Here is a 72,089-nt window from a genome sequence, read left to right on the forward strand (position 1 = left end):
AGGTAATTATGGAAACCTCGTTGTCATTGTCAAGATGCTGCAGGCTCTGTTTCATGTAAACTCAGATTCTTCATTCACAGCCTAAAAGGCTGGTCAAGGGTCATGGCTAGACTTTACCAAATAAATGACTGACAGCTGAAACTATTTTTTTTCAGCTACACTGTACACATTTCAAGCATTTGAGTGACAGAATCAAAAGGGTGAACCATCAAGTCATTGAAAGTGGACAAACCCCTGAATACCGCTGACGTTAACAGGTGGGTCCACAAATAATTGCGTTAACAGGCGCCTATCAATCTGTGACAGGTGAAGTGTTGACTACCTGTGAGGCGGCAGGGCAGGGCGGTGCTGACAGGGACAGGGAGAGGGGACAGGGGCGCTGCCAGAGGAGGCGGGGCCGCTGCCCCTCCAGGAAACAGCGCTTAAATGAACAGTGGGAGTGTGCAGTCTGTGTGGATTTAACGGCAGACACAGCAGCAGCATCACTCCAGTCGGGAATCTACGAGTTGTTTTCTCACAGAAGGACACCCAGTAAAGAAGGCAGAGCTTGAGTCATGTGTGGTAAGTTTGCCTTTTTAAAAATCCAGTTCATGTATTTGGAAACTTGTGGCGAGGAATCCCAAGTCCTTTACGCACGGAGCTGTGCAGTGCCCGGTGCGATGATAGGCTCTCTCAAGCCAGGGATTGGCAAAGTTGTCATCAAAATCTCTCGTGTAGTTAGTCAAGAGATCGTTTTATAGTTTTGGTGGTAAGGGAAATAGAACCTCTGACTTTAAACAGCTTGATAAATGGCTGATTTATGAATTGCGTGGATTCCTGAGATGCTTCAACCGCAGCTGCGACGTGTCAACGTTTGCGGACAGGGATATTGACAGGGCAAGTTATACCGGTTGGGCTACAGTAAAAATAAGTTCATGACGTGAATCACATCCCACTCGCCCTGACGACCTAAAGTTGAACCATTCCTACATATAGCTCCTTTTGAGAACCTCGTTTATAATCATACATCTAAAAAAGTCGGAACAGGGACGTTTACAGCCTAAAGCAAATCTTTAACAGCACGCCGCCCTCTCCTCGTGTCTGCAAAAGAGAGAGAGAGAGAGAGAGAGAGAGAGAGAGAGAGAGAGAGAGAGAGAGAGGCCAAGGCGGTGGGAGTTTACAGCACCCTGCTTGTACCTGGCTGCTCCAACACTGAGCGCAATGTGCGTCCGTCAATGGCCAGCTGTGTGCTTGCGGGAGCTGGGCTGCACGGAACATTCCTGAGCGCACGCACACACACACACGTACAGAGGCAGGCGTAGGACACAGCAGCTTCACACTGTACATACAGCTGTTTTAATTGAATGTAAGGATGCATCAGCTTTACTGATTCATGTAATGAGATTTGTGCGTTCTCATACTGTATGAGCCAAGCGTATGAGGGATGGGTGAAGGAAAATAATACAGCTGGAGGCTAGGAGCTGACCTCATAGATCAGATCAGTGTAAGATTCAAGAGGCTTTATTGTCAGTTCTACAGGTATGCAATCAAGCAGTGCAAAGATGTCAATGCAATCAATTCAAATGGTGCAAATATGCAACAGAATAGCAGCTTGGACACCAGACAAGAGCAGTATAATGTAGTTCTAGTCCTCTCTTCAAAGTGCTTTCATAGGTAATATGGTTAATATAGGTGACATAGTCCAGAGTCTATGCGGGTAGGTTGTGTATGTGTGTGATTTGTGTGTGTTCAGCTGCAATGCCTCACTTCACTGGGGCCTTTGGGTGAAGAAGCCATGTCCGTCTTCACCCACTTATTCAAAAAAAAGTAGATTTTGGTTGTCATATCCCACATCATAAAAATGAATCCGTCAACTCCCACAGCTCAAAAGTTGCCTCTGTTCTCTTTAGAGCTGTAAACTCTGCCTGCTTACAGTGTTTCAGGGGATTCAGGCTTCTGTGTCTCTGTCTCCCTTCTCTAAAAGGGATCTTTGCCTACCTAAATTACCGAGTGCCTCGCACCAGAAAGGAGATATTTGAGACGCTGGTGAAGGGACTGCAGAGACTGGAGTACAGAGGGTACGATTCAGCAGGTAAGACACTCACACACTCACACACACACACCGTGCACAAAAGCTTATAGTACTCCTTGGCAGCACCTGTGTGTCGTGCCCTTAAGAAAAAAAAAAAGAAATCTGAGCAACATTTGACAGCGAAGCATGAGGAAGAATGATCTGTGAGGACTTCAGTGATTTGGGATTGAATCACTGTTATGTCACACGAGTCACCTGATAGTCAGCAAATGTGATCTCTTGTTTGAATTTGTACCGTCTACGTGCGTGCACACCCTGGCACTGTATTTTTATTGAGCTGCTTCCTCCTTCACACGTGTTTCATGGCATTTAATTTAAACGCACTTTCATAACGATCTTAAATGAAAAGAAGCAAAACTAGTATAACAGCTACCACCTGTCATTGTCTGAGGGAGTGAGGCCGGCTTCATTCAGACACACCTGTAACCATAAAACCCTATAGGAGGTATCGAATACAGACTATATTTTAGCTATCCTGACTCAGCACATCCCTGCCACCCGGACATTTAAAACTGTTTAAATATGCACACACACATACACACACACACTCTCACGTTGTGTTTGTTCATCCTATTTGAGTAAGATGAAGCCCGAAGCCGCACAAATAAGACGTCCTTTCATAGCTGTTAAACACCACGTCCTACACACACAGGCATACACCCACAATAAATAACACCTCAGATATAAACATATTTAATCCTGACCACGCTTCCCCCTTTTCAAATGAAGCTGAATCTCTCATGTCTTCTTCTCTTTTTTTATGAATTGTCTTATTTCCTGTTTTGTTTTCTCTGTGTGCTTATTGCCTTTCTTACCTCACTGTAAAAGTATCATTTCCCTTCTGTCTGTATGCAGGTGTCGCTGTGGATGGCCCTAAGAAGAAGGACAGTGACGTAAACAACAACAGCATCTGCTTGATCAAGAAGAAGGGGAAGGTCAAGGCCCTGGATGAGGAGCTATACAGTGGGTTCACGCACATTTGATTCAGATTTGTCTTATTTTTCATGTGTGTTGCTTTTAATTCTGATAAACTGTCCTCCATGTGCACCATTTGGAAAGTGTCCTTTTGAAGAGATCACCCTTCCCCCTTCATTGAACATTGTGTGCTGCATGTTTCTGTCTTAAAAAGTCCCCGCAGTCTGTTCATGTCAGTAAAGGGATTGGTGTTGTGTTTAGCTTGCTCAGAGAAGGACTCGCTGGACCTGGACGAGGAGCTGAACACACACTTTGGCCTCGCTCACACACGCTGGGCCACACACGGAGAGCCGAGCGCTCTCAACAGCCACCCTCATCGCTCTGACAAGGATAACGGTAATATGTCCTAAATATAATGATAATAATAACTTTATGTAAGTAAAGTTAGAGTTTACAAAGTGCTTTGACAAAGCAAAAGCAAAATCAGGATACTTAGAAGTCAGTATAGCAACAGAAAGCCAATCAGATGTACCAAGGTGTGACAAAATAAAGGTAAAGTTAAGATAAAGTTAACACAAGAAGACAAAAAATCAATATAAATGGATACAAATAAAAAGAATAAAAGCAATAAAAAGACAGCATCACATAAAAGCAAGTCTATAAACATTTAAAAGAAGAGGTCACTGATTCTGTGAGCCTTATCTCCTCGGTCAGGTGGTTTTAAAGCCAAGAGGCCCCGATGGTAAAGGCAGGATCACCTTTAGATTTTAGCTTCGACTCTGTGACCGCCACAAAGGCCGCACCTGAAGATCTAAAGCTGCGAACTGCCTCATATGGGGTCAGCATTTCTGCTGTGTAGCTCGGGGCCAGACCCAGAAGAGCCTTAAAAGTGATCATTAAAATCTTAACGTCACTTCTAAAATGAACAGGGAGCCGAATGGAGAGGAGCCAGGATTTCGGTGATGTGATGTCATCTGCTAACACCAGTACTTTAATGCATGCTCACATACACACGGAAATTTATAAATGCATTTAATACAGACGCAAAATTAATCTCAATGGCAGTTTTCAGTAGCTTTAACTCTGACCTTTTTTTTCCGTGACCCTGTGATTCCCATGTTTTGAATCACTTCCTTTCCACCACTTATAAAAGCCTCTTGGCAGATGATTAAAATTAAAGGTCAAGATGCTATATATATGTTAATATACCACACCCTCACACGCCCTCTGTTCTAACCGACTTTACACCCATCTCTTTGTCACCGGTGCACCATGTTCTGAGGTGTGCCAATAATGTACCTTGGCTTTAAACCAAGGTATGTGTGTAATTTAAGTGTGTTAAGTACGAGAGTCTGTATCACAGAAAATGAGAAACACTAAGTAACTTATGTTTGCATTGTATTAAGCTTTATTATTGTATTATATTTGGTATGCACCTATCGTTACTTGGTTATCATTTATGATAACGTATCACCTTGTTTGTGTGTAAGTCTATCATTGTGGTGATCCTGTATCTGTGTTACTTTACCTGCTGCTAAATCCGCCGCTTTGTCTTCATGCATCAACTTTCATTGTTGACATTCTTTAAATACATGCAGCATACTATCATTAAGATTTATAGGCGCCAGGGTCTATAGGTGAGGCAGATGTTACAGCTCTAAAACCTTAGACAAAATGCAAACACTTTTTAAGAGTGTGAATCCAAATTGGAGAGAGCACCTGAGCATTATTACAACTTGCCTAGCGTTTCGACCTTTAGCCCCTTCGTCTAATCTGTTCACTCTCACTGACTCTCCGCAGAGTTTGTCGTCATCCACAATGGCATCATCACCAACTACAAAGAGCTGAAGGCGTACCTGGTGAGTTACATTATCAGCAGGAATTTCTCTTGTGCACACAACCAAGTCCTGTTACAGCTTATATTATCTTCACAGGTTTACGCTCATCCTGCTCTTTGATAATCATAACATCCCTGAAATAAATCATCATAGCCACTGTGCTGTAAATGTGGCAGTGTTTGCCATGTTGTTGTGTTAACAGGTTGGACAAATGTTCATCCACCTGGGTGTAGTTATAAGTCACTCTGTCGTGTAACTAATTCATTCGATAACATGAACACACACAAAACAATTATTAGTTTTCATTTGTTTTTCAATCATTTCAGCTGTCAGCACTAGAACTGTCTATTGAGACAACATTATTCAGTATTACTCATTAACTAAGGAGTGACTTGTTGCCACAGTATACCTGGGCAAAAGTCAGGTATGAGTGGAGCATACACACAGGAAGCACTGGTAAAAAATAAAGAAAGCTTGTTCCTTGGTAGTGTTTTTTTTTTTCTTTCTTGTTAAAATAGCCAAACATTTAATATAATCATGCCAGTGAAGTCTGTTCAAACTGGATTGCTGCACATAAAAACATTCAGAGTGAAATTGCGTCATCGGCCCATGCAACTTTAGTGTGTAATATAATCACTTTAGTAAATACAGTGTTGGAGAGCTCCCCTGATCTGTTAAGGTCATTTTCATCTCATCAAGGAGGCAGTTGTTTCCACACAACAGTGAGATGAGACAAAGTGTCACTCTGGATGCTCAGCAAAAATAGCTGTATTTTCAAGTTATCAAAACTGGATGTTTTTACCTTCATTTAATATTACTGTATTTTTTCCAGGGTTCATAGCAACAGTTTTTATATTTGTACTGTATTTATATTACAGTTGAAAACATAAATGTCACGATTTAATGCACCATATCAGATTGTAGCTTTAAGCATATTTGCATCTGTAGTCTCTTAACAGGTCAAAACGACATGACATGCAACACAGAGCTTCACACAACAGCACATCACAGATATATGCTTGTCATAAATAAAAGCAACTCCTGAAGGCCATGAATTAAAGTTTAAAGTACTTTACTTATCTGAGTTATGTACATATTAATATAAACTGTGCCTCGCACCTTCCTCAGACCACCAAAGGATATGAGTTTGAGTCAGAGACGGACACGGAAGTGATCCCCAAGCTGATCAAATATGTTTACGACAACCGGGAGAATGACAACATCTCCTTCTCCACGCTGGTAGAGAGGGTGATTCAGCAGCTGGTGAGTAGCTCACACACAGAAACACATAGCCAGTGTTAGCATGCTAATTACAAGATATCAGGTGTTTGTATCTAGTTATTCCTCCTGCCAGTGAGCAGTGAAAGAATGTAACTAAGTACATTTACTCAAGTATTATATTTGAAAAGAACACTTCACTTCAAAGTTAGCATTTGTTTTTTTACCTGCCGCGTGTTACCTTGAATTTGTGAGGAAAGCTTTATTTTTCTGGCATGCTTCCGGGGTGAACGAAGAATCCAAACAAGGCAAACATTTTTCATGAATTGAAGTCAACAGGGACTGGTTTACAAACAGCAAAACTTTATTAAAATGTGTTTACAAACTCTCACATAACCCTAAAATAAGCTAAGCTAAGCTAAGCTAAGCTAAACTAAATTAAATTAAATTAAATTAAATTAAATTAAATTAAACTAAACTGAACTAAAGTAAAGTAAAATAAATTAAACTAAACTAAAATAAAATAAACAAAACTAGACTAAACTAAACTAAGCTAAGCTAAGCTAAGCTAAACTAAACTAAACTAAACTAAATTAAATTAAACTAAACTAAACTAAACCAAACTAAACTAAACTAAATTAAACTAAACTAGAGTAAAATAAACTAAACGAAAATAAATTAATTAAATTAAACTAAATTAAATTAAACTAAACTGAACTAAACTAAACTAGAGTAAAATAAACTAAACGAAAATAAACTAAATTAAACTAAACTAAATTAAATTAAACTAAACTGAACTAAACTAAACTAGAGTAAAATAAACTAAACGAAAATAAACTAAATTAAACTAAACTAAATTAAATTAAACTAAACTGAACTAAACTAAACTAGAGTAAAACAAACTAAATTAAATTAAACTAAATTAAATTCAACTAAACTAAAATGCTCTTATGTGTATTCATTAGCAAATAAAACATGTAATATTCTATATTAAATTAACACTGTTAAAGGAGTCACTGCATGTTGATAATATATTACTACTATATAATATATAATACTTCTGTTCTTCTAATGAAGTAACAGTTGTTATTTACCTGTAATGGAATATTTCATGAAGGTGAATGTAAACAAGGAATTTGACTCTGTCTTTTAGTGGCTCTCACTGTATTTACAAACACAGTATTTTCAGGGGGACAGAAACAGACATACAGCTGAGTAAAGATAGGTAAAAATAAATTAGATGATTATCATAGTTTAGACTGTGGTGTTTCTACTTTTACTTCAGTAAAGGATCTGAGTACTTCCTCCACCTCTGTCAGTGACACACACCATAGTTTCAGCTCCAAGTTAAGGAATGGAAATTTTTATAACCAGCTTCCTGATAACTGTAAAGGATAGCATCATGTAGCTTTGTGTCATAAAATGTGTCAGTGACCATTCATACACACACACACACGCTCATTTACTCATTCTATAAAGTGTGCTTGAATTTCCTGCCCTTTAAAACCATATACACCATCACAAAAACAGTCTCTATAGCAACCGCCTGAACTAGCATCATAAGTGACATCATCACCTTTTGGAACAGATTTTGTCGGGTGAGATTGAGCAAGCTTCTTTTTTTCCATTGTGGGACTTTCATGCTTTACACTTTTGGTCGGAGTGGGTTCTCCTTCCTCGGAATAACAGAGGAGGCAAACGCAGCCATTTTGGATTTGGAGTAATGGGAACCAGATAGTTAGATTCACTAACAGCGTCACGACCACGACACCCTCCCCTTGTCTCCCTCCCTCATCCGCCCACTTTCAGCACACGCACACACAAACACACTCCGAGCCAGTTCTGCTTCGAACCACCGCAGGCAGCGTTGTAGTCAGTGCTTTCGAAACACAGCTGATGTTATACAATAGAGGTCTTATTTCTCTTAACCCGCACTCCCCCCTGCACACCACTACTTACCACACTCACTCACACCCCCACCACAACTGCCAAATCCCACATGGCCAGAAGAAATGTTTGTTTGTGTCCTGAATATGTTTCTCCTAAAGGTTACATGCTTTCCAGGAATACACGGCTGACTTTACTTTTACATTTTAATTATTTTATTTTGAATAGTTTCTCCTCCTCTGCCCTAATATTCTACTGCAACACTGGTGTATTTCAGTCTCTCATCAAGCCAGTGTAAACTCAGTGTTTCCTCTGCTTCTTTCCATCTCAGGAGGGAGCCTTCGCTCTGGTGTTTAAAAGCCGTCATTTCCCTGGAGAGGCTGTATCCACCAGGTTTGTACCACACACATGCACACACACATGCACACCCACTGCACTGACACTTCACTTCACATTTTGGTCCAGTGTCTGTGTAGTGAGCCAGACTTATTTGAGATGAATCAGCCAACTATGAAGCAATCCCAAAAATGATTTGAGGAGACTTTGTCTCAGTCATTGCGGCTTATCGTAGTTAACACCCATTTCACGTGACATGTTATGACTCTCGAACGTCCTTTGCTTATGATAATGGGCAATTGAAATCTTTTCCGTAGGCGTGTGTGTGTGTGTGAGTATGTATAAATTCCCGCTAGCCTGTATGTGTCAGTCCTATCTGCGTCTTAAGACCCAGGCAGAGAGGGGGAGCAGAGCAGAGGTTGAATTCAGGTTCCCCTTCTCCCCCCTGGGCCTCTGGCCTCTGGGCGGCTGGCCCTTCGCCGGCTTCTCTGTGACTCATTAAAAGAGAGACTAGAGAGTTTCCTGTTTCTGCTCCGGGAAATGCCCTTGCCAGAAAAACTCCTGGTTAATCACATCATTTTATTTAACTTTATACCTTCCCTGGTTCAATGAGCTGTCATGGATCAAAGGAAGAAGGAGGTTGCTGGAGCATGGGAGTGAAGGAGGGAAAAAGGAGGAGGGCAGCAGGGCAATCAGTGAAGAGAGATAAGTGGGCCGTTTCTTATGGTTTAGACAAACAGGTTGCCTGGCGTTGCCACTGTTGGCAAGGCAGCTTGTTGGCACACCCGCTGCTGCTAAAGTCAGGAAACTCTGGCATCTCATTCGTCCATTGTGTGCTTGTTTCAGAAGATCCTGATATCAGAGTGTTGCACAGCTTTGGCTAACTCGATGCAGTGTTGCGGTTAATATGTTGAATAGTCAGCATTGTCTCCCAGGATGGAGGGATTGAGGGAATGTTTGTAATTATCTAGAGATGCTAGTCACCACCCGCCCTTTGTCATCAAGGATCTTAACCTCTCTGCAGAACTCCTACTCTCTCCTTCTCAGCTTCTCTCTCTTTAACTTTCTCCCAATCCTCCTTTCTTTTTCTTTCTGCCACCCTGTCTCTCTCTTACATACCCCCTAATTTCTTCATCCCTTTGCTTCACTTCTTCTCTTCTCTCCCTCCCTCAGGGTAAATAATGTATTGGATAGCGACCACATGTTTCTGTTTGCAAGCCTTCCCTTTTCAAGCCCCACACCCGTTAAAACAACCAGCGGTCTTACGTCAGCGCGGCCGAGCCCCAGAGAAAGACTTGGGGAAAAAAAGAGGGATCCAGACAGAGAAAGACAAGAAATAAGGAGAGGCCTTTTGGACGCGGTTTCTCAAGAGTCGGTGTCATAATAACAAAGTCGCCATGAAGAGGTTGTGTTTTGTTATAATATTTGTACTGTGGCCACAGGATGAGTGTGCAAAGGTTTCATCTATTTTAAGCTCGGTCTCCTCCCTCACCTGTCAGATGTCTGTGGCTGCACCTTCCCTACCTCCACTGCCAATAGGAGAAGCACACATGAAATCAGTAGCCAGTGAGAGAGTAGTGATTCTCTCCAGGAACTGTGAGCAAATCCTAGAGGGATGTAGACGTATGGAGGGTTAGTTTACCTTTCTGATGTTAAAGATTAGGAAGGTTAGAAGAGATCTGGAATAAGTGAGCCTCTCTCTAGTGTTACTCGATTGAATCTTAGGTTGTTCATTGAAGAACAAATGATCATTAAGAGTGCAAAGGAACTTTAGTTTAGTGTGGAATAACGCAGCAGGGCAGGATGTCAGGTTACCTGAACAGTCAGACTTGTACAAAGCACCACGTGAGGGTGTATGTATCCGACATTGTTGTGTGTCTACAAAAGCCTAATCCTTTCTCCCACCTCACCCACACTTTCCCTCCCTCTCCCTCTCCCTCTCCCTCCTGTCTCTGCCTCCCTGCTTGCTTCATTCTTGTCCCGGCAGGAGAGGAAGTCCATTGCTCATTGGTGTGCGAAGCGAGCATGAACTGTTGACCGAAAACATCCCCATCCAGTACAACAGTGGTAAGCTCTGTTCCTGTCTCTGTCTGCCATTATCCGCTTACTCTGCACCCCCACATCTCTGCATGCTCACACACCGACATACTGTAAATACACACAGAGCAGAGAGTATTCATAAATCATTAGCATATTGAATTTAATAGCATATTAAATGATCTTGCTCCTGACAGTCTGAGCTGCAAAAGATACTCCAACAATCAGTGCTTCATGTAAGTTGCGAAATAAAGGGACTTGCTAAGCTGCTTGCTTAGTCATAACACAGCAGAGAAGTATGAAAATAAATGGAGAAATTAAATCAGTAACTAGATCCCGAATGACCCATTAGGGAAGTTAAGAAATACTGCACAACTTCAACAGCTTGATTTCGATACTGCTCAAAAACTGTATTGCTATTGCTCAAATACATCAGTTATGATTTGTTTAAAACTATGAGGTTTGTTTCAGAGGCTGAGCTGATCTGCTAGCACCAATCAATCAATCAATCAATCAATTTTATTTATAAAGCCCAATATCACAAATCACAATTTGCCTCACAGGGCTTTACAGCATACGACATCCCTCTGTCCTTAAGACCCTCACAGCGGATAAGGAAAAACTCCCCAAAAAAACCCCTTTGACGGGGAAAAAAAACGGTAGAAACCTCAGGAAGAGCAACTGAGGAGGGATCCCTCTTCCAGGACGGACAGACGTGCAATAGATGTCATACAGAACAGATCAGCATAATAAATTAACAGTAATCCATATGACACAGATGCAGAGTAATGAGGCTAAGATGATTTAATGAAGTAATAATATTATAGTTATGGTTCTAGTGTTTGATGGTACAATATGTTGAAAGTATGATCATCTACATCAATGTTAATGTATTGACCCATGAAGGCATGCCAATCTCTTCATCACCAAACCCCAAACACACAATATATCAATGTTATTAAAACGGCTCTCATTCTTCAAAAGTGCACATTCTTAAAAGTTTTCCAACACCTAAAATTTAGCAAAAGCATGTCATGTAAGTCCCCCTTGATGAAAATCCTCCTCATGATTGTAAATAAGTGCATTGTCTTACCCATAGTTGCAGGGTCCAAAATGATCATCGAGCATTGAATTACATCAATTGTAATGTGGTTTAATGCTACTGCAGTTTTTTCAGTTTTCACATTTCTGACCTGTTCTAAAACCACTTTAAAACATCTTAAAAAGGAGGGGAAAGACCCAAACCAAATGTGCATTGGTCCAGTGGTTCCCAACTAGTGGGGCAGGGTCCAAAACTGGGTCACTGGTCCATTCTGAATTGATCGTGAGTAATTCGCTAATGGGTCAAGTTTGTGAAAAACACACCTTGGGCCCATCCCAATACCCCCCCCTTAGCCCTACCCCTTGGCCCTACCCCTAGATTTGCTCGTTCCCGCGAGGGGTAGGGGTGTCCCAATTCCTTTTTTGCGTGTTGGGGTAGGGGGCATAACGAGGGGTAGTGGGTATGAAACTAGCCCTTCAGAGCGAGGGATTTTAGATGCTGACTTGCCAGCGAGGGAAGGTCGCCATGGCTACCACCGAGCAAGAGACGGGGAAAAAAGTTTTCATTGCTATTCACGATGTCTAGATTAGAGGTGACAGAAAGCTAGCCAGCTAGTTGTCAGGTTGCTTGTTAGCTAGCTTGCACTATCTGGCATCTGTCATTTGTCCTGTTCTGCAAAATTGTTGGATTTTTGACATCACGATAACATGCCAGCTAGTATAACTATGCTGCCTCGTAATGTTAGCTGGTTAGCTAGCTTGCTAGCAAGCAGAAGTCCCCTGTCGTACATATCTTATTACTCTAATGGTACGTTAGTAGCAAGCATAATAGTAGCTAACGTTACCGTTATGTTGTAGATGTCGGTTGGAAATGTAGATGGAAATGTAGTTAGGTATGCGTGAACATAACCGACGCGGTGACGTAGTGAGTGGTGTCCCAATTCCTAGAGAAAGATTTCAACCCCTACCCCTCGTTGCTTCATTTCGAGGGCCAAGGGGTAGGGCTAAGGGCTAAGGGATAGTGGACAAGGGGGGTTTTGGGATTGGGCCTTTATTTTAAGTACAGTGAATTTCTGGCACAGAGCTTTTATTTTGAAGTGCCCTTTCTTGCTGTACAGTGAGTGACTAACAGAAAGCTACGTACCAGAGACAGCAAACTAACTCGACGGCATAGCCAAACGCAAGCATGACACTAACCATATTAAACTATGTCAACCTGGAGCTAATGATGAAGAAGAAATTTGCACCCCATGGCTGGACCAGTTGGGGGCCACTGCATTAGTCCATCACTCAGTACTTTCAGACTCCCCTAACCGGTCTGTGGCACTCAGCCCCAACCCCACTCACTCCTACTGGCATTGCAAATCCCGAAAATGGGTCATGAATATGTATTTTACTTTTTTAAAAAAGACTTAAGTATTTCCTAAAACAGCCGGGCACTGTAGTTTAGAGCAAACTCAAACAGGAGTAAATATTTGTTGGGGACTATTTTCAGCCAGCAGGATGGTGTATGTGAGATTGACTCAAAATAAACTGCACTGAAGGAACATGTCACTCAGTGCAACAGCGTGGCTCATTGATGTGTTTTTAATAGTTTTTGGGCAACAATGGAGCTTTGTAGCACAACCAGGCTTTGGCACAGTTATTGTTGTTATGGGATCAATTCATTGATGAGTTTTCATGGAAACATGTGATCCAGCAAGATACGCAGATAGTCGCCTTACACAGTAGCCTGAAAACATGTATCCTATCAAGGGAGCATTTTCCTTCTTTACTTTCTTCCTGGATAATATTGCTCTAACTCTTGATTTTCTCTGATGTGCTGTAACAAATCCCACAAAGTGACGCTCTTGGCTAACTGTGGAAGTAGTGCAAGATGTTTTGTGGTTCTGTTATTCATTGTGCAATAATTCTGCTAAAAATCATTCTTAGAAAGTAATTTTCCATAAAGTGGTGCCAGGGATTTCTTTGTTTAGTATCAGGGGGTGGTGGTCATTTGAAAACTTATCTGGATGTTGAATGGAAAATGTGTTTTTTTGATCCCAGAGTTCCCACTAATAGAGACAAAGTTTACGATCGTGTTTCTCTTGTAATCTTTTAGATGCACTATTAGGATTATTTATTGTTAACAACAGCCTGCTTATTTTGCTGTTGCTTCCTCGTCTCTACTGCACGTAGGGCTGTGTCTTCACTGTCTTATCTGTCCACTCTAAATTTATGGCACTTCATGGCTCAGGTGAGAGCAGTCCAAAGTCCAAGGAGTTAGATGGTTTGAGGCCAGGAAGGAGACAAGCAGGGTGTGTCCCTTCAATGGTTGAAAATAATCCTCTCACTTCTTTTTGGACCTCTCTTTTCATAACAATCGTGACAATCTCTTTTAGAGCACAGCTTCTTTAAACCCCCGTTGTTGTTCAAACAATATATAAAGTACCATGATTACCTAATAAGACCATGTTGACTCAGGGAAAGAAAAGTGCTCTCTTGTGCTGTAAAGTAATCTTGCAGATTTGAAAGACACTGTGTCAGTCAAATGCATGCTGCTGATAATTATTAACAAGTTAAGACAACAAATCTGATTACAAAAATAGTAGCCAGTCATATAAAGCAATATGGACATTTAATCTGTGGTAAATATTCTGTTTGTGGTAACCACTGTTATCAGTTGAATGTTCCACCTTGAAAGCTTTGTGATTTTACCACGAAATCAAAATTTCATGACATGGCATACCCAGTTCCCACAGCAGTGACCTGCCTCCATCTGGAAGTTGAGAGGAAGAATTCAAGTGATGAGCACATCTTGATTGCTTTAGTCGCTCAAAGTCACTGTGCGATCTCTGACCCCTGACCTCTGACTTTTGACCCTGTAGGTCACTACAAGGAGGCTGTCCAGGAGAAGAACAGCCATAATCGTCCCGACTGCTCCAGCACCATCAACTCTGTGGGAGATGGCAGAGCTGTGGAGTATTACTTTGCCTCTGACGCCAGGTGAGAAAACAATTGTCTGTGGTGAATCCAACATGGGACAGTAGCATTGAATTCTTGTTTGTCATATTAATTAAGTCACTGACTTTATCTCCCCTGTGTCTGTCTGTCACACCTATCAAGCAAAATATTCTAAAAAGAAACACATTTAGTGCCTTTAATAAACACCAGACTTGCAGACATCATCGTCAGCTCATCACATGTATCCCTTTTATCTCTACCCACAGTGCCATCATCGAGCACACCAACAAGGTGTTGTACATGGAGGATGATGACATCGCAGTGGTGACCGGTGGGAAACTCTCCATCCACAGGCTAAACCGGCAGGCTGGTGAGGATCCAGTGAGGGCAATCCAGACCCTGCAGATGGAGCTGCAACAGATCATGAAAGGTGAGAAAATGAAGGAAGAAAACTTGATTATTCGATGACTATGAGGATAATACACCATTCTGATTTTATCTAAGCAGTTTAGCTTAAAAGAACATTGTTAAAACACATTAGAATTAAATGTCCAGTGTGTAGGATTTATGGGGAATTAGTGGCATCTAGTGGTGAGGATCGCAAATTGCAATCAGCTGGAATTTCTCTTAGTTAGATTTCCTTCAGTGTTAATTGTTCAGGTGGATTTTATTGGGGGCCATATTAGCCACAGAGGTCTCTTCCTCTCCAAAAACAAACAGATCAGGTGATTTAAATGGGTAAAACAACTGAATAAAGCTGTGTTTTTATGACACTCTCATCGTGGAGGGGCTGCAAACTACAGCGGCTGACAGGAAAACACCAATAGCCCTATCTAGAGCCAGTGTTTGGTTTGTCCCTTCTGAGCTACATGACGAAGGACAAAGAACCCACTCCCTTTGTAGATAAAGATAGTTCATTCTGAGGTAATGAAAAAACAGCGATTCTTATTCCCAGGTGATTATAAACTTAAGAAACAAACTTATCACATTATATTCTATCTCTGCTAATACGTCCTCCTAAATCCTACATACTGGACCTTTCAACAGATTACTCTAATGAATAAACAAGTGTCCTCTTAGGCAACTCTCCATTTTAGTGAATGAAAAACACTCTCATTAGTCTTTATTGTCTTGCAGTGAATGTATTTATTTACAACACTGGTGACATTAAACAGACCAGACACAGCCGTTGTGCCTCAAAGAATCAATCTTTACGGCCTTAATTATACCCAAGAACAAGGTCACAGATGGACGTGTGTACCTCGTCTTCTTTATCTAGTCTAAACAACTCAGTGCCTGTCTGCCGCCAGCAGACACAACTTCTTTTAACCTCTCTGATTAAACAGGCCTGGGACATTTTAACTTGCCGACAAAGTAAGACAGAACAGGTTCAGTTAACCACAACAATGCAGAGACACATACACCTCATATTTTATACCTAAAAGTTTTTCCCACCACAACTACTGAGTACACCGGTAACATGTATGCAGTGTCACCACCACAGTCTAGTTTGTAGACTTATACTTGCTCGCCCTCTGCTGGCTGAAAGTGAAAAAGTAAAATGGCTGCTCAGTTTTTCAGCCTCTTTCAATCGCTAACCCTTCCACCACATACCTCTGTTATCTGTCTTATCTCTCTGAAGAGGTTCTGCATGTCCTCGTGTGTCTTGAGGATCTGATAATCTGAGGTACATACATGTTCCTCTCTTTGCAGGTAATTTCGATGCCTTCATGCAGAAGGAGATCTTCGAGCAGCCGGAGTCAGTGGTCAACACTATGAGGGGACGGATATGTTTTGACACCAACACAGGTGACTAGTGAGCTTACAAACCTGCAGGGCCTTCAGGTTTTTAATGATGCATAGGGCGTCTGACCTGGTCTCTGATCCATTCAGTCAATATTAGCAAGGACTAGTTCAGGATCAGGATCTGTTGTTTGTTGCTGTGACCTTCTTACCATTGTGTGTTTGAAGATAGGATTGAAAGACAAAGAGTAGTCAGAGACTAAAACATGTATTTGTGCATCACTTCAGTCCCTTATTTCGATGCTCACTAATGTAACCGTCATCTATATGTTTAGTGGTTCTCGGCGGGCTGAAGGACCACCTGAAAGAAATCAAACGTTGCAGACGGCTACTCGTGATTGGCTGCGGCACTAGCTTCCATGCTGCAGTGGCTGTGAGTATCAAAAACTGAAATAAGCGCGATGACCACCCTTCTTTAATGAAGACGATGTTTATTAGTAAAAGCAAAGTTCTAAAGACGTGGTTACTGTTTGTCTGGAGAGTCGTGATGATGATGTTGATGGTTAGACTGCTGCTTTTGTTTCCCTAATTTTCAGACCAGACAGATCCTCGAGGAGCTGACAGAGCTGTCCGTCATGGTGGAGCTGGCGAGCGATTTCCTGGATCGCAACACGCCCGTTTTCAGAGACGACGTTTGCTTCTTCATCAGCCAGTCAGGTGAAAACACTACAAAAAACACATACAAAACCTGCCCCTGCTGTCAGTCTGTGCTCATGTGTTTGTCTTTTTGGTCAACAGCTTAGTTTTGTTAGATTTCATTTCTCAAAAACAGAAATTTGAGATGACGGTCTTTTGTTTCCAAGACAAACCTGACAGTATCATCATCTTTTTGTGTCTTACCTCCAACTGTGGCCTTATTGTGCTGGAGTTCTGCATTGTAAGCATGTCTCTTTATTCCCTCTGCTCCCTCAGGAGAGACAGCAGACACCTTGATGGCACTACGGTACTGCAAGAACCAAGGTGCTCTGACAGTTGGTATAACCAACACTGTGGGCAGCTCCATTTGCAGGGAAACACACTGCGGAGTTCACGTCAATGCTGGGCCTGAGATAGGAGTGGCTAGCACAAAGGTATAGTTTACAATGTACATCCCGTAAGTTTATAAAATCTTTGCAAAAGCAGCATGCAAAATAGACTGCAGGATATACAGAGTTCTGTGTTATTTGCTTGATAGGCCACACTGTTAAGGAACACGTGGGGTTATATGAGTGTTTCTTGTGTGTGTGATCCAGGCCTACACCAGTCAGTTTGTGGCCCTCGTAATGTTTGGCCTGATGATGAGCGAGGACAGGCTTTCCCTACAGCAGAGAAGACTGGAGATCATCAATGGCCTCAGGGTGCTACCTGGTCAGTCCAACAGACATCAGTAAATCACAAACATAAAGCTGTCATGGTCTCAACATGAGCGTACAGCATCTTTAAGAGATGCTCAACCATGTTCGACCATCACTGACAAATCAGACTCACAGAATACAGTATATTTGGTTTGTGTAATTGCACACTTATATTTTAAATGCTACCATAATAACTCCATCGCTTGTTCTTTTACTCTCATAGAGCTGATAAAGACAGTGTTGACCCTAGATAAGAAGATCAAGGACATCGCCAATGAACTGTACCAGCAAAAGTCTCTTCTGGTCATGGGCCGAGGGTTCCACTACGCCACCTGCCTTGAGGGGGCGCTGGTGAGTCGAGAATGTCACATAGCCTGTCAAAAAATTGCAATTCACTTCTCATACAGTAACATAAAATATGAGGACAAAGTTTAAACATCAGATGACATAAGAGAGTTTTAAGTTTTATTCTTTTTTTCTCTAATGCAGAAAATCAAGGAGATCACGTACATGCACTCTGAGGGCATCCTGGCTGGTGAGCTGAAGCACGGCCCTCTGGCACTTATCGACAAAGACATGCCGGTCATCATGATCATCATGAAAGACGCCTGCTACACCAAGTGCCAGAATGCTCTGCAACAAGTCACTGCCAGATCGGTAGGTCCTGGAAAAACTCTACTGTAACAGAACTCCCTGAAAACTTGGTATTTTACCTGGATGGGCGTGGTTTTGGTGGATACTGCAGCGCATGCTTTAGTGAGCTCCGTTACTGTCTCTGGCCCCACACAGTGGTACTTCATACGATAATCTGTGTGCACCTTTGTAAGAATGCAGAACAAAAATCCAGAATTATTTTGGTTTGATGAAATGAGAGTTGGGATTGTGTAGCAAAGTATGGGCTAGGTATATTTCTGAAGCTTAGAAAATTAGGGCAAACTGGACTGAATAATACCCAAGTATGAAGGCATACGGAATATATCATTCATGTTTTCCTGTACTTTGTATATTTGGCCTCACACATATGTATATGGAAACTGATAGTCTGCCTTGTGCGCCTGTTAATTGTAAGATCAACGTCATACTTGTGGTTGGCCATGTCGTCGAGCTAGTTTGCTCTCTCTGTCAAGTCGCTGTCCGGTAGTGACTCACTTTACAGCAGGAAACGGCACTTAAAAATAAGAGTTCTGTGCCAGAAATTCACTGTACTTCAAAATAAAGTGTGTGTTTCACAAACTTGACACATGTGCAAGTCACTTACGGTCCATTCAGAGAGTTACCATACCAGTTGGGATACACTGATTTAGTCCATCAAAATGTCAGTATATTTTAGCATGACTTAGTTGTACATATTTTCCAGTGTAACGTTATGATGGCCAATTTGAGAATTTATCAGCAGTCAGGTAGAAGTCATTCTGTTTCAAGTTACAGTTAGGTGTGACATCACCTGTAGGTTTTATCTTGCGGTTAAAGCAAAGATTAGGTAAATGAACAACTCCTTATGTCACGATTTTCTAGCTTATCCAAAAAAAAAAAAGACAAAATTACCCAAAGCGAGCCAACAAGGCCATCCATCAGTTGAAAAACACCCTTAGTGGCGTGGGATCTAAACTCACACCTGGACACATGCACGTTCACACAAATGTGCCATTCTGAGTGCAACCAATGTAATTTGTGACTCTCTCTTCATCAGGGTCGGCCCATCATCCTTTGTTGCCAGGACGACCCTGAGATGACTAAGAATGCCTACCACGCTATTGAGCTACCGCAAACTGTGGACTGTCTGCAGGGCATCCTCACTGTCATCCCCCTGCAGCTCCTGTCCTTCCACTTGGCCGTCCTGCGAGGATATGACGTAAGTAGTCAACACAAGTTTTGATTCTAGCTATCCATGCTGATTCTCAGTGGACATGAAGTATAGAGAATTAAAGTGTTTTTTATCTACCAAAATCTTAAAGGAGATGTGTGAGACTGTGTCTGCTAATTGGAGTGAAACTGATCTGAACCCCAGATATGAAACAGATCATACAAACAAATAAATATTGTGGTCACTATCATTCTGTAATCTGATTTTATGTGATGGTAAAGCTCCTAACTGTCTAAATACTGCAAATGTCATTTGTTACGCTTTATTAAAACACAGTATCAACAGCTGACTCACTGTGATGGACATGACTTTAATTATTTATCACGTGATTTTGAAATAGTCAGCAGATAATTTCATTTTGCGAAAAAAATTATATCAGTGAACATTTTTTGGAACCCAAAACTGATCAGGAATACGACATTTAAATGCACATATTCAAACACATCTTGTGCTTGTATAATTTGCCATCCAAATGCTCTCGCTTGCATCACTTTGCAAATCAGAGTAGAATTTCAACATTTCAGTGGAAGGTAATTTGCATGCAGCACAAGACTCAGGGAGGCTATTTATTGCTTGCAGTCAATTCATTATTAACAAACTTTACAGTGGTTGTGGAGGAGACCAGTTTACTGCATTTGCTAAAGCCGGATGTGCACAATATCTGAATGTGTGTGTGGGCAATATGTTTCGTTTTGTTACCCCAGCTTCTGTAGCTTACATTTCATCTATGTCTTACCAATTTGGACGGCGTCTTTACTTAGTTTACACAGTTATGGTGCGTGTAATGTCTCGCCACCACTGGCTTTTCTTATCAGTGTAATGTGGTTTTTCTTCTTGCACCCTCCCGTCCTCTGTAGCACCATTTGTTATTCACCTTTTCTTGGCTTGTTAATGTGTGTTTGTCTCAGCATAGAGAAGTGTACGTTTCATATTCAACAGTTTCTAGATGAGTGCACTTTATGTGACACAACACAGCCACAGGTTGTTTGCTCTAACAAAGTGCTTTCTCTTTTTTGCAGGTCGACTTTCCCAGAAACTTGGCCAAATCTGTGACCGTGGAGTAATTACAGTTCACACAGAGCAGGAGAGGAGAAAGGAGGCTCATTGATTTACAGTGCAATTGAACGTTCAGTATGTTTGTGTGTGTATGCATGTGTGTGTGTGTGTGTGTGTGTGTGTGTTGCGAGACTGGGGTGAAGTAGGGCATTTGTATGTAGAAGAGAGCGTGAATGAGTGAGAGTGAGAGAACATGACAGAAGACAGAGGGAGGGATACGGTACAATATCTATTTAAAAAAAGAAGAGAAATGTGAAGTCCAACCAATACACTGCTGAGGAAGTGCCAGTGCCAGTGAGGCCTCTCAGAACAATCTATGAAAAACAACATTCACACGTCCAAAGCAACATGCTATGCCTTTTTTTTTTATCTTGAGATGAGCCAAAAACACACACAACAGGCTTAGCAGAAAAACATTGATCTGGTGTATTGAAGTGTTTACAGTTGTGCAATATGGGGACCAAATGTGCATTATGTATGTACACAATCATGAGTTAGGTGATTTATTCTCTTTCTGTTGGATGAATTTCTTACATCTGTCGGTGGCGTCTTACCTCCCTTTGCATCGTGGGAAATGTAAGACTTATGTGGTTTTATTCCAGAGGGTTGTCAACTTACCAAAATCTCATTTATTTTTTTTTTACTTTGCTGCATATTCATGCCATCACTGTGCCTGGTGGGCCTGTCGCCCATTACTTCGACATTTTGTAGCAAAAGCTACCTGAAGGAAGTTCCTCAATCTGACTTTTACATTATTACTTGATTCTTTTTTTTTAATGTACGCTCCATTTTACTGTTGTTTCCCTTTAATTTAAAATATATTGTACGGCTATTTAACATAACTGCAGTTTCCAAAGTCAGTTCATGGTGGAACATGAAGCATTTTCCCCCTGACGCTCTTCATACTTATCCTTGTCATAGGGTGGAGCATTTTCATAGACACACGTGAAATTTATTTAAACAGCATTCATGCAGCAAAAAAGTACTTTCATTAATGCTTTTATTTTGTCAGCCATTTGTATGGATTTATGATAATGTTCTATATTTATCTGATTCTTATTTTATAGGGGCTTAAGAAAGGGTTTGATTTATATCTTTAACTGTGATTGTATTTTATACTGTATGTTTTATAGACATAAGCAGGCACTATCAATCAATAAATAAATAGATGAAGCATTTTATTCAAAGTGTACCATTGTCACTCCTTATTTCTCTTTTTACCTGCCTGTGTTTGTTATGGTAAGTGATATGTTAATGTGATATTACTATGACAGGAAGACAATAACTGCAGGTGTAGTTTTTACTCATTTTATCCCTTATGAGATGCATTAAGTGGGGCTAGTTCAATTTATGGGTGCATATATACAAGACATTTTGCAGACAGAGATTAGTGTGTTAGAGCCAGTTAAAAATATTTAAAATCCTCTGTAGGATAAAAGTTTATATTTTACAATCCCCTACTTGTTCTTAACTTTGTGAGTGGGCCTAATTTTTCTCCTAGCCTGTTACTTCAGTTTTTACACCTTATGTACACTCACTGGCCACTTTATTAGGCACACCTTGCTAGTACCAGGTTGGACCCCTTTTACCTTCAGTACTGCTTTGATTCTTGGTGGCATAGATTCAACAAGGTGCTGGAAACATTCCTCAAAGATTCTGGTCCATATTGACATAATAGCATCACACAGTTGCTGCAGATTTGTCAGCTGCACATCCATGATGTGAATCACCCGTTCCACCACATCCCAAAGGTGCTCTATTGGACTGAGATCTGGTGGCTGTGGAGGCCACTGGAGTACAGTGAACTCATTGTCATGTTCAAGAAACCAGTTTGAGATGATTTGAGCTTTGTGACATGGTGTGTTATCCTGCTGGAAGTAGCCATCAGAAGATGGGTACACTGTGGTCATAAAGGGATGGACACGGTCAGCAACAATACTCAGGTAGGCTGTGGTGTTTAAACCATGCTCAGTTGGTACCAAGGGGCCCAAAGTGTGCCAAGAAAATATCCCCCACACCATTACACCACCACCACCAGCCTGAGCCGTTGATACAAGGCAGGATGGATCCATGCTTTCATGTTGTTTACACCAAATTCTGACCCTACCATCTGAATGTGGCAGCAGAAATAATTTGAAATAATGTTGTTAACTGACAGCAGTGGCACCTGGTGTGGTCTTCTGCTGCTGTAGCCCATCTGCTTCAAGATTGGACATGTTGTTGGTTCAGAGATGGTCTTCTGCAGACCTTGGTTGTAACGAGTGGTTATTTGAGTTACCGTTGCCTTTCTATCATCTTGAACCAGTCTGGCCATTCTCCTCTGACCTCTGGCATCAACAAGGCATTTTCACCCAGAGAACTGCTGCTTACTGGATATTTCCTCTTTTGCAGACCATCCTCTGTAAACCCTAGAGATGACTGTGTGTGAAAATCCTGTTTGGCGCCAACAACCATGCCACATTCAGAGTCACTAAATCACCTTTCTTCCCCATCCTGATGCTCAGTTTGAACTTCAGCACGTCCTCTCGACCATGTCTACATGCCTACATGCTTTGAGTTGCTGCCACGTGACTGGCCGATTAGATATTTGCTTAGTGGACAGTGGAACAGGTGTTTAATAAAGTGGCTGGTGAGTGTATCTTACATTTTACCATCTTGAAATTATGAGGCATTAATGAAGCAAATAGTTGAAATTAGCTTCACTTCTATCAGCTATGGAATAATACTTACACGTTAATGTATTAGTAATAACAACACAACATTATATGTATGATTGTGTACTTTCACTTTTTATACTTTGGGGTAGACTTATTTTGTATTTTGAAATAATATTATTTATTCTTATTTTTTAGAAAAGGATATGATTATTTATGATATAGCTCTTATACCGATATTTAATCATTATTATTGAGAACAAAAAGTTTTTCCACAAAGTTCCTGTTGAGGAAAAAAAAAAGAGTTTGCGCCCACGTAAACTCTGCGCGATGACGTCACCCGCATGCCCGCTCTGTGCTTGTTGTGGCGCTCCCTCCCTCCTTCCCTCCCTCCGCACCCCGTCCCTCCGCGCTGCCGCTGGAGTTAGCTAGGAACCGGAGGAAGGTCTATCTGTCGTGACAGCCCGTTCTCCTGAACTTTCCCGAGCCTTGCTTGTGTCTGAGAGACCGGGAGAGTGTTTCATCGGTGTTTTCGATGCATGGGAGTGCCCTGGGAGCGGCGAAGGGAGAAGGTAGGTCTCGCTGCGGCTGCTGCCGCCGCCGCTGCCGCCTCCTCTCCCGTCCGTTGGTCCGTCAGAGCTTTCAGTTCAGCCCCGGCCCGACTACCGCATTGCTTCCGACAGAAGTGATAAAGACGAGCAGTGTAGGCCTGGGTAACTTTATAACCGAGCAAACGTAACGTGAATATTACCGGTGTTTATGCTAGCGTGGCTAAGGCTGCGTGAACCGACCGTTTCTGACTGTGTTAAACCGCCGAGTGCCAGCGGTGCTGCGGCCGCGGTGTGTCATACACGGGTGACTTCATACCTTTGTGTGTGTGTGTGTATCTGTGTGTACTTTAGAGTAGGCATGCTGCTTGAGGAAATCGTGAAGATTCTCAGCTTTACACCCATTTTGTATTACAACATAAGGTTGTCAGTGTACGTAGCTTCCCCCTGGACCCACTCTGAGCCAAATAAATGACATTTATATAGGCCGACTATGCTCAGGTTTTCAAACCAATACCTCAGTTGCCACAAAACAGGTGTAGATGTGATGAAAGCTAACGCTGGTGCTATATTTTATTTGGCATGGTATGTCAGAGGCAGGTTTCAGCGTGTCAACAGATCATTCACCATGTGTACATGTTGGGATTAATCTGTCATGTCTAAAATCTGAAGCATGTCAAAGCAGAAACAGGTTGGTATGGGTTGTGTTAGTCAGTGGGATCATACACAATGAGTGCAGGATAGTACACACGTGAAGGGATGACAAGATTGTGTCAAGAGCAACACATGTGTCACCTTCTTCCCATTAACACATTTTTAGTGTCACCTCATCCTCTTCAAGAGACTGGTTTTACACCCCTAGCAGACATCTCTGGTGCAGCAGCAGCCTGGATGTAGTTTTACCCGCCCCTGTGTGTGTTTTATAACTCTGCCACATCAGGATGAGATACTGAGGCTTCAGGCCATGCTAATCTGATATCATAGCCAGCTCACTGACTCCCATCCAGCTCCCAACTGAGAGCCAAGGCCACAGCGGACCCCAAGGCTGCCCTGGACTGAACTGGACAGTCATGATGAGCTTGGGATGAGGATGGTGAAGGTCACTTTTCTTATCAACTTCTTGATATAATAAGTCATGAATTACATGCCTTTTAAACTATGGATTTTAAGGGGCAATGAAAAAGAGAGCATTATGCTTGCCTGTCATCTTTTAATTCATATTTATTCTAAATAATAAGAAGGTGACACATACTAATGCACATAACATTATGTCTCTTGCCATACGCTTTCAGCACCCTGGCAACATACTGTCTTGCCTTATTGAGGCATTGTGTTATTTTAACATTGTTTTGTTTTCTCTGAGGTCATCTTTATCAGTTTAATATTTGAATAGTGGCAAATATGACACCACACGTGGCTATTGGAGCTTCAGTGACAAATATCCACGCTCAATCAAAGCTTCGGGGAGAGACAAGTACATAAATTGGATTTTTTTTTTTTTTTTTGAACACCAGTTTTCAGTCGATTCACCTAAAATAATGTGGCAATTAGCCACTTTGTTAGCATGCAGGTTGCTGTAACATTAGCTATAATATCTAGAAAAAAGTGACTGACATTAGATGAGAGCAGAGCTGAGTCACAAAACTATTACTAAGTTTAAATATTTTATCACTATTTCTTAATTTATAGACGGTCTGGAAATTTTGGTGATGGTAATGCATTTTTAAAATGAATATACGTGTGTGTGTATAAAAACAGAGCATTTGAGTACAGATTTGAATGTTGATTACCATGGCAATGATCAAATCCTCGAAGTATTCCAGTTAGCCCTAAATGTTGTGCACTTATCTCAGTTACCTGAAACTCAGTCAAGCTTAAAGCAGGATATTTTTTAATAAAGAAACACTAATCGATTGATTAAGACCCCACAGTTCAGGCAAATGTGAGAATTGCAACTGTTTTGGTTGACTTTGGGGCGACTGTAGCTCAGTTCCTAATAGGGATGTGTACAATTAGTCAACTTGTCAATTAAACTTTGCTGCCTTCGCAAGTCAGCACCAGAAACACCATACTGTTAAACTTACTGTTGTTGATACAATGAGGCAGGTTTCCTAAAGATTTATCTTCCTAGAGAATATAGTTTTCAACAAATGTGAGTAACTTTTGTTTAGTAAGTTGTTATAATGTTTTGTAGGATAATGCGCAATGATCATAATGCGCTGTGCGAAGTACCAAACATTTAGGTGGTATTTAAAATCTGATTTAGTTATATGAAGTTAAAGAATTTCCAAAGGCTTTATACGTGATACTTTTCTGGGCAGTGTTTAAGCCTACAGACTAAAGTTTCACTGTTTTAGTTTGAACCTCCGTTAAAATGTCAGGGAAATTGGTCGTTAGGAACATTCCTAGTTTGTATCTTGGTGGAACAGGTAAGTCCTTAAAAAAAAAAAAAAAAATTCCGGGTTTACACGATCAGTTGTGAAAACGATATCCCTGTATTCACAAAAATGCAAAAAAGGCAGCTTTTTGCTGCAGTTAGCATGCCAGGCCAGTAGGTGGCGATACGCCATATGTCAAACACTATAGAAGAATGTTCTGGGCATGCACAGTGATTTGTTTTCCTCTTGGCGGTAGTGATAAAAACAATGATAAACTACATTTTAACCTTATGTAGCATAGTTAGCTGCTATACACTCACTAATATTTGGCACAAATGTGCGCCGATGTAGCGGTGTTGTTGATGCAGCAGTGCTAAGTTCATTTGTCAGCTGGTAAGTAGTCCCAAAAGTGCTAACAAAACGTAAACAACCTGGCATACATCCGCCATTGTTGTTGTGGTTCCTGGGCGCCAAATGGGCATGCATGAACTGGGTTGCAACGTCATCGCTTTCCAAAATCTCCGTCTATCCTGTTTACACGTCTCCATAGAAACTGATATTTTTTTTTAAAAACTTTCACTTTGGAAGCCATTTTGAAAATCTCAGTTTTCGTCAAGAAAAACGGCAGTTACGTGTAAATGATAGGTGCCAACGCAAAGATAAATACCCTTTTTCAGAAATATACGGAACTGTATAAACAGGCCCTTAATGGTTGGGTCTCAGGTTTCCATTGTGTACCTGAAATGTCCTAGAGCAAGATATTGACCCCCAGGTTGCTTCAGATCTGTGCGTACTGGGAAATGTAATCTGCTTTGGACAAAACGCCTGCCAAATGAGCATAATTTATTTTGGGTGCTATAAATAAAAATTGACTTGAATGTTCTGTAATATTAAAACCACAGTTTATTCGTCTTCAGAAACTATATATATTCGATCAATAGTGTTCCCAAAGAGAAAGCAACCAGCTAAATCATTCCTCCATGGAAAACACTGTCACATTACACTGGCAGTCTGTCTGTGCCGTGAAAGTGCTCTTGCATGCAGCCTTAATGATGTTTGGGAAGCACAGACTGGTTAATTACAGCGTTCTCTGAAGAAACGTCAATGATCAGGCAGTCTGTACCTTAGAAGCTGGCAGTTTAGTCAGCAGTTAACATTGTGACTGATCAGGTTTAATTAATTGTGGAAGCCAAATCCGTGATCACTATTATACTGTTAATTATCTGCCCAAGGATTGGCGATATCTGTGTGTTTTTTTTTTGTTTTGTTTTGTTTTTTGGTGGTATTGGTGTGATTTCCTCTACCGAATGATGTGTTGCAGATAACGATCATGAATATTGCAGTATTACCTGTATCATGAGATCAAGCAATGTGATTGTACCGCTGTGATTAATGCTATAATCACTTCTTCTCTAAATGTCAGTAATGCTTTGAATTAAGCCTGTTTATACTTTCTGTCTTTATATCCTATTCGTGTTTGATGTGTCCCACTTTTACCCGACCTGCAACGGCCTAGATTTCCCTTGGGAACATTAACTTTCATCTACACTAATCGAATCCCCTTTGATTTGAACAAATTCCTCGATGCCTGCTGGCCAGAGCTATAACAGGTGTCTGCTGGTGTCTGTCTGCCTTTGTAAAGCTTACATGCAGTTTTCCCCTCACTTCAGTTGTTCCCTGTCAGTGTCCATATATCTGTGCTGAGTCAACTGTGCATTTAGCCTATAGTCCTGCCTAGCTTGGCAGCAAGTGAAGGATCGTACATACGCTGTGCCTGCTGCAACTGAAATGGGTTTTGGTTATGATTAATGGCCCCTTCATAGTGTTCCTTAGCTTGATGTGTGTGTTGTGAATCAGTGCACCAGACGTTGAGGTAAAAAAGATACTGGAGAAAAACATCAAAGTGCCACTGTTAGCCAAGGCAGCCTCCAAGCTAACACAGCAGAGCCTGTATTTTTCTCAGAGGGAAAGGTGTTGCGGGATATTTGTTGCACAAGGTGTTTATGTGCTGTGTTAAATTTGTGGCCTAAAATCCGTGCTGCCTGCGTGTCAAGGGAAGCTTTAATTTTATTCAAATTAAGCACAGCCAAGGCCCTAGCATGTTGTTTCTGCAGCACCTGCATTTCAAACAATTATGCAATCAAGCGGGAAAAGCTCTGCTCGCATGCCATGATAAAAATATTCATCAAAAAATATCTGTCAGTCCCTCGGTGGGGATGTCTTTGACGAGGCCACGGGGAAGATGGAAGAAGCCCAGGAAAGGGCAGAGGAGTGAGGGAATGTCAGGAGCATAAAAGAAAGACAAAGCCACGGAAAATGGAAATAGTGAGCGAGGCACAAAGAAAGTAAAGGTCTTTGCAGCTCTCCCTTTGGGTGTAGCGAGGGAGCCAGCTGGACGCGCAAGGAGGAGAAAAAGCCGGGGAGGCAGAGGAAGAAAGTAGATAGAGATGAGAAGGATTCATTTTTCATCTGAGTAATGCTTGTGGTTGCAGACCCACACCTACTACATCTAAAGCCTTTTTTTTTTCTCCAGTCTTTATGCATTTACAAAGCAACACAGACAGCGAGAGAGATGGCATGTCCAAGAGAGATTTAAAAACAAACTGTTCAGAATAAACCAATGTAGGACATAAACAAAAAAACAAGATGAAAAGCAGAGACTCTGTGGGATTAGATAACACAATCAAATGAAGTCATAAACACAGTGGGAAATACCTCAACATGATGCATAAAATAACAAGGGAAATGATTGTTGTTGTAATGAAGATGAACTGGGTGATGAAGAAGTTTGCGTATGTGTGGTTGCATATGCTAATGTGTGTGTCTGAAGAGGCAGACAAGAGACTGTGGAGTTAATTTAACTGTTTTTTAATTTAAGTATTTAACCATATCAATATTGAAATGATTGAATGACGATGGTGACAGACTTAACTGCACCATGATAGTTTAGTTTAGTTTATTAGCACATACATGCGTAGTAAATACAGGAAAAATAAATTAAAATATTGTGTAGGAGAGGTTAGAAGCCAAAAATTGCTTATGAAGATATCTCCTCTATTAAATAACATCAATCATACATACAAAGAAAAGGGTCAAAATGGAGATTGCAAATAAACATTATTATAGATAAACATTAGATAAACATTATTAAACTATTACTGACAATATTGTCAATAGTTTATAATTCCTGTCTTTGCCAATTTCTGTTATATTGCATTTATTTATATCAGATTTCCTGCAGATCCTTAAAAAGTCTTAAAAGGCATTAAATTCTTCACATAATAATGTATTAAAATGGCTTAAATCAATCTTTCAAAAGTCTTAAAATGCTAAGACACAGGGAGAACGGTTTTATGGATCCTTTTTTTCCTGACTATGCGTTCTAAAATCTCAAAATAATTGGTAGCATCTACTTTATGAAAATAATTTACTGAATGCCTGTTGCATTGATGTCATGCAGATCAGATAGCAAAACCAGTAACTTATTTGCATGAATGCACGAAGCAGAGGATCCACTGTCTGCTAGTTAGCTGTAACTGTACCCTGGAAGACATGGGGAAGTGCAGATCAAATAAAAATGGGCCCTTTAGCCAAGATTTCGTGGCATGGCTAAAACCGGTACAAGACAATGCATATGAGGCTCAAACTGGCACAATTGAAATCAAGGCAGTGGAATCCAAAATGTCTCCAGAAAGTGATGTTTAATATAATAAACGTGAGCAAAACTGTCCCTAAGTAATCAGTGGCGTGCCTTTTTTTTTGTCTTAAATTTCATTATGAGTGGCATTTAAAAGAAGTTTTCAAATGTCTAATTTGCCTTGAGCTGTAGGAACTCGGTATGTGTACAAAATGGGAAGGAATAAAATGTTTAGCAAATAATATATTTTGATAAAACCATCTACAGTATTTGTATGTTTTCTATAAAATTGCTACAAAAGCCATAGAGTTTTAAGACTAATTTTGCCAACGTTTTTTTTTTTTTTATTTATGAAAAATTAATCATCCTTGGCTGCAACAATATATTTGTTTTATTAATTTATTAATTTAAAATTTATTTGTTAACAACTCGTTTATTTTTTGAAATAGCACATATCCCAATATAAGAGCTTTAAGTTTGAACTTCAAGACTACTAAGATTTGTTTCTTTAATCACCAGCCATAATTATACTACTGCTACTACTTAGGATATAATAGTGATAGTGATATACACTGTCAGTTAATTTGGTAATAATGTACATTGTGCAGTGTTCCTTCTCTCCATTAATAATTTCATATTAAAGGTCACTAACAGTGAAGTCTGTAGCTGCCAGTTGGTCCACGTCTACTTACCGATGTAGCTCACTGCTCACCCACTTCAGCTCTTTGTAATGCTGTCACAGTGTCAAAGCTGAGACTGAGTAGCTTTTATAATTCACGCGGCTGGAGGTGTTTTTTGGCTCTATTCGATTCTAGCCTCTCCCCCACTGCTGCTTTCTTTTTAGCGCTTTGTCTCCCTGACCATGAAAACCAGCGAGTGTTTGTGTCCTTGTTGCCTGTCAAACAGACAAGGCTAAAATATCATACTCCATTTAACCTGTGGCTGTTTTCTGAAGGAATGACAAACAGCCATGACTGCTCGCTGTTGCATAGCTACACAATTGTGGGCCCTCGCCCACACACACACACATACGCACAAACCCTGGCCAAGAATAATACTCCTCCTCCACTTCCTGCCTGAGGAATCAATGCTAATACTGACATTTTCTTATGAACACACTAATGCATCACGTGTTAACATCAACATGTATCAGTTACCATGTGCTTATGTCATGCTGATGGCTGTACACACACTTGTCGCAGAGCTGGATGCTGTTCAAAGAATGATGAACATGTTTAAGCCTCACACTGCCTGCATCTGTGTGTGTGTTATGTATGTGTTTACTGAGCATGAGTGTGTCAGCATGAGTTTAGAGATGGCAGTGAGAGCCTCGGGAACTCCAAGCTGTCAGCTGCCTCTGTTCTCCACTACACACACACCAAAACATTTACAGCCTCGACTTCAGCTCCAATTCACTGTTACCGTTGTCAGATGAACAAACTGGGCAGAAAGCAGTCATAGATTGGTTGGCTGTGGGACTGGGCTGAAAATGAAGCGAGTGATGCCAGGGACTGACAGATGGAACCATATTAGGCCCTGCCATTCACCGTGGATCATTTAAGTGATTCAGTGGACTGGAAAAAAAGGTTTCAGGTTCCTTTTTATAAGCGTAATAACCTCATCATGCTGACGTAGGCCTATTAGCACGCTTTAAATTGTTTACCATTCTGTACCACCATTAGGAGATAGATGATTTTGTGTATAGGCATGCTGTTTGGGTGTTTATCTTTTGTTCTTTTTTTGTCCTCTGTGTGCTTTGTTGACCCCCTGTAGACAGCGCTGGTGGTCCTGACTGTTCAGCAGGATGAGTGAGGCGGAGGGCCAGTTCTACAGCGTTCAGGTGGGAGACTCCACCTTCACTGTACTCAAGCGCTACCAGCAGCTCCGCGCCATTGGCTCCGGGGCCCAGGGCATCGTCTGGTAAGAGGCTGCACTTTTATTAGCATTTCAGTGATTTCGTCACCAGCCCAGGGTGTAGTTAATATTCTGAGTTAAACCACTGAGCAAAGTAAAACTAAAAATAAACTTTTGTCCTGCTGGTGGTGGGCCAGAGTAGTCCTTTTTCACCACAGGCAGTTTCGACATGTCACAGCAAGAAAAGCACAGATGTAAATAATCAAATTAATGATGGTGGCTGAATATCATTTAACTTCTTCAGTTTCAGGCTCCTGGTGTTGTGCTTTTTGTAATGTATTCTTAATGACATTAGTAACAGCTATGCTTTCTTACTATGACAAGTAAAAGTATCTGCAGTGATAAAGTTTCCATTTAGAAATGTTGACATTATTCCAATTGTCTGGCAGTGGGACACATTTTCTATATTCTTTGATAAGGCCCAGACAAACCAGGCAGACGTTGAAGAACTAGTGGCGACGAGAGCCCTCCGCTGCGCGACCTTTTGTCACTGTGTCTTGGTCAAAAAGTTGCACATGATCAACAGATGCCAACAAATATATTTTCTATGCTTGTCTGAGAGGACATACCTTATCGAATAGAGCCAAAAAACACCTCCAGCCGCCCACTACCAAACTGGGGTAGTCTGTAATCGTCATCCAAAAAGGGAAACTGGAAAAACGTCTTGATGCTAGTTAGCCAGTTAGCATATTAACAACACAATGCAATTTTGAAAGAACAGAGCGTGTATACCAGGCAGCAGTGAACAATAACACAAAATGTATCCGCTAAAGAGCTCAGGACCTGAAGACAAATAACAAGTTTATTTCTACCTCACTCCCTCACGACTTTAGCTCTTTGTTTACATTCCTCACTTCCATTTTATTTCTCTCCTTGTTCGCTGAGCTGAACTGCCAAATCAGAAAGATTTCATTCATTTACCATGATGAATTGGCGGAATATAGGCCAACTAGCGCGGACGAGGGCAGCAGATGCTCACCAACGGCCCAACTTTGACCGATAGCCGATACGTCAGTGCCTTTACTTGTTCGCACTCTTTGTTAGCTATATGATGTTTAATTGAGTAAAATATTCGCACCTAACACTTTTTTTTTTTTTTAGCTGCATCATTGCATTAATTGAGAATATGCTAGATATATATAATTTTGGTCAAATTTGATCAAATATTTAGACAAACACATTTGGTAATTTTGAAAATTTTGAGTACTGTCATATGTTTTATTTCAGTTCAACATTTTTGTATTGTGGCTTTTAATGAACATGGCCATCGGTCAGTGTTGGGCTGTTGGTTCTTCGCCCTAGTTTTTGCGGTGTATCTGGAACAGTTGGCACTGGTCAGCCCTGATGCCTGTTTTTCGGCCGATTTTGCGTGTTGAATTAGTGTCGGAGGTGGTGAAGCCCTTCTGTAAATGAAATCAGTGACTGGCACTTCAGCTCAGTGCTTGAGAAGACAAATAGAAGTGAGGAAAGTAAACAAATGGCCAAAGCCAAGAGACTGTAAGATTGAAACAAACTTGTTATATGAGGTAAGAGTATTTTTAGCCATTCATTTCTTTAGCAGAAACTGTTCATAATTGTTTGTGTTATTGTTTGCTAATGCACAGTTAATATTCTTTGCTCTTGTAAGCATTGGGTCGTATTGTTAATGTGCGAACTGGCTAACTAGCATCTTGAATTCATCCTATTGGTCTTCTGGTTTCCCTTTTTGAAGGACAAATACAGACTACTGCCGCCTGCTGGAATAATGCTGGCGCAGAACGTATGTGCTATTTGGCACTTGGCTGTAGTCTTTGTGCTGTGTTGAAGTTCAACTTTTTGGCAGGTACACAGGTGATATGAGACAATGCAACAATTAGCCATCTACGCACTAGTTCTTCAGTGTCGGTTTGGTGCGTCTGGACCCTAAAATGCAAAGAAAAAAAATCTCTTGAACTAGGGCTGGGCGATAAATCGATTTTATCGATTAATTCAAATTTGTAGTTGAGGCCAATTTGTTTTAATGAAAATCAAGTTTCTATTTAAAATCCACCACCGCCGCTCCACGCTGGGCTCACGTAGTTCAGAGTGGGCTCACCCCTCACCCTCGCGTGCTTGATACACAAACAACATAGCAGTGAGCGGGGAAGAACTTGTTCTCAAGAAAGGGAACGAGTTCTTCAGCGCTTTTGTGTGCTCACCTGTGTGTGTGTGTGTGTGTGTGTGTGCGTGTGTGTGTGTGCGTGTGTGGGTGTGCGTGTGCGCGCATCAGGGCCAAACTCCGCTGTGCGCGATTTTAGACGCGCACCGTGTAGGGACATAAATGACATGCCGTTGTGTAAATAAGATAAATAAGTGTTACCAACGCCAAGCTGGCAGACCCCCGAACCGTAGTAAAGGGACCTCCGAAGACCATTAGCTCCTTTAGCTTGTGTTAGCTCGTTGTGGCAACAACACATAAACAATGGGACTTCGTCTGCCTTAAAGAACGGCACTTTATTTTCAGCACTGCAGGGATGATGCACAGCCTCTCTCATCAGTGTCTGACTTGTACATAGAGGGAAATAACTCAAAAACAGCATGCAGAACTGCGTAGGCTTCTTCACTGTGGCTGCTCCATGTAAACAACATAGCACATGCCTCACTTTCTTCCTGGGGCGCATCCGTCTGACGTCACACTCCACACCCGGCGCGCTAACGTCTCATACCTCCTACATCAACTACACACACACACACACACACACACACACACACAAGCCACACACATCAGGCTCAGCCTGTAACATAAGGCTATTTAGTTTGTTTAATAAAAGGACAAGGTATAGACCTGTTCTATAGCAAGGGTAACCTTAAATGACTTCTGTTGTGATCCAATATAATGGTAGGGGAAACACTGCCGTATCATAACAAAGGGGTCCGAATCAGATTTTTTGTGAAAAAATCTGATTTTTTTTTTAGGCCATATCGCCCAGCCCTATCTTGAACCTAAATTTAAAAGATAAATGACAAGACACGTAACTAGCTTTTTTCAAATCACATTAATGCCAAGGCAACCAGCAGCTTTGCTCTGCAGGATGTCTTTTTTGCCCTCCTTGATAATCTTTGTCTCTGTCTGTTCCCTCCTCTATACCATGTGTGACCAGCTCTGCTCTAGATACAGACCTTGGTATACCTGTGGCAGTGAAAAAGCTCTGTCGGCCCTTCCAGAACCAGACCCATGCTAAGCGTGCCTACAGGGAGCTGGTGCTGCTTAAATGCGTCAATCACAAAAATGTAAGACTAAGACACGTCTGAGTTAAGAATTATATTCCTTCCTCTCTTTTTTTGGCTGATGTGATTTACAGTACGACTGAAATATGACTGGCAGACAATGACTTAAATTGTGTGTTGTTCTGAAAAGAATATTGAAGTCCTGCACAAACTTGGGGAAAAAGAAAGGGTGCAATGTGAATGTGATGTCTTGCTCAGAATGAGAGAATCCAGACAAACCTACTTGAGTGCTCTGCCCTCAGTTGGCTAACTCTCCACGGTGAAGTGGACGTAGATGGAAGAGTAAAAGAGTGGACTAATGGCCTGTCTCTCTGCTTGCAGATCATCCGTCTGATCAATGTGTTCACGCCTCAGAAGTCCCTGGAGGAATTCCAGGACCTGTGAGTGGCAGTGGAGTCTTTTCGGGCTGCAGCAATCCACTCTGTGCTTTAGCAAGATTTTAGCTGAAGCTAGCATTTAACTAGCATCCCTCTATCTACCTGTCTTCTATTGTACTGAGTAGCTTTTATATGCTCTCTCAGCTTTAATTTCTTCCTGGAGTTTGTCACCGTCCCTTTATGAACCCCTTTACTACCTTTTCGGCCTCTTCTTACTGACTGCTTCACTTATTATCTCTTATCCATTGCGTCTCTTATCTACCACTCTGCCATTTTGTGTTTCTGCTTCACTCCTTTCCAACCCTTCCTTGGCTTTTAGGTATCTGGTGATGGAGCTGATGGATGCCAGCCTATGCCAGGTGATCCACATGGACCTGGACCATGAGAGGATGTCGTATCTGCTCTACCAGATCCTCTGTGGCATCAGGCACCTGCACTCTGCTGGCATCATCCACAGGGTAACAACAAGGAATGATTGTGCTGTGGGCTATATGTTAATAAGACAGTAAGGGACACTTCACCCCAAAATCAATGACACATATATTCCTCTTTCCTGAATACTATTTATTAATTTTATGGTGTGAGTTGCCAAGTGATGGAGATATCAGCCATAGAGATGTCTCTCCAGTGTAATGGAACTAGGGTTGCAGCAGTATACTGGTCTCAAGGTATACTGTGATATGAAGAGTGAGGGTTGCATATTGTGGATATTTGTTTATCTACAGTACTGAAAAAAGTACACACACTTTCATCGCGATAATGGTTTAAGTTTTTAAATATAGTAATAAAACATTTGTTCAACTAAATCACTACCGTGATACCATGAAACCACGATATTTTTTGAGACAATCATCGTACCATGATATTAGAGAGAAGTCAGACATCTCTACGGCCGATATCTCCAACCCTCTGCAGCTACACCAAATAAACTAGATTAATAAATAACACTACAGGCAATAGGTAAGGTGTTTTTGACCTTGGGGTGAACTGTCCCTTTAATATCAGACTGACAAGCAGGGTTTCAGAAGCACCTGTAACCACACTCACCAATGATGTCACAGTGTACTTGCACACTGTGGAGAATACGTACACATCACTGCTATGAGGCACCACCGGATGGCAGATTTTGCAGCTGGTGGTAATTTGCTCATTAATTAGCCATTTAATCAAGTATCCAGTCCTAAATATTTATTGCTATGTAAAAATGTGACTTTAGAAAATGTGAATTTTTAAAGAATATCTGCTTGTTTAGAGTTATTCATAGTAGTACCTTGTGAATTCTGAAGGAATGTGGAGGTCTTAAACCAATTTGGACCAATTGTTTAAAGGAGCTGTATGTGATATTCAGAGCATATCTATGATTCCAGGATTGTCTGCACATGGCTCTTAACATGGAGGTTGCTAAGACAACGGCTAGCAGCAAATGGTGCCAGTTTTTGCCTGTAGTGCAACACTATTCCACCACTGTGATTCAGGAAGGCGTTATCAGTGTTAACCGTTGTATGAGCGCAGTGCAGAGTGGTGGCAAGTTGCTAGCTAGTATGATACATTCACAGAGACTCACACGGATTAACATGCGTGCATAGCCAGACTGTGTACCATAATATTGGACAGAGAAGCTCAGATTGCGGGACATACAGTGTGTGACTTCATTCTGTGCTCAGGAGACCACTATATCTTTACCCGGCAAATAGTAGTTTCTCTGTTATATTAATGTTCTGAATGGCATATACAGCACCTTTAAATAAAATAAGTTTCTCCTAAATAACTAGCATCCACTCTAATATTTCTGCAGCTATCATCTCCATAGAAATAAATGCTTTGAGGGTTGTATTTTTGTGTATATGTTTATATAGAGTTATATATTTTCTCTCCCCTTAGGACCTGAAGCCCAGTAACATTGTGGTGAAGTCAGACTGCACTCTAAAGATCTTGGATTTTGGCCTGGCTCGGACGGCCTGCACCAACTTCATGATGACCCCCTACGTGGTGACCAGATACTATCGCGCCCCAGAGGTCATACTGGGCATGAAGTATAAGGAGAATGGTAAGGACACGCTTCAAAGGTTCCTATATCTCCAAAATGAGAGGGGTAGATGAAGGAATTAAGCTCCACTGTTTCCATCACATCATCATGTAACACTGCTCTGTCCCACTACAGTTATCTTAAAATTTACTAACAACAAAGGTATTGTGATAATTTGATTAAAATTGCAGTATATACCAATGTAATACTGTCACGTGTGTACAGGAAGTAACTCTGGAACTGGTCACGTCCTTCTTACATCACTTATTCATCCTTGCGACCAACTAACACTCTTTTCTTTGTCCAATACACCATCATAACTGGTGGATATTTGCTTATCATACGTTTGTTTGAATCTCACATGTATGTCAGCTAGTGCACAAACGATATTATAGCACATAACGCAGAGGACAGCATGCGGTAATTAAGAAACAGTGTCATCATTACATCGTTTGTCCAACAGACTCGATTGTTTACAGTACACAGCAGCATTGGAGTAAACAAAGAAGCACATCACAGCTGAACAGATGGTGCAGGCTGTTAAGAATAATAAGTGCACAGTCACAAGTCTTTGATCCAGTATTAGTCAGGCTCTAGCTGGTTATTAGAGATCCAAGCACCACAGGGGCTGGAACCAGCTTGGAGCGGATTATTATTAGTCGTACATGCATGTTTAAAGTTGAGTTGATAAGGTCCATTTTGCATATACTACAGTGAATCAGAGTTTGTTTAAGCTATTGAGACCATATTTGGTGCACTTGACCAGATGTCAGCTCTGAGCCTGTATCCTGGGACATTCAAAAAACAGATTGTTTTTCTGTAATTTAAAATGACATGGTCTACGGTCATGTCCCAGTCAGCAGATTAAACTTATTTTTGATTGATCAAAGTGGGTGGTTTTTATTAGTGAGTTATTAAAATGTAGCAATACAAAACCTATCAGAAATCACCACCACGGTCCAAGAGGCTTCTCTTCTCTTCTTCCTGAGAGGGGGGATGACACATATCAAAGGGCCACAGGCTGGAGGCAAATCCACAGCCGCTGCAGCAAGGACTGAGCCTTTGTACATGAGACGCCTGCTCTAACCACTAAGCCACCGACACCCCAACATTACTTTTTTGATCACAGTCACACCTAATTTATTTTAGATTTTTATCTGTAAATGTGAAACTTCAGTGAGTATTCAAACTCTCTGCTCCATCAATTCTTGTAGACCTCTGTTATATTATAAATCAGCCTGCAGGAGCAAAGACACCCAGTACAGGAGGTAGTTTAGCAGATATGTAACTGATTGTGAACTGTAAGGTCTGTGAATCCGAAAGGGGACCTTTGTTAAATGTCATTCCCCATCTCTCTCCTCCTGACTTTCAGTCATTTCTCCTCTGTTGACTTAGTAGAAAAGGCATAAAAAGTCCCAAAAGGTTAACCTTTTTCAGTGTCACTATGACAAACTGACAAGCACATGGGTAATTGGTAATGTCCAGGAGAGTAAGTAACCTGATTGTACGTAGAATTCAGTCAGTATTTAGTGTCGACTGCTGTCAAAAAGACTGAGGTGTCCTGAAGACAAATAACCTGTGACTTCAGGGTCACTGGTTCAAAGCCAGCTAACAAACCTTACTATGTGCATCCTCCTGTTTCTTCTTCTGCTGTGCAATCTGTTCACTAGGGTTGGGTACCGACTTGGGTACTTTTAAGGGTAGTGACCGAATTCGGCTGATGGTAACAAGTACAGATTCATGTTAACTCCATATGTGCCATAGTTCGGTACTGTAGAGCACATCTGAGTGAGAATGCTGGGTTAAGACAGGAGGCGGAAGTGCCCAGAAGCTGGGAAACTGCCCACAGAGCTCGTTGGCTGCTCCGTGGGCAGCTCCATGGGCAGCACCATGGGCAGCTCCGTGGGCAGCTCCATGGGCAGCTCCGTGGGCAGCTTCGTGGGCAGCTCCGTGGGCAGCTCCGTCGGCTTCCCAGCATGTCAAAACTATCACTGCAGTGCAGATCTGCCACGATAGTTCCGCCGTCTGGTCTATTTTCTTTTCTTTAGTATTTTAGTAATAGCCTAGTATCACTGCTAGACAAGCAGACACACACACACCAGCAGATAGACAGACAGAAACAGAAGATTAGCTCTGTGTGATTAGGCAAGAGTAGAGGAGCAGAATTGATTTTTAGTCTGCTACGTCACTGCTGCAGCTTCTTCAGAAATGATATTTTTGTCATTACAGTGAAGATAAAAAAGGCACTGTTGGGCACTGGTACTGAATTCCAGCTACAGGTACCAGTATTGGTTTAAACATGAAGAGTACCCAACCCTACTGTTCACACTCTGTGGCTCCGAAAACTGTAGAGTGCACATATGTCGGACAGTGTGTTTGGACGCTGCTTGCAGCTTTATTTAATTTGTGTTTATCTGTTATTGATGATGACACTGAATGTCCCTACCATGGCATTGCTCTGCTACAGTGGACCTGTGGTCGGTTGGCTGCATAATGGCTGAAATGATCTCTCACAAAGTCCTCTTTCCTGGAAAGGACTGTATCCTTCCCTGTTTGACTCCTTTTCAGTCTTTTCAGTTTTTCTCAGTGGAGGCAGAAGAGCCTCAGGGGACATATATGCTGTCGCTTTTCAAATCAGGAATTGTTTATTTAGCTCATTAGAGCATGTCCCAGTAAGAGAAAAGGACAAAAATCAATTGTTCAGTTTGTTTAAGTTTTTAGAGTCATTTTACTGCCAAGAGCAGTTGCTGCAGTGTGCCATGCAAGTCTACAATAGGTCCATTGTAAGTTACAAGTGTCAGTTTGTGCTACAAAGTACGGTGGAGTTGTTCGTATCTTTTCTAAACTAGCTTAATTACAAGATGATGCATGAAACATGAGACATCATATAGAGGTAGGATTAGGAACAGGAAGTAATCGGCTTTTAGGAAAGCCTGTTTGCCCAGTCATCAGCATAACTACCCTGTTAAAGCAGTCAAAATGAATAGTGTAACCTGTCCAAAGTATAAATGTGCGATATATGCATTGTGCTTGCAGACTTTACCTAAAATGGTCTGGATTATCTGGGCAAGTTAGCAGAGCACACAGACCTTTCAGCTTCAGTGAAACTGAAATAGAAGGAAGAGGGGAGTTAATGGCTGCTAATGACTGCCACATATGCACGGCTCTAAAGCAAACAACTCTGAGAGAGAGAGAGAGAGAGAGACAGACAAACTGCATACATCCTACTCTGCTAAGCGCACACACAGGGAAAGTGATGAAGAGAGCAACAGCTGTGTAAACTGATAAGCAGAGCTGCAGAGGCGAGGAGAAAGGCCTGGAAGGCTACGTCTGGTTTCCAAGCCAGAGAGAGAAGAAGAAAGCCAGCCTCAAGATGGATATGATGAAAGCATCAGGCCGTGACACAGCCAGAGGATGGACAAAAATAACGAGAGCTAGTGTTCTGCATGTCAGTGTTTGGAGCATGTGGTTCATCTGGCAACATCTGACGTGTCGTCGTACTGTATATTTAATGTGCATTATATTATGTGGTTGATATCACGTGGTCATTGTTTGATAGATTTTCTGTGCGTGTCTGTGTGTGTATTTATGTTTGCTTTTGTTCTCTGTTCCCAGTGGACATCTGGTCAGTGGGGTGCATCATGGGAGAGATGGTGAAGGGCAGCGTCATCTTCCAGGGTACCGACCGTATCCTTCACCGCTCTCTCAGTCACTGTCGTCGTTCCACTTTGTCCATCTTTCACCCTCCATCAAACCTCCATTTAACACAAAGTATTTCATTTGTCTTCACAGTTGTCTTATAGTTCTCCCACGCACACTCTCCCAGACATTTCCCAGTTATGTCCTCTAAATGTAATCTGTTGAATAGAACCACTCAAGATTTCCAACTCACTCCAATTTAATCAGAACGCTTTGTGTGTTTCCTGCCCTCTTCGACGATTATTATTGATCTGTGGAGTTGTTTTTCAGATGGCGATAATCCCCTTAATTGATAGAGGAAATCAAATCGAAGCAATTCAAGTCATTTGCATTTATATTGGCTGTTTCTGTTTCTAATGGGTTTGGTCACCTCTTCACTCACTGGCTCCTTTCAGTGGCACCATTTACACCTGAGTAGCTGAGAATGGACGCAGGGCGCAGCAGGATTCAAGGATAGATTGCTTTTCAACTAGGGAAGTAATAGCCTTTCACTGCGATTGTAAAACAGCAGGTTGGCCTAATGTGCATATCTATATTTTTAGTGTTTTAAAAAGTCTTAACAACTATTGGATAGATTGCCATGAAATTAAATGAATGATACAGGGTTTCCACAGATCCTTAGAAAGTCTCGAAAGGCTTTGAATGCGTTCATGTAAAAATTAGGCCTTAATTGGTATTAAAACATCTTGAATCAATCTCTCAAAAGGTTTAAAAATTCTAAGGGATGTAGGGAAGTAGGGTTTGTGCAGATCTGGATAGCAGAAGCAACAACACTTATATGTTGTTTCCGGCTGGGATGCTCAGAGCAGATGATCCACTGTCTGCCAGCTAGCCATCACTGTGCCCTAGACAACCTGAGGAAGAGCAAATTTAAGGAAAGCTGGCTATTTAATCAAGATTTTGCAACATGGCCGAAACAGGCTACATTTATTTTATGCAAAAAGTTTTCCAAACTTAGCACGATGGGAATTAAGGCAGTGGAATCCCACAGAAAGCCCGCCAAGAAACAAAAGGTATTTCCTAGTTCTGTTCTACCGTTGTCTCCCATCCGAGACAGAAGAGTCAAGCTTTATGTTATAAAAAGCATTTGAGTAAAATGGTCCCAAACCCTAAGTAACAGTAACCTTTTTTTTCTTGCTGTAAAATTCGTCGTAAATTTCACTACATTTGTCATTTAAAAAGTCTTAAATCTAACTTACCTTAAGCTGTAGGAACCCTGTTAAGATGACGTTGGTAATCTAGAACCATCGTCAGGTTCCAGCTCATACTTTGGTTTATGACCAAATACCCGCCAAGCTAACAACATTGTTTTGGGCTCATTGGCAAATATTTGCAAGCTAACATGCTAACGACAGATGGTTGACAAGGTAAATATTATACCTGCATAACATCATCATCATTGTGAGCATGTTAGCATGCTAATGTTAGCATTTAGCTCAAAGCACCAGTGTGCATAATTAGAGCCTACCTTTTGTCTTGTTTGGATATTTATATGTTATGTAACGTGCATCCATTTCATGTATGTGTCTCTTGATTCTGTGCCTTATCAAATGTTCCTTTAATTTTCTGACACGTGCATATGCACATATTGCAGCTAAGTTTCCCTTAACAAGCGTGTTGTCCAGACATCGACCAGTGGAATAAGGTGATTGAGGTTCTGGGCACGCCCAGTCTGGAGTTCATGAACCGACTGATGGAGACCGTGAGGAACTATGTGATGAACAAGCCGCAGTATCCTGGTGTCAGCTTTGCCGAGCTTTTCCCAGACTGGGCCTTTCCCTCTGACTCAGAACATGACAAACTAAAGAGTAAGAAAACAAAAATACAAATTTAAATGCATATAGTTGCAGTTTCCTTGCATAGATATTTTACCTTTTGTCCAGTTTCATGGTTTTTAAAATAAAGTCTTTTTAGGGACAGTACCATGTACCATAGAGTTTAGTCAGAGGCATTTGCCTGCAGTACACTGATGATGTAACAAGACATTTCCCAACAAAATTAGAGGGGCACAGAGACTGAAAACTGGATCCCTTATACAACTAGTTTAGAGAATGACCATGCAGGTCAAAAGTTTCTCTGCTCTCCTCTGTGGCATTTAGAGTTAGAGATCATATCATTGAAACAAGAGAACAGATCTTGACATTTCCAGAGATGCTGCCCAACACCGCAAGGGGAAGTAATCAGTTCTTATGAGGACCGCTTAAATGATGTCATGGGCCTGTTTCCATAGTAACACTGCCCTTCCTCTGTTGCCATAACAGCGGGTCAAGCAAGGGACCTGCTGTCCAAAATGCTGGTCATTGATCCCGAATGCCGCATCTCCGTAGAAGAAGCCCTCAATCACCCGTACATTCACGTGTGGTACGACCCAGGAGAGGCCGACGCGGTGAGGAGACTGTTCCAGTGGTGGTTCTCTTTACCAGTGCAGCAGCTGGCTGTGTGTGACCTTGCTGATATTTATATGCATTTCTCTTTGTTTCACAGCCTCCTCCCCAGATTTCAGATAAGCAGCTGGAGGAGAGGGAGCACACCATCGAGCAGTGGAAAGGTAGGATGCACTGCCCTCTAGGGAAATCTATCAGCAGTGCAGCTTCACTTTCTTTACATTTAGATTATAAAGTTACAGCAGACTGATCCTAACTAAATGACATTTCTGAGAGCTGATACAATGAGCACAGAATTCCCTGTACATTTATGGCTGGAACGCTGTGTAAAATGTAAAGAGAAACACAATGCAATGATTTGCAAACCTTTTTTGACCTATATTCAATTGAATACAGCACAGAGACAAGATATGTTTAATGTTCAGACTGATGAACTTTATTGTTTTTTGTGAAATACACACTCATTCTGAATTCATTCTGAAACGTTCCACAGGTAAACAGATTAATTAATTACAGATTAAGGTGTTATTATTGGGTAAGAAAATGGCATCCTCAAAGGCCCAGTTGTTCATAAGCAATGACGGACACAAAAAACTGTGTGGCCATACAGTCCTCCAGTGTAAGAACAGCCTTTCTTGATGCACAATTGCAGGAATTTATAGATTTTACCATCCACAGTTCATATATCATCAAAACATTCAGAGAATCCAGAGAAATATCTGCACGTCAGGGGCAAAGCTGAAAACCAATATTGAATGCCCGTGACCTTCAGTCTCTCAGGCTTCACTGCATGAAAAACTAACAAGATTGTATAAAGCCTATAACTACATGGGCTTGGAAACACCTTGGAAAACCAATGTCGGTAAACACAGTTTGTGGATGCACCTACAAATGCAAGTTAAGACTCTACCATGCGAAAGAAAAGCCATTTACCAACACCCAGAAATGTCAACAACTTCCCTGGATCCAATCTCATCTGAGATGGACTGACACAAGGTGGGAAAGTGTGCTGTGGTCTGACAAGATCACACTTTAAATTGCTTTGGAAATTATGGACATAGTGTCCTCTGGGTTAAAGTGGAAAAGGACCATCCAGATTGTTACCAGCACAAAGTTCAAAAGCCAGCATCTGTGACCAGTGCTGTGGGTGTGTGTTAGTGCCCCATGGCATCATGGGTTACATACAGGTTTTGGAGTAACATATGCTACCATCCAGATAACATCTTTTTCAGGGACGTCCCTGTTTATTCCACCGAGCCATATTCTGAATGTGTGTGACCTCCTATTGAAAATGTGTGACACGATATGAAGCACAAAATACGGCAACAGGGACCTCAGACTATTGAGAAATTGAAGTTGTATGTCAAGCAAGAATTGTAAATAATTTCACTTTCTGGCTGACAGCATATGTGAGTGTGTGTGTGAATAAAAGGTACAGACAGTTTGGTTGTGCTGTTGCGTACCTACAGTAAGCGTGAATTTTTAATAATCATGGGACATTATTTTGAAAGCTCACAGCTGATGTTTTTCATTTAGCAGTTAACAGTAATAACGATAATAGTGATAGCAGTGTAATACTGTGAAACTGTGATATTTTTTAGATGGTAATTCTTGCGTGAAAATCTCATTAAGTTGCAACCCAATTGTGAATGCAGACTGAGAGCACCTAACATTGCATCTGCCTTTTTACAGAACTCATTTATGAAGAGGTGATGGATTGGGAAGAGAGGAACAAGAATGGACTGATGAAAGAAGACTGCTCAGGTACAGTACGTACAGCACTGGTCACCTAACTGCTGTAAGGAGAGGTGTCAAAGCATAATTAGCTTTAGCCTAAAACCGGTTCCCTGTAATATGTCGTCGTAGTCCCACAAAAATATATAGGAGATGCACTGCATTAACTCTAAATGTTATTCTTACTTGTACACTTACCTAAACCTCGTGTCATCCATCAGATGTGGTGTCAGGTTCGGCCTCACAGTCCTCATCAGCCAATGACATCTCGTCCATGTCCACGGAGCACACCTTAGCCTCGGACACAGACAGCAGCAGCATCGACACACTGACGGGACCGCTGGACGAGAGTCAGTGAACACAGTCCGTGGCCACGTCCGTCTGCCTGCCTCAGTCCTCCCCTCCCATTTACAGTATCCAAATATCAATCACCCATCACCTTCCCTTTTCTCTTTACTCCATCTGACCCCCGTTTTCTTGTTTGTTTGTTTTTTCCCCCCTTTTTTGTCCTGTGTTTTTCTTCTTTCCTCTTTAACGTCAACGAATAGGTCTATTTTTCTAATTTTTCCATGTGTGATGTTGCGGATCTTGTCGAACGTCTTCAACATCAAACTTTGTTTTGGACTGCTGCCTGGAGGTCAGAGCTGTCGATTCTGTCGGTAGGGTCAAACGTTTATCTTTCTCTTCTTTGTGGATGTTGTTTACCTTCATCAAGTACATATGATGTATGCATCCATGTTGATTTTCAGGTTACCAGGAGTAGGTGGGGATTGTTGTTTGTTCCATATGCCTGTATTTTAATAGTTTTATTTTTTTAGCGAATATTACGTTGAGTCCAGAGGTTATCAAATCAAAGCAGACGCGCACTGAACATAGACCACAGCTGCCAGCTGCTCTCATGCATGTTACGCCGATAAGAGCAAAAGCTTACCGTGAGTCGATGGCGCCAACCACTTGATGTCCATCTGACGATCAAACGCAGATCTCCACAGTGGTGCTTTCTGCACTGTTTTTGTTTTTTTAATTATTTGCCTCGAGTGATGTGGATTTTGAGCTTTTCCTCCTGACAGCTGGGGGAAGCTGTGGTTGCAGTGTTACACTTTTATTTCCTGATATAATGTACTGTATGTAAAGATGATCTGACGCTCATAGTGGCCGTAGACCATTTCATTACTAAAAGATACGGTGTGCGCATTTTGTTAAAAATTTCAACATACCTGTAGAGCTATATATTGCACCCCCATTGGACAAAAGGTACCGACTAACAATGTGTATATCAAAAGAACATCGTAATCCTGTAAATTTTGGAGAGGCAAAAAGATACATGTATTTATTTTTGTGTTCTTGCAAAATGTTGCACACAATCACGTCGAGGCCAGTGTAAAATAAGCCTCTTGTCAGCGCATTTCATTGACAAACCAGTGCATTGGCTGATCCTTTTCTAAACCATTCCACTAGTACTGGAACAGTCACACAATTCATCATGAATAAGACATCATGTAGAACACATGTTAAGGCAGTAAAACCCAAATAATGGTGTTTAACTTGCATGAAGGCATTAAAGATGCCAATAAGATACCGCAGTTCTTCTTATCAAGAGAAATCCGTTCAGGTCCGTTTCTTTTACCTACAGTACCTTGATGTTCTTGGTTCTGAAAGCCTGTTTGATGCAGATGTTGTATTTTTTTTTTTTTTTTTTTTTGCATTGTAAACCTATATATGTGTGTGCGTGTGTGTTATGACAATGTGCTGTGCGGCGCTCTCTTTCGTAATCTCCTTTGAATCATCCTTAAAGACAGCAGTCGCCTGGTTGTAAGGGCAGAGTCTAAGGAGGAAGTTGCCCCCCTCAACAAAAAGCAGACATGTCGTGGTTTAAAATGAGGATGTGACTGTGGACAGCGTGAATGAAAATCCGGACCTTGGAACCTGAGATGGAAACTTAAAGACGAGAGAAATGGACTGTGGAGCTGCTTTTTGCAGAACTGATTGCACAGTGTGATGGACATGCAGAGATACGACACTATGGAGTCACAGAGGACTGAATTGTTGTACACTATATATTTTTTTTTTTTTTAAACCATGACCTTATTCTTTTAGCCGAGGAGTGGCCAATTCACTCCCACAAATCTGATCAGATAAGGACTGAGCGTTACAGTGCTCAGAACCTCTGTTACAATGTTTACCATGTTTTTTTTTTGTTTTTTTTGTTTTTTTAAAAGAAAGCTCCATTGTATACACTGTACATCTCACATTTCGGTTCAGTTTATTTCTGCCTTTGTTTTAAGAGATGTCCTATGTGATTGCAATGACCACAATATAATCACCCGGCCAACATCTTTTGCCCTTACGTAACTAATAAAGTGGACATCAGTGATTCATTTTCTTTCAGTGATGTTTTGTATCTGTCTCAGATTCTTAATGAAGACATAACCACACATCACTTAAAGGGACAGTTCACCCCAAAATACGCAACACATGTTTTCCCTCTTACCAGGTTGTTTTGGTGTTGGAGATATGGGCCGTAGAAATGTCTGTTTTCTCTCCAGTGTAATAGAACTAGATGGCACTCAGCTTGTGGTGCCAAAAACGCATGTGAAAAACTCAACAGCAATGTCTCTTTACAGAAATCATGACTGCAAGCTGCAGACGCACAGAGGGAAGATTCTGAGATAACATTATCTTTTCATTTCAGCTTTGAAGTGGTGTATTTACAGCTCACTGATAGTTAATACAACACAGTCTCTGGCTTTTGTTTAATATCCAGTGTCAGCAAAAATTGTTGCACGTTTCCGATCCGTCGTTAGCATAGTTAGCTTGTTACTATATAACATGAATGCTGTTGTCACACTGAACCTCCCGCTGAGCCCGTTCAAACTTTAAATCCTTATTCGTAAAAAACAACAACGAATTGGCCAAATCTGATTTGATCGACGTAATTCTGAGTCGGGTACAGTGAGTAATCTCATGTTAGAACTATTTTCTTTCTGTTGAACTAGTACACCTGCCGTATCACTGCGCAGAAGGAAGTGTGCATCTACTCATGGATAAAAGGCTCCTGCTTGTGACAGTGCAAGATGTTAACATTAATGCCATCCTCCTTGGCTGAACTGCAACATTAGCTAGCTCAGTGGTGCTAGGAGAGCTAGCAGTAGATGCACCCTTCCTTCTGCGCAATGGTATGGTCTGCCGAAGTAGTCAAATAGAAAGAAAATAGTTCCTAGATGTAACTGCTCACAACAAAGTCTGTGGATTGTCTTTAGTATCCGGGTCATGATTCCTGGGGAAGAGAGTTTTTCCAAATTTATCTTTAGGTGCTTTGAGCACCACAAACTGAGTGCCATCTATTTCCATTATATTCAAGAGAAGGCAGACATCTCTACAGCTGATATCTCCAACACTCAGCAACTCACACCAAAACAATCTGGACGGATACATAGCACTACAGGTAAGAGGAAAAATATGAATATTTTTGGTTGAACTGTCCCTTTAAACCTCTCCCAATTAGGTAAGAAAGTATTCTGCACAGGTGGTGACAAACTATTAAACATGATCCTAACTAGAGTTTAAAGACTAACCAGTCTTGTGCCTTTTGTCCTTCTCTTAGCACACACTGTTCACATCAGCACACACATTTCATACATTCTTTTCTCAAAAGCTCTTGACTATATATTCTGTCTTCTTGGCCTCGTTGTTGAGCTCTCCGAAAGTGTCAAAGAACTGCTCCATCTCCTTCTGCAGAGTTGCATTGCGAAGTTCTGCGGCGGCCCGGCCCCTTTCAGACTCTGCAATCTTAGCCTGGACAGCATGGTACCAGTGCCGCTGCTGGGCGAGGTTCGTTTTCAACCGAACAACTTCTACCTGGAGCTCTTCGTTTCTTTGCTCCAGGCTGACGGTAAAGACATGAGGAAGAAGAGGGAAAAGATATCAGAATGACAAGGTGTATATAAAAGATGGAGAACTGGGTTGGGCTGAGTGAAAGAGGAGAGGTCAGTAGTGTATTTGTTGGACACTGATTGGTGTGTGTAGATTTGATTCTTGCCTAATATAGTTAAAAAAAAAAGGCAGCATTTGCTTTTAAAGGTGGGGTTAAATTATACAATTAAATTTATCTGCTTCCTATAGTCTGTGTTAAAGCCAAAAGAATTGTCGTTTTCCTGTCGCCCTTGCCAACCAGTACCAGTACACTGAGACTTGCTCTATCTATATCGGTAATAAATGAGGTATGTGTTGTGTCTAGGTCAGCAGCATGGCCCCTTAAATTAGCTCGCTTTCCAGTGCCATGAGCTGTTTCTATAGGTCAACCACACAAGCTGTGCGTTTTGTCTGTGAAACAGGAAACATGAATTTGTGTAGGTCAGTGGAAAAATTACATGCAGTGTATGGCACAAGTGAAGTATGTGATAGTCTGAGATTGCCATAGTTAAGTGAAAATACATAAACAGAACATGAATAATTAGGACTTAATGTTCCTGTCTTGGGAAACTTTAAAGCAAACTAGTAACAGTTGTCTGTAGCTTAGAACTAAACAGGATATCGGGTGAAGCTCGGGGTCAATTGAGTGAACAGAGCAACACAGCTGAGCGGACACACACACACTTTCTGGGCCTGGGAACATTGTGTCACCCTCCGCTGCAAATACACCAAGGGCTGGGAAAATCTCACAGGCGAATCAGTGAACTGAAAGTGTAATACTGAAGCCGAGAGCAAAGCACATTAAATTCAGGACATTTCATTTGTCTTTTTTCACACAGCGTGCCTAATCTCTGTAACGTGATTATGCGTGCTGTGTAGTTTGAAATGGAAATGCAAGACAAAACAAATTGAACATTACCTGAGTATGCGTGCCTCGTACTCCTCCCTCTGTCTGACTATTTGCTGTTGTAGGCTGGTGAGGAGGCTGCGAAGGGCACTGGCGGAGGGGTCCGCCAAGGGAACCGGAGGGGGCACCCTGGGAGACCAGGATGGCTGCTCTGGGTGCTGGGCTTCAGCTGGGGGCCACATAACTTGGCACGCAGTTTGGGATAACTGAGGGGAACTTGCTGCAGGATGCTGAGGAGGTGGCATCTGGAACTGGAGGTTCAGCATCGGGTCCCCCTGCTTAAATCCAAAGGATCCTGAGTCCAGCTCTGGCTCCTGTTCATGTTTCTTGTCTTGGTCTGGATTCTGGTCCTGGTTACTGAAACGGCTTTCAGCAAGGATGATCTCACAGGAGGACCATGTGCTCTTGTCTTCGCTCACACACTCGCCGTCCATCACTCCCTGGATCTGGTCAGGGGCCCATGCTTGGTACATCTGCTCCTGGAAGCTTGTTTCCATGTCAAAGACTTCTTGGAGGCTGTTAGGAGTGACAGCATCGGGGAGGTTATCATACAGAGAGAGAGCACTCCTGTGCTCCTCACTTTGTGATGGGTTGGGGCTCTGGTTCAGATGAGCTCTGTCCTTAACTCCCCAGCTACCGCCCTGTTCTCCTCCTCCTCTCTCTCCCCCTCTTGTTCTGTTTATGCCTGGGCCCAGCTCTGCTTCCCAGCCCTGTCTTCTCAGACCTCCTCTCCAGCTGCAGTAGCTGTGATCTGGCCAGGGGCCAGTCACTCTTCCCCCACCGACCAGTGTGGGAACCTCAGCCACAGCTGGGGCCAGACCAGGCTGAGGGCTACAGGGGCCTGGGAGTCTGGTTACAGCCGGGCACACAACCCTACTCTCCATTTCCCTTTCCCTGGCCCTCCCTCGCTGGGCAAAAGGTGGGCAGTTGTCGTACAGGGGGTCCGTGGAGCAGGAGCTGGCTGAGGTGGGGGTCTCAGTAGGAAGACAGTGCAGCTCCATGATCCAAGCAGGCACATGGGGGTGCTGAGAGCCTTAGATAACTGCCCTCCCCTCCTCTGTCTGCTGCAACTTGGGATTCAAGCCTTGGATTGTGGATTTGTGAGCGAGCTATGGAGCCTCGCCTGTGCCAAGTGCTGATGTGTCGTGGGGAGAGGAAGGTGTAGGAGCCCTCCTCCCCTTTGGCTGTGCCCTTGAAGCTGCTGCCTAATGGCAGACAGGTTGCAGTTCTGTATGTGTGTGTGTGTGTGTGTGTGTGTGTGTTTGAGTGTGTGTGTGTGTGTGTGTGTGTGTGTGTGTGTGTGTGTGTGTGTGTGTCTTTAAGCAGGACTGACATCAGCTGTTACTTTAGCAGAGCTTCTGAGGGAGGGACCAGGGTGTAATACAGTCTGGCTCATTCCTAAAGACAGTCACACATAACTGCAACCACAGAAATAGACAGTGGCCACAGGCACAAAGTGTGAAGCACACACAATGAACCCCATAATCTGCACTCAATATCTGTCAGACACAGATACTGAATATAAAAATGTTAACATTGAGGAAATTCCACAGTGCAGATCAGGATTGCTCTGACTTTTAATGTGTACTGCTTGCATGGGCCAGTGCTTCAGCTGGGCCATTGATTTCCCTTCTCTCCCGTAATGCACTCTGTCTACATTAACGCTGTAGGTTGTGTTAACAGCCAAGTGCTTGTACTGTAGAAAGAGTTCACCCCGCGGAATCTGCTGCAGTGCATTTATCACTTACCTTTGAGAGCCGCTCAGCACTTAAACCTGTGAAATGCTGTCAACAACAGCAGCCAGGCAACAAATCATATAGTGTCACCTGGTATTATCAAATCATAAAGGTTGCAGATTTAACCTCCACTGTGTGGTAGAGAGGAAAATGTGTCTTTTTACTGATGAAAGGAAGTGTCTGCATAAGACAGAGGCAGAGGGAAAGGAGAAACAACACACAGCTCCTCATGCTGTCATGGTCACTGTGTCATAAAGCCACAAGGTGGCGCTATAGACAACATGATGAAGTACTGTAAATGGGCGGTGTAGAGAAAAGGATGATGATTCAGAGCTACACCAGTCCAATAAATGTGATTTAATTTGCAGCTCAAATATAAATTTAAGATAACATCATTGTAATTGTGTTTGCCTCCCATGCATTATGTTTTAATTGCCTATAACTTCTGTTTTTATCTATCCTTTTCAGTCCGTGTTTGGGCCGTAGAGTTAGTTGGAGCCTTATAAAGATCAGATACGACTTATCGATCCACCATTGATCCAACAGCCCGGTGAAGCACTCCCTCATTAGCGTGATGCAATGGAGGAACTACTATCAAAGGTACTTCCTCTTGATCAGACGAAACATCCATACAAGCAGTTTGTCCTTAAATCCCCTCCAGGCAAATGGCTGCACAGAGCATAGAGGAAGTGACGTCTCTCAAACCGTCGTTTAACCACACGTGTCGCCTGTCAGTGCTTCATTTTGAGAACAAAGATTAGATATTGGGGGGATGCAGACGGCACAACCTTCTCCGTATTTTGAACATGTGCATTTGTCCGCCTGAATGAAAACATGGAAGTAGCAGAGGGGTTTTGCATCAGAAAATACACATATTTGCCTAAAAATTCAGCAAATGCAGGAAAATAAGTGTCAGAGGAGCCCCCCAAACCCTGTGTTTCATATGTGTCCCCTACCAGTATTGAAACAAAACCTACACCCTGGGTACAAACTGTTCCATGAGAGCCTTGGAGTGTCACTGCAATGCTTCACAAGTCAAGGACGTGCTGCAAACTTCATTTCTGCACGGGTGCATTGAACAGTCAGTTGTCCGTCAACGCTGATAAAACTCCGCTCTTATCTGCCCCCTATGTAAATCACCCCGCGTCCTTCAAGGCTGCACAGACTGACTGGAGGAATCACAATGTTTTATCTGTTTGTACACGTACAGAGAAGGATTTAAATGTGGAGAGAGTTTCCCTCTTCGTGCCATCCTGCATTAATGCAGGAAGGTATTTTTGGAATATGGGAAAGGTGTTGTTGTTGTTGTTGTTGTTGTAGTGCGCAGAAAATGCTCTGACATGTCTCCTCTGACACAAGGAAACACCCAGCTGGAATACTACACATGTGTTTTAATCACACTTGTGTCCCTCTGAGGCTTTGCCCTGACCTCCATCTGTCATTGAACATTTGATGGACAGCCTCGCCATCTTTGCCCCCTCACCCTGAACCCCGTGACTTATCACAGCTGGATCGCCAGCACGCAGAGGTTAAGCTTCCTCCAAGACCCTTTATCACCCCCCCGGCCCTCCCTTCTCATTCGTCCTTCTCCACACTTCCTGTACATGTGCGTAGTTGTTTGTAGTCATGACGACAGAATCCATGGCAACACAGATCCCCATGGTTCTAAATAATAAAGGTGGATGGATGAAGGAGGAGGAGGGGGTGGGGGTGTGGAGAGAAGAAGGGCTCTGTGGCTATTTTAGCAAGTGTCTCGATGGAGTGTAATTGAGGAGGGCCCTTGTTAACAAGAGACAGGTTCTGCTTAACAGGCGAAGCTTCCAAGGGCAACACACAGCCAGCTTCTCTTTTAACTGCCGAGTGGCTATAGGGAGGCATAAGGTACATATAGTCCACCATACTGATTCATCACAGGGTGTAAAACTAAGACAAATCAGGTAAAAGTGTAGCCGTGGATGTGATGTGGAGGAGGGACAAGGAGTCGAGCAGATAGGCAGCTACATGGACCGTTAAGGAGAGCGGCGAGATAAGAAAAAAAAGCAGTTTGTCTGTAATGCGATGGTGTATTTCTGCATGCAGGTGTGTTTTGGAGAGATTAACATCCCTGCCTCTCTTTCCTCTGATCCCCAACCTCTGTGTGTGTGTGCTTTAAAGCTGCAGTGCTACCTGAGCAGATTATATACCATCTCTTTGCTGTTTACTCATGTTTTATTAAGACGACCACAGCTTCCTATTCAGTCACCTCAGCAGCTCTCAAACCCCAGCACATCACTGAGTCCGATTTTAATGCTGCTATAGGTATGTGGAGAGCATTTTATTTCTTTCTTTCTTTTTCTTTTTCTTTTCTTCACAACTGTTACAGAAAGTAATTGCGCACATTTACTCAAGTGCCCTCAAGGACAACTTTTAGGTACTTGCACTATCCTAACGGCAAAAACACATCAAGCAGTGGCAAAGCGTGGTTCGCTGCAAATTCTTCTGCGGCTGCGAGAAGTGTTCATGTGTTTCAGGTGGGAAGAAATCCTTTGCAACGCAAGTCAACATGTCAGGGGTCATAGGACTTTGTTTTCTGATTGGCTGTGGGTATTCTCTGGCTGCAATTTGCAGCCAAAAATGAAACTATCATCCACTTTAAGTTTGGCTGCACTTCGCTACAGAATCAAACAGCTGCAGCTCGCTGAGCTCTGAGTGTCTGCTGCAGTTTTCCATAGAAATTGTGTGGCAGCTCCCCACAGGCCACTCTTTACCACTGCTTGGTGTGTTTTCGGTGCAAGTTTTCCTTTTCTCCATTACATCTCAGAGAGACAGAAAATGTACTTCTTACCTTTTAAAGGTCTAGTGTGTAGGATTTAGTGGCATCTAGAGGTAAGTGTTGCAGATTGCAACCAACTGAAACTTCTCCTGTGTGCCAAGTGTGTAGGGGAACTGTGGTGGCCAACACAAAAACACGAAATCACAAATAGCCCAATCTAGAGCCAAAGTTTGATTTGTCCATTCTGAGCTACTGTAGAAACAACATGGCAGACTCTATGGAAGAGGACCCACTGCATATGAAGATAAAAACAGCTTGTTCTAAGGTGACAAAAACACCTGCACCTTTAAATGCAACACTAACAGACACTTTGACATTATGAGCACTTTTACTTTTGTTACTACAGATACATTTTGTTGCTATTTCTTAACTAAAGCTTTAATTGCAGTAGTTTTACTTGTTCTAATGGAGCATTATTATAGTGTGTTAATGCTACTTTTGAATCTGTCCATCTATCAATTTTCAACCGCTTATCCGAAGCCAGGTCGTGGAGGCAGCAGGCCGAGTAAAACAGTCCAGGTGTCCCTCTCCCCAACAACGCATTCAGGTTTTCCAAGGCCAGACGACATGTAATCCCTTCAGCGTGTTCTGGGTCTGCCCTGGGGCCCTCCTACCAGTGGGACATGCCCGGAACACCTCCAATGGGAGGCACCCAGGAAGCATCCTGATCAGATACCAGCTCCTTACCCTGTCTTTAAGGATCAGCCCAGCCACCCCATGGAGGAAACTCTTTTCTGCTGCTTGTATCCGTGACCTCATTCTTTCAGTCATTACCCAGAGCTCATGACCATAGGTTGTTGCTCAGCCTCCCTGGGAAAGTCTATTCCAGGGTGCTGGAAAGGAGGCTCCAACAGATTGTTGAACCTTGGATTCAGGAGGAGCATTGCGGATTCTGTTCTGGTCTGGAATGGTGGACCAGCTCTTTACCCCTGTGAGGCCGCTGGAGGGGTCACTGGATTTTGCCCATCCAGTCTACATGTGCTTTGTGGACTTGTTGAAGGCTTACGACCGCATCCCAAGGGGAGACTTGAGGGAGGTACTGCAGGAATACTGGTACTGGGGTCGCTGCTACGAACCATCTGGTCCTTATATAACCCAAGTGAGAGTTGCGTTCACAAATTGCGCACAAATTCAAACACATTCTTAGTGGGTGTCGGCTTCCTGATTCTGTTCGTGATTTTCATGGACAGGATCTTGAGGCGCAACTAGGGGGGAGGAAGGGGTTTGGTGACCTCAGAATTGCATCTCTGTTTTTCACAGATGATGTGGTTGTGTTGGCTTCATCACAGCACGACCTCCAACATGCACTGGGGCAGTTTGCAGCCGAGTGTGAAGCGGTTGAGATGAGAGTCAGTACCTCCAAATCTGACGCCATGGTTCCCTGCTGGAAAACGGTGGATCACCCCCACCAGGTTGGGAGAGAGTTTCTGCCATAAGCGAGGGAGTTCAAGTATCTTGGGGTCTTGTTCATGAGTGAGGACTACTTTTGAATGGTAAATGTGCCTTTCTAGTCATTTGATGACTACTTGTCACATTGACTCATTGGTGGGTAGTCTGGGAGGTGGGGAACCGGTCATCGTACTGTCGACCCTCTGATCAGAAGACACCCCACTCTACCTCCTGAGCCAGAGTCATCCTACTTAAGTAAATTATTTTTTACTCTACCACTGGAGCCGAAACTCAAAATGTTTAGCTGACAACACTACTACTATAGTTTAATTGGATTAACCATATGGTGTTAAGTTTATCAGAATATCATGCGATACTGTGGGGTTCCCTTTTCTATGTTTCAAACAGATTTTATGCAGAATAAAATTCACATGAGGTTGTGTATCCACAGTGATGTGTGGCTCAGTTTCTAGTAAAGTAATTCATCTCTGATGCATGTATGCATCTGCGTTTGTTATTCAGGGTTGGCTCTTAAACTTTCTGCTCGAGTCCAGAATCAGACCCGGCTGAACAGAATCATAGCTCTTTGTGTCAGGAAGCGTCTGTGCCTCAGTCTCATCCATTTTAAATGAGTGTCTGTTTCAAGGTTTCGTTCAACACTGTGGATTATTTGAGAACATGAACAACGTGCCTTCAGGCAACAGGAAGCACGCGCTCACACGCACTAACGCTCCTGCTCTCTCTCAAACAATCCCACATAGATTTATACATCGGAGCTGTGCGTCACTGGTATCCATGTGTGGGTAGGTTATGTTGCTGCCATGCTAAATTGGATTATATTGCTTTTTAAAGCCATCTCTCCACTACGCATTCTCAATTAAAACCCTCTGCACATTTTAACTTCTGACACGTTCATGCCTGCGTGTGAGTGTCCACAGGCTCTACAGTTTCATTATAGCTCATATCATTAACATTTTGATTAGATAGCTCTCACTATCATCTCTTGAGGCAGCTGTGCAATGTGATTTTCTACCCACTAATGCCATGCTATACATTTGTTTGCAGGATTTTTTCCTCATCACCGAGCATCACGCATTTTGACAGTCAATTAACAAACCTGGCAGAGTTACCATGGGAACAACTTCTTTTAGAGCAGGCAGGACGGGAGAGGAGCAACACCTTTAACAACCAACCTGTCTTTCTGACTGACTGCAGGCCTCCAGCAACTGATGCATGTGTTATATGTATATATGTAACCGCCACTTTGCATCACACAGCTGTCATCCCGGAGTATGGTGAGACAGATGTTCACTCTACTCGAGCTGAAAATGAAATAAAGGGAAAGAGAATTTCGGTGGAAATCCCTTTTGAGCCGGGGATGTTATTAGAGTGTCCTTCTGTCAGATTCCTGGGTGGGCAGAGGATGAGTAAAAGCAATTATTTCAGATATTTTGGATGGATGCAGAGGAGTGAGGAGTAAAATGATGGAAATAAACAGACGAGCAAAGGAAGAAACAGAAACAAAGTAAACACAATAAAAGCTAGCTGTGGAGCGAGTGAAGAGAGTGAGTCTTAGCAGACACAATAAAAAAAAAAGGAAAAGCTGGTGGGGATGAAAATATTTGTGCGCGTAGAAAGAAAACACAACAGCGCACGGGCCAGGAGATGGAAGGTAGAAAGAAAAACGCAGGATTTGATGACTTATTCAGGGTTTCTCTCGAGCTCTCTTCCAAGGATCTCTTTGAGAGGGAGCATGTTTGAAGTGTCTGCATATGTGATAGTCTGTCTGTCAGCGGGAGGTGGAGCAGGAGGTGGCGGAACAGACAGAAAAACAGATACAGAGTGTGTGGAGGTGCGATAGCAAGGGATGAAGAGGAAGGAAAGGATTGCTGGAAATAGAGGGGATGTGAGCGGGGAAGTCAGCATATCAATGCTCTCCTCTACACTGTGGAGGCCTCAGCAGGTATTAGCAAAGTTGGAGCATAAACAGGTGTTAAAGGGGCCAAAACTGATCCCTCACACTTGATTTGTGCAGAAAAGAAATGCTAAAGAAAGGAAGGAGCGCAACATGGAATAAAAAATGCTATTATATGAACAAAAATGCAGAAGGAAGCAGGGGTGGGACCAAGGCAAGTCCTAAACTTGAACTTTGGAGTCCTTAACATGTCATAACATACTCTTTAATAAAAAATAATGTCAATAATAAATTTATAAATTTATTATTAAAAATTGTTTATTTATTGAAGCAAGTTTGAAAAAAGTTACTTAGCTGCAAAGCTAACCTTAGCTAAGCATTAGCTTGTTAGCTAGGTAAATATTAACTCGGACTTCCTGTTCTTTGTGCACCTTCAAATGTCAAACGAAGTTGGAAGTTGTTGCATCTTTGTTTGTTATTTTGGACCCGCACCTTTTGCATAGGCCTACTGCAGTTTGTTGTTTTTGTTTGTGCATGCGAACAAAATTGACCCTTTGCTAAGCCTCACCCATCCGTGAGTCTGACAAGCTGTCGGAGTAAGCATGGAGCCCACACTGTAACTAACTGCACTCCCTGAATAAATATTATCACATTTTTGGAAAAATGAAAGAGTGATTCCAGAGAGAAGCAGACAGAGAGGTCTACAGTCTGTGTTTGAAGGATATATCCAGGATGTCAAACTGACTCAGCAGCAACAACAGGTTAAAAAGACAAAGATAGTTAGAAGCTGAAGCCGAACTATAGGCTACAGATCACAGTGTAAAAGTGAACCACCACATCACTGCTGATCACCACACAAGACAATGAATGTGAAGGTAATCTTTGTTGATATTTAACTAGCTGTGTGGCATCGCAGTGTGTGTTTGGCTTTGCTGACAGCACCCAGACTTCCGCTGCTGGACGGTCAGGGATCTCAGATGGGAAGTCAAACAACGCACATCTGCACACCAGCTGTGATGACACACAGCTGGTTGAATATCAGCAAAGTTTCCCTGCTTCCCTTCACTGGTTCCTGACTTGAGTCTGACTCGAATCCAAGTCATGTGACTCAAGTCCACACCTCTGGAAGTAAGCAATAAAACAACGAGAAAGGTAGGAAAGGATGGGTCATGTAGGGGAAAAAGAGCCAATCAGAAAGCAAAAAAAGGAGAGACATAAACAGCAACATGAAAGATCCTTAAAGTGAGCCACGGATTGCCCCTCAGGAGCTGCTGGGACCATCAGCTTTTCCGCGCCCTTGCGAGAAATAAGGACATGTCCGACCTTCTAGCTGGAGGCTAATGGGCAAACAGAGGCCTGACAGTTTCTCAGTTTAACAGGACGATGTGGTCTCACAGTGTTGGCTCCCAGGCCCGCAGTGTGTGTGTGTGACTGAGCACACATTTGAAACAAGTCCAGTTTGCACAGAGCACTGGGAGAGCTCGGCTCATTGGCCAGTACTGCGGTCACCGTGGGAGACGGTCCTAGGACGGCTGATTGGGTCTGGGAGAGTAAACAACAGGATGATGGGAATAGCCAACGTGGAGATCAGAGGTCAGCGGAGTGGATTACACGTATGAGCTGTCACCTTCCTCAGTGTGCCCTGACATTTTCATGCACACAAGTCACACACAGCAAACATGCCTTAATGTAAATGAATGGAATCTTTCAGGAGCACATTATTCTTGGCTTTCTCCCAAGCCTGTGTGTGTGTGTGTGTGTGTGTGTGTGTGTTAGTGCTGAGGCAGCACTGCATGTGTACTGTCCAGGTTAGCAGGCCTTCATGCAGCATGTGGAAGACCAGTTTTACTCAGGGTCCATCTCTATTTATAGGCTGAGAGAGAGTCACAGCTCATATTTATTTATACAGCTGATACGAACTGAGATAGCAGAACTGTGGGCTGTTACACAGCAGATAAACAGGGATATGTGTATTTATGAGCTCACAGTCAGAGTGGCTTCATAAAGGCAGGGACACAGAGACACCGCATTGTTTTATGGATGTACTTTGGTGCATCTCAGTGATCGCTCATACTGCTGGGGTTTTACCAGAAAGTGGGAGACTGATCATAATGACTCCATGGGTGGTGATTGTATTTGTACTGATGGTGTGTGCGGCATGCGTGCATGTACTGTAGATGTGTTTCTGTTGCCAGAGCTGCCAGGCTCCCATCCCCCTCTGGGAACAGTGGAGGAAGGCCGTTTCTGTGCTGTTTACACTGTAAACGGACAGGAGCTGTGCACGGCTTTCATTATTGTAGCAGGCATGCAGAACCACTGCTGCTCTGCCTCACACATCTCTCATAGGAAAATGATGATTTATTACAGCTTGGCGCTTATTTCAAGAGTTTTGGACGTTATTTTTTAGCAGTTGTTGTAAGAAAGAAAAGGCTGAGATCTTTATTTGAGAACCAAGTTTGTAGACCTCATTTGGAGGTAGAGCCAAGAATAAAAATTCCTATAATGTTGGGTCAAAGTAGGTCGAAATTAAATTTGGATGATCATGGGCAACCATGATAGACCTGTATGGTCTATGATGATATTTGGTCTGAATGCTCAGCAGCATCATTTTTATCCTTTTGTTAAATGTTGCTGCGTCACAGCATTTAACTTGATGAGTGCAATGTTACTGTTAGCTATAGAATTGGTGGCCAAAACTACAAATGCAAGACCCATGGTTATATGGAAAAGGGAATTTCCTTTTGAAACTAGTATGAGGAAATGTAAAAACAACACTGAGAAAAGGGCATGAGGTTAAAACTTAATGGCGGAGAGTGAATAAAACAACAGAATGGGAAGTTGGCAGCTGTTGTATGTAATGCAGCGCAAAACAGACCACACACACACACACACACACACACACACACACACACACACACACACACACACACAGGAACACTATATGCAGCCAACCCACAAATGAAACTGCTCTCAGCTCAGTAAATTGATTCTACTTTATTTCACAACAGGCTCCATGTGCCTGCCGCCTCACACCACACACTGCATGCTCTAATCACATATGTCTACTGAAAACATTATTTCGTCATTCATAGTTTTAATGTCCTCATAACACCCACTGTATGATGGGTGAGTGTCTAAATTAATTTCTACAGAAAACAGAAACATGTTTCAAGCTTTGTTGGTGCCATGGAAAAATTACATTTACTCCCTTTAGTGAGTGTTTTTTTTTTTTTTGTATTTATTAACAATTAAAACAATATAATAATAATAATAATAATAATAATAATAATAATAATATTCTACTTCTTCTCCTTATTATTATTATTATTATTATTATTTTAGACTCACTGTGAGTCTAAAATAATGTGGCAATGGCCTACTATTAACATGAATAATAAAATAAAATATAATGAAATAATAATAATATTAATAATTATTATTATATTATAACAATTAAAAATAAAATAAAAATAATAATTATTATCTTAGACTCAGCTGTGACTCTAAAATAATGTGCTAATGGTCTACTGTTAACATGAATGGTTTATTAGTAAACCAGAAAAAATAATGGTTGTTATTATTATTATTATTAGGCTACTGAGTGTTTTTGTGTACTTATAAATAAATATTTTTTTTAAAAAAAAGTCATGAAGCAAAAAAAAAGCATCTTCCTTATTTTAGCAGTGATCTGTAGCTCCGCCCAGCCAGCTCGCTGAGTGACATAAATCAAACACACCTGTAACCTGATGAGGAACAGGTGCGTGCTGGATCTGGCTAAATTGCTAAATGCTAAAATGCTGATGGTCACTGAGGAGCTTCTACCTTCAGTCAGGTGTGTGAGGTCTTCCAGCTGTTTGTGACTCTAACTTGAGTCCCAGTTACTGCAGAGTCACTCAGCTCGACATGTCTGAACAGAATGAACAGCAGAGAACCTGGAGCAGCCTGAGCAGGTCGTCACGGTGCAGCAGGCTGGCAGAGTGACGTTCAGACAGGTGACGTTGCCAGGCAACAGCCTAGCATGTGCACACACTACACGTTGTTGTGCAAAAACTGCGCAAAAGCTTTGCTGATGTTTTGCTCTGCTGTTGAATCTATAGGAAGTGTGAGGTTACTTAAATTGTGCAGTTTAATCATACATGTTGCAGGCCGTGGTGGTGTCTCACAGCTCTTTGTATTTATTGTCAGCCATTTTTGATTTTGTCTCTTTTTTTTAGTTTAATATAGTTGTGTTAATATAGTTGTGTGCCCTATAGAAAAGGAAATTTTAGTTTGGTTGCAGAGCCTTTGCTGTGATGCTACTTGACATGTTAATGCAATTTACAGTACAGGCCAAAAGTTTGGACACACCTTCTCATTCAATGCGTTTTCTTTATTTTCATGACTATTTACATTGTAGATTCTCACTGAAGGCATCAAAACTATGAATGAACACATGTGGAGTTATGTACTTAACAAAAAAAGGTGAAATAACTGAAAACATGTTTTATATTCTAGTTTCTTCAAAATAGCCACCCTTTGCTCTGATTACTGCTTTGCACACTCTTGGCATTCTCTCCATGAGCTTCAACAGGTAGTCACCTGAAATGGTTTCCACTTCACAGGTGTGCCTTATCAGGGTTAATTAGTGGAATTTCTTGCTTTATCAATGGGGTTGGGACCATCAGTTGTGTTGTGCAGAAGTCAGGTTAATACACAGCCGACAGCCCTATTGGACAACTGTTAAAATTCATATTATGGCAAGAACCAATCAGCTAACTAAAGAAAAACGAGTGGCCATCATTACTTTAAGAAATAAAGGTCAGTCAGTCCGGAAAATTGCAAAAACTTTAAATGTGTCCCCAAGTGGAGTCGCAAAAACCATCAAGCGCTACAACGAAACTGGCACACATGAGGACCGACCCAGGAAAGGAAGACCAAGAGTCACCTCTGCTTCTGAGGATAAGTTCATCCGAGTCACCAGCCTCAGAAATCGCAAGTTAACAGCAGCTCAGATCAGAGACCAGATGAATGCCACACAGAGTTCTAGCAGCAGACCCATCTCTAGAACAACTGTTAAGAGGAGACTGCGCGAATCAGGCCTTCATGGTCAAATAGCTGCTAGGAAACCACTGCTAAGGAGAGGCAACAAGCAGAAGAGATTTGTTTGGGCCAAGAAACACAAGGAATGGACATTAGATCAGTGGAAATCTGTGCTTTGGTCTGATGAGTCCAAATTTGAGATCTTTGGTTCCAACCGCCGTGTCTTTGTGAGACGCAGAAAAGGTGAACGGATGGATTCCACATGCCTGGTTCCCACTGTGAAGCATGGAGGAGGAGGTGTGATGGTGCTGTTTTGCTGGTGACACTGTTGGGGATTTATTCAAAATTGAAGGCACACTGAACCAGCATGGCTACCACAGCATCCTGCAGCGACATGCCATCCCATCCGGTTTGCATTTAGTTGGACGATCATTTATTTTTCAACAGGACAATGACCCCAAACACACCTCCAGGCTGTGTTAGGGCTATTTGACCAAGAAGGAGAGTGATGGAGTGCTGCGGCAGATGACCTGGCCTCCACAGTCACCGGACCTGAACCCAATCGAGATGGTTTGGGGTGAGCTGGACCGCAGAGTGAAGGCAAAGGGGCCAACAAGTGCTAAACACCTCTGGGAACTCCTTCAAGACTGCTGGAAAACCATTTCAGGTGACTACCTCTTGAAGCTCATGGAGAGAATGCCAAGAGTGTGCAAAGCAGTAATCAGAGCAAAGGGTGGCTATTTTGAAGAAACTAGTATATAAAACATGTTTTCAGTTATTTCACCTTTTTTTGTTAAGTACATAACTCCACATGTGTTCATTCATAGTTTTGATGCCTTCAGTGAGAATCTACAATGTAAATAGTCATGAAAATAAAGAAAACGCGTTGAATGAGAAGGTGTGTCCAAACTTTTGGCCTGTACTGTATTTTGTACCCTATGTGTTTTTATCATATAACACCATCATCATATACAATTTCTCGTTTTCCCTTTAGAAATATAACGCAGTATGGTTCATGGCTGGCACAGTATCAGATTATCGTAACCATGTCGTTCATGATAATGATATTATCTCAATATCTACAGAAATTTTTAAAATGAATAAACAAACAATAATCAGTAAAATTCATCTTTATTTTTTTTATTGTGCTTTTGTGGATAGTGACCCAGGTGGCGTCAAAGACAAAGCAAGAATGTAAAGGAACAGAAATTATGTCAGAGCTGCAGGATCATTCACTTCAGTAGTTCCCAACAGGTGGGTCGTGGTCCCAAAGTGGGTTGCAGGTCCATTCTCAGTGGACTGCAAGTGACTTGCAAACATGTCAAGTTTGTAAAAAACACACTTAATTTTGAATTTCCGGCACAGAGCTTTAATTTAAAGTGCTGCTGTTTCCTGCTGGACAGCTGCTTAACAGAGACGGTAATCTAACCGTACGACTAGTGGTGGGCGATAAAATGATAACATATCGTCTCGCGATAAACACTTATGTGCCGTCGATAGAAAAAGCGTTCGATATAACATTTGATAATTTTACTGTATTCTGTCGGAAAAAACACGAGGAAAGCCGCGCGAGTTACCCTTGGAGTCGGGCTCTGCAAGTTTGGTTGCATGAACACACTCATTTGCTCCCTGGTAACCTACCTAGCAAAGGTGTCACATAAACAGCTAGCAACGTCAGGTTTGGTTGCGCCATCCTCGTGCATGAACACAGGTCCGGTTTATTACGCCGCCTCTGCTCAGAGTACATTTTAACTCCAATCAATTTCACTTGTATTTGAATGAAAATAAATTTAAATTAAATCTCCCTGTGTGGGCCCATAATAGGCTCTTTGCAGCCGTGCCTGCAGGTGTGTCACACACACACTCTCCCTCTCTCTCCGACACAGAGAGGCTATCACAGCTCATTTGAGCTCTGGTCACTTTGTCAAGTATGTTTGCAGCAGAGTGACTTCAGGGGAAACAGCTCTCCATTTGGTCATTGTGACAACCTGAGCTGAATATTGATGAGACAACTGTTACTCCTGGCAAATAAACATGACTGCCTTGCTCTTTGCTGGATGCTAAAATGAAATGAAAAAAAAAATTGCTTCTTGGTCAAAAGTCAGTGTGATGATAAAGTTGACACACAAACAGGTAGTGTTTTAGCTCCAGAGCTGACTGCTAGTTGTTATCCCCAGCTGTCTGTTTTTATGGTATGTCTCTTTCTGCTCCGCCGCTGCTGTAGTTGGTGAGTAGAGACAGAAAGTGTAAACTAAAGGAGAGGTTGGAAAGCAACACTAGGAAGAGCCAGAGGCATATGCTCTGTGTCTATTTCACACCGCTGTCTTCCTCAGTGGGAGGGCTGATGATCACATACTCAACTGTCTACTTCTGTGTGTGGTGCTGCACACCTACCTCCTCCAGCCCTGCAGGCACAGACGCTTGCTATCTATAGAAAGATTGCCTGCTCTTTAATTCAGGCTCAGCAAAGACTTGTGCCGCAAATGGCAATAATAAAAGATTCACAGAGCAATCGTTTGCTTCCTCCTCTGGATGCTCATTCAAATTCCTGCGAAGGGATACGGAAGCGTTTTATGGCACACAATAAGGAGACCAACACTCCATCTGTCACACATAATTCCCAAACCATTATGAATCCTTCCATGAGCAAATACCCAGGTATAAATAGAAAGAGTCTTATCTCCGACAAGATGTGGTTATGAGTGAGGAGGGAGACCATAAAGCGGAGATTAAATAGGCAGAGACTGTTCTTTTAATGTACCTGCTGCTGCATGAGCTCACATTCATCAGATGCTCTTTAAATTCTCTCACACAATGACAGGAAATAGGCTCATTCAAGCTTACAGAGTATCCCATATGAGATCAAATTATTGAATATAATGCTTTCCTTCTCTTTCCGCTCTGTCTCTATCTCTCTCCCTGTGCTCTCCTCCTCAAATTCCTCTCTCTCTCTCTCTCTCTCTCTCTCTCTCTCGTCCCCATGAACAGGCTTTTTGAAGATTTCTGAGATTTGGTTCCCATCAGGAAACGTGTCGGGCAGAACAATTGAAATATTCTTTCTATTTTGCATCAGAGAAAAAATTAGGAGGGTGGTAATTTGCTTCTCCATATAAAGGAGGATCATTTGAGACTCTCTCGGATGTGTCGCCCATTTGCACTTTGAGTGCAGGAATGAAGAGAAGTGACAAAGAAAGAGAGATCTTTAATCTATTTTTAGATTGAAAACATTGTTCAGTGTGAGGCATGAGGGCACTTGCATTTTAATGTCAGCTTGCATCTGATCCACACCAATCCACCTCTCCGTGTTGATTTATGACGTATGATAATATGGTGTATGGATACAAGGCCACATCACTCACACTGCGCTCTGTAAATCATCCCCAGCACAGCCATTACAACCTCGTTACGTGTCAAAACACTCTGATCTTACAGTTGTCTCTCTTGCTCTCTTTGCTCTCTCGCTCTTGTCTGCCCACTATTCCTCTGTCTATAATTCTGTCCCAGTTGACCTTTTCGCAGCAGACAATTGAACTCCGCATAGCAGGAATAGCGCAGGTGTAACTAATGACACTCACAATGACTCCTCTACATTCAAGTGTACCACGGAACAGTGGCGGTGTCACGGTGAACGAGCACATACGATAACAGGACCCTGAACCCTGATTTCATTATTTACACATGTGCTTTTTTCCTATATCAAAATGTCTCTGTGAAAAAGAAAAACTGTTGTACACTGTTAATACAATATTTACGGAGTGTACTATTTTTGCCCCTGACATGTTTCACCTCTGTATCAGGTGAATAGGGTAAAATTTTAGATTGTTTTTAGTTTTTAAAATTTTAATGTTTAAAAAAATTATTTTTTCATTTTGTTTACATATAAGATGAAAATAAAATACAGAGGGATTTAAGGATATCTGCTTTTATTACCTAGAAAATCAAAATATACTGTCCATAGCCTTAAAAAAAAAGATTTTTGCCATATTTTTTGGGAATAAAATATCACATAAATCAGGCTAGGAATGATTTATTAACAAATCCCTCTGTAAATATCTTCAGAATATAGCTAGGTGTATAACAGGGAAGTTTGGTGTACATAGGTGCTACAGAGGCTGAGTTGTTCAACTTGGAGTATGACCAAAAACTCATTTTGAGAAAACGGTAGTGATGGCCTCATGAAGCCTCATGAAGCATTTTCTTTATTGCCTGGGCCCACAAGATGGCGCTTTTTGTACAACCAAAGGTTTAAAGCACACTGAATTGCCATTCTTTGGGCCTCTCTTTTTAAACCAAGAGCGCCATCTAGTGGGCTCAGAAAATGAAGAAAATTCTTCATGAGGCTTCATGAGGCCATCACTAGAAAACGGCATTCAAAGATTTACATAGGAGAATTAAATACATTTCTATTGGAAACAATTGCTCACAAACAGAATAAATGTTCAGGCCCTTACTAATAATATAGTATATTTTTACTCATGAAAATTGATCATTTAACAACATGACAGGCATATAAGGCCTACAACTGTAGTAACCCAACTAATAAACGTATTGGCCCACACTGCACAATGCTAACTTTTTGGTAAATTCAGGAGAAACTTACTGCCGCAAGTAGACAACATGTAATAAAATAAACGTCTAAATGTATAATTTGAATGTTTTCTTTATAGCAGTTTGAAAGAATGCATATTCAAGGAGTAAACTAGCCCAAAATCTCAAAATTGACCACTGCATGAAAAATCAGTGTTTTTGCCTGCCATGTCTCGCCTACTCAGGTCTTCGTTTCCACCAAGCAGTCCAGTTCACTTCAGTTTAGGACACATTAGAATGATTAATTTTCCATTTCCATTGTGAAAAGTTGCGGACGGTACCAATAGAAGCATCCCTATTTTTGGTCCCATCTCTGTTGGGGTACCTAGCACACAGATCTGGTACTAAAATGTGGAGCTGTGAACACTGCAGTCTGTTGATTGGTCAGTAGAGAACGGTCACTCTGCTCAGGGCTGAGTTGTGGCTGGTTTTGAAGTTAATGCACGCACTGTTCATACCATGATGAGTTTTTCATACATTACTACAGTGGTTTTCAAACGTTGTGTCACACCAAAGGGCGAGCCAAAATCTCAAAGCACACGTTTATAAGACATATAAGACAGGTAGATTTCGTGATACTGTCTACGGGCGGTATTTAGGTAGGTAGGTCGTCTTCGGTGGTGCTTTGTTGTAATTTGCTCCGTACACTAAAGCGACCCATTGTCCTGCTCACGGCTTTCTCCTTTTGAATGTTATCATCCCTCACAGTGGCTGCCAATCAGGGCTTTTGATGTGTAACACACTTAATTTCCACGCATGAACGGCAACAAATAGGTTCCCCCTGAAGGTTTTTTTTAATTAAATTCAATTAAATTACAATATTTAGCTAGGGTTTACCTCTATTTTAGGAAATAGGTGCGCACAATATACTGATACTGTCAATTAAAATTTATTCGGAACTTTTTATATAGGGCCCAGGTGAATACGGTAATAATACTGTGAGGTTATTACAAAATCTCTCGCTGTGAGTCGACAGTGCGACAGTGCTAACCACTAAACCACCATGCCACTGCAGTCACAATTGGGGAAAAATAAAATATAAAAAATTAGCAGCCCAGGGTGGGGGAGCCCTTCTGTGCGGAGTTTGCATGTTCTCCCTGTGTCAGGGTGGGTTTTCTCTGGGTACTAAGGCCTCCTCCCTCCCACTTCCTCCCTCCTGTCCAAATTGGTTAATTGGTGACTCTAAATTGTCTGTAGGTGTGAATGTGAGCATGAATAGTTGTTTGTCTCTATGTGTCAGTCCTGTGATAGTCTGGTGACCTGTCCAGGGTGTACCCTGCCCTCATCCAATGTCACCTGGGATAGGCTCCAGCCCCCCACGACCCCCAACAGGATAAGCAATTACAGAAAATTAACGAATGAATTTCCTTCCAAATACATCTGGTCTGATCACCTGGGGTTCACGTTTCTAGGTTAAACTCAGTTTGCTGAATGTTCCTTGAGAACTCTGAGATGAGCCAGGACAGAGTTCAGTTCAGGGTGCTCTCTTAACTCTGCACACACAGATGGTTTCTGTTCATGGTGTGCAGGGTTGGCTTGGATTTGGGGGGGATTTTGTTTTTGGAGTATGGATTGTCAGTGTGAGTTTTGTTGTTTGGCAGCTTTTATTTGGCACCACCATTTTTGTCCTGTTCCTCAACTTGTTTGGTACAAGTGGTGTAAATATTGTAAATAGTGATCTGGTTGTCATCTCATGTCTTCTGTTTGTTGTGCTCCAATTTTTTTATTCCTCCCCGCTGATGCCAACAGTGGCCAGTGGCACTGTGGGATTATTTTTGAGATGAAGTGATGACATTTTATATACAAAAGGTCAAAGGTCAACTTCACTGTGACATAATAATGTCCTGCAAGAACATTTTTTTCTGGCCGTTATTAAATGCCATAACTCAGGAACAGAAGGGGAGACATGCGGTCAGACACTGACTTGTTGACACTGATCTGGAAACTGTGCTGATTGTATAGATCTCTGCTGTCGGGTTGAAGATGTCCATGTTTTAGAATTTGTAGCTTCCTTGCAGCATCATCCATATTTGAAGCACTCTCAACTGTCATGGCTACAATGTTCCTCTGGTAGTCCACCACAAGCTCATTGGTTTTGCTGATATTGAGCTTCAGCTGATTTTTGTTACACCATGTGACGAAGCTCTCATCAAAATAGTCTCTCAGTAAGGACAGTATGTTTCTCACTGGAAATTATTCACTGGAATCATGTATGTCAATATAGTGGTAACTTCCATTTCTCTCTAAGTGCACTTAAAGGTCCAGTGTGTAGTGTTTAGGGGGACATAATAGCAGAAATGTTTTCTTTATTGTATATTCACCTGAAAATAAGAATGGTTGTGTGTTCGTTACCTTAGAATGAGGCATTTATATCTACATAGGGAGTGGGTCCTTGTCTTCAGAGATTACCATTTTACACTGCCATATTTCTACAGTAGCCCAGAATGGACAAACCAAACACTGGCTCTAGATTTCACTCCCGTTTTCATGTCGGCCACCGTAGTTAGCAGCCCCTCTGTGATGTAAGAGCTGTTTTTTTTAACATACAACTGCTTCACTTAGTGTTTTTGTCAGTTGAAATCACTGCGTCCATTTGTTTTGGAGAGGAAAAGACCTCTGTAGATAATTTGGCTCCTGGTAAAAGCCTCCTGCACATCTGGATCTTAAATTATCAGAGGAAAAAATGTCAGCCCAGATCAGCAGGCGCTAGACTAGCAGCCTGTCTCTGACATGCCAAACAGCATCTGAGAAACACTGATTTGTAATGTAAAACTGCTTTATTCAGTGGTTTTACTGGTTTAAATCATCTGGCTTATTTGGTTTTGGAGAGGAGGAGACCTTTGGATAATTTAGCTCATGGTTAAAAAACCTTCTGAACATCTGGATTTAAAAAAAAAAAACAGTGAGCACACATTAAATTATCAGAGAACAAAAGGTAAATGACAAGTTGGCCATCTGCGGCCATCAATCTGCAATCCTCCAAGCTAGATCCCACTAAATCCCCCTAAATCTTACACACTGGACCTTTAATACCTTTCATTTCAAATTCTTTACAAGATGAATATGGACAGGCGAAGATACTGCAACTTGTTGGAAGGCATACAAACGCGAGGCTGTAATTCTAGTTATATCCGAGTTGCATGTTTTTTCTGCCTCTTGGAGTAAAGAGACATAGCAAGTCTGCACCCAATACAATCCCACCTATTGCTGAATTAAAATAAGAATATCTTAAGCAAATGGATTGTGCTATGATGATATTTATTATCATTCAATCATAATATTTGTATTTGCTCAGTGCATTTTGTGCTGGAGGCATTAAGGCGTTTCATGTAATCATTAAACATGTGTGTCAGAGCAAACTGCGATTGCTGAAGCAGCTGGAGGCGTTACTTGTACCTGAGCTTTTCGATGTGCCCCACATTCCTTTTTCTGTGCAATACATGCTCGGCCTGTTTTATCGCATTTGCAGAGAGGTATCCTCTTACCTTGCTTTGTGTAATAGCTCTCTGTGTTTCATAAGAGGCCTCATTAAAGCGGGGGCAACACCCAGTCTCACACGCCCTTAATGACTATTCCCCTGGATCTTATTAGGCCTCCTATTCAGCAAATCAATTAGGACCCAGAGAAAGATTACAGAGACTTCTTACCCTGATCAGCCAGCAGTTAAAGATGAGATGTGTAGTCATTATTTAGCCATTAGATCCACATCGAGACAGGCAAGGAGTAGAGGAGGCAACAAGCCCAGACACAATACCACAGACGGAGTAATGATGGAAGAGAGAAAGAAGGAAGACGAGCAGAGGAGAGGGAGGAAGGCTACAGAACGCTGTCAGGGGGAGAAAAATCTAAATTGGCCCATTGAAGAGAGCTGGAGGGAAGCAGGAGAAGGGAGATGAGGAAGGACAGAGAGAGTAAAAAGCGCAGAGTGTGTGGGCCAGGTCTCTGTAAAGGTTCCTGTCACATTACAAAGGCTCCACTGTCTACAGTGCCTCCTCTCTAAAGGCAAACCTTGTTTGAATGAGCTATCATTTTAGACAGTTTGACTTCTTAAACCAAGATTCATAGCTCTTATATCCAAGAAACCAAATTCAACAGAGCACGTCTCGGTATGTGCGCAGTATGAAAATGTGTCCAGAGCTTTTCTAAAGGGTTGTGATGTGATTTGGCCTGTCTCCTATCCATAGTATTTTACAGACAAAAGAGGAGCCCACGCCAGCCTTCCTCCTCCTCCTTCCTCTCTCCTCCCCTCCTCCCTCCCCCGCTGCCGGTAGTCATTTCTCAACTATCCATTAACTGCACCAAATAGATGCCTGGAGGAGGAGAGGAGAAGGTCCTTACTCTGTTAAAGGGATTTTCTGAGAGATGGAAGGACATGGAGAGAGGCAGAGAGGGGAGAGTTGGGTAACAATGAATGGGGAGCAGAGGAGAGGGTGAGGGAGTGAGGGAGATGGGGGAGGAAGAAATGGCTTTTAAAAAAGGGTAGATTGGAGAGAAACAGGGGGAGGTGGATGGATGCCATTCAGCTCGGTGAAAACACGGCGTAGAAAATACCCCATGACCTACTTTGGAACATGTCAGTCATTACGTTCCTCTCGGCCGTTTCCCTGTCGCTGGTCACTCATTAACTCTCTGTATAGCCTCTTATTCACTATGCATGAGATAGGGCCATCAGTCAGAGCATGGAGCACTGCACTATCTGAACCAGATATGCCGTTGCTATTCTTCTACAGCAGACCACAATGGCAATATTGGAGGGAGAAGAAGTCCTCCCCCCTTTTCTAGCGAGCCTATGTGCCAGTAGCCTCGGCCAGACCGGGTTTTTTTTCATAAAGAGATTCTTTTATTAGTTTTTCTGAAAAGCTTTAACATGAT

The 72,089-nt window shown here is 42.0% G+C and overlaps 3 protein-coding genes across 3 annotated transcripts; 2 read left to right on the plus strand and 1 right to left on the minus strand.

The window, feature by feature from the left end:
- The first annotated feature begins 441 nt into the window (after positions 1 to 441).
- gfpt2 (glutamine-fructose-6-phosphate transaminase 2) lies at positions 442 to 21,530 on the plus strand. Its single transcript, XM_049586034.1, has 19 exons — positions 442 to 561; positions 1,964 to 2,071; positions 2,927 to 3,034; positions 3,248 to 3,382; positions 4,787 to 4,845; positions 5,953 to 6,087; positions 8,261 to 8,322; positions 10,253 to 10,332; positions 14,211 to 14,328; positions 14,553 to 14,716; positions 16,000 to 16,095; positions 16,365 to 16,462; positions 16,626 to 16,746; positions 17,002 to 17,159; positions 17,322 to 17,436; positions 17,647 to 17,774; positions 17,913 to 18,080; positions 19,114 to 19,275; positions 20,307 to 21,530. The coding sequence occupies exons 1-19, from the start codon at positions 555 to 557 to the stop codon at positions 20,349 to 20,351; spliced, it is 2,067 nt and encodes a 688-aa protein (XP_049441991.1). The 5' UTR covers positions 442 to 554; the 3' UTR covers positions 20,352 to 21,530.
- Positions 21,531 to 23,369: 1,839 nt separating this feature from the next.
- On the plus strand, positions 23,370 to 46,642 carry mapk9 (mitogen-activated protein kinase 9). Its single transcript, XM_049586041.1, has 12 exons — positions 23,370 to 23,569; positions 31,334 to 31,480; positions 34,594 to 34,723; positions 35,042 to 35,100; positions 35,417 to 35,555; positions 36,979 to 37,144; positions 40,739 to 40,810; positions 42,448 to 42,630; positions 43,084 to 43,208; positions 43,307 to 43,370; positions 44,899 to 44,970; positions 45,162 to 46,642. The coding sequence occupies exons 2-12, from the start codon at positions 31,365 to 31,367 to the stop codon at positions 45,296 to 45,298; spliced, it is 1,263 nt and encodes a 420-aa protein (XP_049441998.1). The 5' UTR covers positions 23,370 to 23,569; positions 31,334 to 31,364; the 3' UTR covers positions 45,299 to 46,642.
- Positions 46,643 to 47,037: 395 nt separating this feature from the next.
- LOC125894560 (rho GTPase-activating protein 22-like) lies at positions 47,038 to 50,979 on the minus strand. The gene is made up of 2 exons (XM_049586042.1): positions 49,772 to 50,979; positions 47,038 to 48,826 (listed from the first exon to the last, which is right to left on the minus strand). The coding sequence occupies exons 1-2, from the start codon at positions 50,758 to 50,760 to the stop codon at positions 48,589 to 48,591; spliced, it is 1,227 nt and encodes a 408-aa protein (XP_049441999.1). The 5' UTR covers positions 50,761 to 50,979; the 3' UTR covers positions 47,038 to 48,588.
- Between the last annotated feature and the right edge of the window lie 21,110 nt (positions 50,980 to 72,089).

Source organism: Epinephelus fuscoguttatus, linkage group LG9 (genome assembly GCF_011397635.1).
Source record: "Epinephelus fuscoguttatus linkage group LG9, E.fuscoguttatus.final_Chr_v1".
NCBI lineage: Eukaryota > Metazoa > Chordata > Actinopteri > Perciformes > Serranidae > Epinephelus > Epinephelus fuscoguttatus.

Bases quoted from the DNA above. Each gene is read 5' to 3' on its own strand.
- mapk9 (XM_049586041.1), top strand. From the start codon at position 31,365: ATGAGTGAGGCGGAGGGCCAGTTCTACAGCGTTCAGGTGGGAGACTCC. The intron at 35,101-35,416 runs GTGAGTGGCAGT...CTTGGCTTTTAG, and splicing joins CTGGAGGAATTCCAGGACCT to GTATCTGGTGATGGAGCTGA. The intron at 40,811-42,447 runs GTATCCTTCACC...CGTGTTGTCCAG, and splicing joins CATCTTCCAGGGTACCGACC to ACATCGACCAGTGGAATAAG.
- LOC125894560 (XM_049586042.1), bottom strand. From the start codon at position 50,760: ATGGAGCTGCACTGTCTTCCTACTGAGACCCCCACCTCAGCCAGCTCC. The intron at 48,827-49,771 runs GTAATGTTCAAT...CTTTACCGTCAG, and splicing joins TACGAGGCACGCATACTCAG to CCTGGAGCAAAGAAACGAAG.
- gfpt2 (XM_049586034.1), top strand. The intron at 2,072-2,926 runs GTAAGACACTCA...GTCTGTATGCAG, and splicing joins CAGAGGGTACGATTCAGCAG to GTGTCGCTGTGGATGGCCCT. The intron at 17,160-17,321 runs GTATAGTTTACA...TGTGTGATCCAG, and splicing joins TAGGAGTGGCTAGCACAAAG to GCCTACACCAGTCAGTTTGT.